Below are 61,095 nucleotides of genomic sequence, written 5' to 3'. Positions count from 1 at the left end.
TCCACCAAACCTCCACCAAGTTATGACCTTCTGCCACTGTCCCGTACCCTGTACTCAGACACCACTTGTACCTTCGCTCCGGGATTCCGTCATAGTTCCAACCTCGGACTTTGACTCCACCTCGGCTTAAGTCCATTGCATTGGTGCCCTCATACTATGTAAACACCATTGCCAACATTCCTCGGACTTTCAACTCCGCCTCTGTAACCTCCATAAGCTCCACAACCTCTGAGCTCCTGTCAGGGCCTGGCCTCGGACTCGGAGGCTCCCTGACCTCAACCCCCATCTGGCCTGTCCTCACACTATGCGGGGCATGAGATGTATAGTAAAAGAAAGGGAATATATACACTTGCCTATGCGGGGCATGAGATGAGAAGAAGGGTAAAGGTCTCATCTCCCCGCATGGTTGCTATATAAAGGAATGGGTCACATGCCCACAACTATACAGCTCCTAGAGTTGTGTAGTGTGACCCGGAGGGGACATCCAGGTGGCAGTGCCCAGTAAGCGTGGGAACGTTCTGGGCGAGTTGCTCGCCCAGAACTGTGGCTGTGACCCGTGGGAACATTCTGGGCGAGCTGCTTGCTCAGAATGTTCCCACGCTATCCCGTGCACGTGTGTACACAACACACAAAGGCAACAACAAGGCAACAGTCAAAGAATAAAAGGGGGTAAAGTAGGTGGGGAGTCCGGGGCACCCTAAGGCAGGGTGCTGAACCCTGACAGCTCCACAGATCATACTCGGTACTTTCACCGATTGTAATGTATCTTTCGTGCTTTCCCCTCATCCTTATTTGGACTGCTGCTTCTCTCCATTCTAGCCAGTTAGTCATCATCCCCACTTTACCTCATCTTCCTGCCCCTCTGGGCTTCGCCCTCCCTATCTCCTTTTGGATGTACCACAGGTTCTAACCTATGACCTTTCGGTGCCGCTCCGCTTCTATCATCCCTTTGTTCCCATTCGGATGCCTTTGTTCTGTTTCGGACCCCCTTGATTTCCTTGTGCTTTCATCTCCCTGTTATGTACAGGCACTTGTACATACTCGTTTTGGACCTTCAGTCTAAAATTGACCTGAAATGCCCCTAGAGACTTCCTGCTCATTGCCTCTAAAATTAAGGACCAAATGGACAAACAGCAATGGCACAGTGCTCCACATGAGTCGCTGAGGCCAAGGTCCCTCCTTGCTAAGTCTCTGGTTCCCCTCTGGAATCATCCACCCTCGCCCAGTTCTAACACCATGGGCTTTCAAGGAGTGGCCTTATTCTTTCTGTGCCCAGGATTATGTGTTGCATGATGCAGGTGATGCAGGTTGAGAAGGGCTTTCACAGGTCGGACTTGTATTTCTTCCACGGGTCGAAGACTGGGAGAGGTGGGGGGAAGTTGGAGTGGTGAGTCTTCTTTGGTGTGGGTAGAGTCTATTGATCAGTGGGTTGTTGGGGATGTGGGCGAGTCTAGTTGCCTCCATTTCCATTCTGTAATCTAGATAAATGTCGATGGGGGGAATGGAGGCCTCTATTTCCATTGCGGTGGTGCTGGTCATACAGAAAGCACCTGTTAGCATTTATTCTGTAGAGTAGATAAAGTTCTGAGAATTAAGCTGTGCTTTGATTGCCAGAAGATGGGTAGGCCATATAAGACTATTGGGAGTACAGCACCTATGTACATCTGGCAGAGATGTGTTTGGTGTATGCCTGTCAGGGCACACCCGCCTGACCCGGCCCCACCCAGCCCCACTTCACCCGGTACCCCGCCACCCAGTCTTCTCCTACCTCCTCCCCCTTCCTCTTTCTTTCTTTCTCCATTTCACTTCCTCTTCATTTATTTCACTTTCTCTTTATTCTACATGGACGACCTTTCCTTGTATCAATGTACCATTGACCACCCACAGCGGCTCATGACACCCAGCCAGGCACCTCAGTGACCCCCGCTATTCCACTCGTGCGTTCACAGCGGATGCCCTTGGGATCCCCCACAGGGACACCTGGGTGACTACGGCTGTAGCGAGGATGACATGGCACCCATCATTGACCCAAGCCACATGTATATAACATACCTGAAGTGGGAACCAAAGAAGTAGCCTTCTTCTCACCCTTTTCCACTTCAGGTAAGTAGCATAGCATTCCTTTTAATAATAATAACACCCTTTTCCACTTCAGTCTAAGTGGCCAGGGACTGTCTCCTGAGCCGGGCCCGCCAGTACGCACGCCCGCTCCACACCCCATGAGACTTCTAGTGTCGGGCGTCTCACCCGGGCCTCCTCTACCCTGGGCGTGTCCCTGACAATGCCTCTCTCAGAGTTTCCTAACATCCTCAGTGCATGTGCCATGCCAAAGCTTTCATGGCTGTCTTTTTTATGTGCTCTGTGAACTTGAGGTGTGGGTCGAACCAGATACCTAAGTATCTCATAAGGTTGGATGGGTGGATTGTTCTGGTTGTGCCTTCTCATTTGAGGGGATAGTGACTGACAGGCCCGGACCTGCATTTCTGCTGGTCTTGGTTTTGGTGAAGTGCATAAGTTTGTTTCTTCACCTGGTCGGTCTTAGTCCTCTCTGCTTTAACCAGTTGTGCACTGTGACAAATGCCAGCTGGATCACCTTTGATGCTTCCTGTCAAAAACCCTGCAGGGGGGCGTGAGTCCAAATGCAGGCAGGGCTCAACTAGAGGGGTTCCGAGTGCTCCGGTAGTGAACCCAAGCTTCTCCGGGAAGCCCAAGTCTGCTGGGTGGTACAAGAGGCTCTAAGAAGGATGCGGCCTCAGTGACTCAGAGGAGCACTGTGCCTCTGTTACATCTCAGTTAGTCCTTTCATTTCATATGTCTGTAGGAGGGGATCAGGATTCACTCATAGAGGGACTTGGGGTAAGTTTAGTCGAGATTAGAACTGAGGTACAATGGGTTCTAATCTACAAGTATATATAGAGGGGGGAGGAGAAGGACTTTAGTCAAAGTCTGAGTGATACTGACAAACACTGAAAGGTGCTGAATGATACTGAAAGGTACCGAAAGGCCCCAAACAATATCTTTAACAGGGAACTGAGTGTCAGGGACTCGCCAGGGTCGAGGGAGCCTGGGTGTAGCATCTGGGGCTAAGAGCCTGGCAGGGGCAGATCGGGCATGCGTACTGACAGGCCCAATGTGGGACAGCAGTCCTGGCCACTTAGACTGAAGTGGAAAGTTGAGAAGAAGGCTACTTCTTTGGTTCCCACTTCAGGTTCGTTTATATACATGCGGCTTAGATCACATGACAGGTGCCACATCACCCTCGCACACAGCCGTAACCACCCAGGTGTCTCCGTGGGAGATCCTGAGGGCATCCGGTGCAGGCACATGTACTGGGCACAGTGGGAAGTCGCCCAAGGTGCCTGGGTCGGGTGTATGGTGGGTGCACTGCAGATGGGTCAATGGTACATTGATACAAAGAAGGTCGTCCGTGTAGAATAAAGAGAAAATAAAGAAGAAGTAAGATAGGAGGAAAGTGAGGAAACATGGGTGAGGAGAGAGGAAGGAAAAAGGGGGAGGAGGTGAGGAGGGGTGGACAGTGGGGTACTGGGTCAGGTTGGGCCAGGTGGAGCTGGGTCAGGCGGGTGTGCCCTGACACTGAGGTGTCGGGTCAAGGAGGGCAGAGTAGAAGGCTGGAGGATAAATGGGAACGAGAAATGGGTAAGGGGAAGTTAGCTGACTGAATGGAAAGAAGACAACAGTTGTACTACGAATGGGAGGTGACTAATTTATGATGATGTGAGTGGGATCACCGGAGGATGCGGGTAGCTCCGAAGCCGGAGTTACGTATCCGAAGGATGTTGGGTGACTCCAATAAATGGGAGGGGGAATGGTTTAGAGGTATGTCACAAGATGTCAGAGATCCATCAGGAGGTCAGAGCAAATCTGGAGTCTCCAAATGTTCCGACTCAGGACCAAGCTTCCGGGATGGGAGTGGCCAAGGGTGAGTGTGCCGAAATCCAGGCCGGAGCTGAGACAGTTGGGATGGAAGGTGACGTTGGGAAGTGGGGAGGTATGGTATAGGGGGTGATGAGGTTGTTAGGAAGGTGTAGTGAGGTGGGAGAGTGTGGGGTCGGGAATCTGGGATATGACACTTCCACTCCAGATGGGGCTGACACCGCCAGTGAGCCATCATCTACATAAAGCGTTAGTGGTGATAGTTTTATTATGCCTTTGTTGTATTGCAGGCTTAGCTCTGGGTCTCCTTCTATTTTTTTTGTGGTTTCCTCGGCTATAGCCTTGCACATTGGGGAAGTGAAATAGGCTGCAAGGAACAGGGATACACATGAACCCTGGGGGATGCCTGTTGTTATGGGTTTGAGCTTATCACGTTTGCCATCAAGGCAGATTGCTTTCCTCTCCGATAGGAAGCTGTGTGTCCATCTCATGATGGGGGTGGGGATATGTAGTTTCCTCATTGTGTCTAGCAGATGCATGTGTGGGATGAAGTCAAAAAAGCCGGTGATGTTGAAACAACAGACCCGTGGAGGCTAATGGCCTCTAACTTGTATCCTTTCTTTGGTCTGTTGAAACAACAGACCTGTGGAGGCTTAGCGGCCTCCACTGTCATATCCATCCCCGGCCATCGACTTCCGGTCCTCCGATTCCTCTGTTCCAACTCCGCTCCTCCTCACTAACCTCGGAGTCCCCGTTATTCCGCAATCCTCTCGGTACCCCTGAATGGTCACCACCCCCCATTCCAATTTATTACCTACGCCTCCCTAAGTACGGAGCCCCGAAGACTTCCGGACAGCTCCGACGTCCGCTAGCGCACCCCCGCCTCCGCTGAGCAATACACTCGCCTGCCATGCAGAGTCCACCTTCGGCTTATCCCTCCTTTCCGTTTCTGGGTTATCGCCTGCCTTTCCGCTAACCCCGTGAACCGACTCGTCGGTAATATTCAGTCGGCTAATGGTTAAACCCCGTTAGCTCCGCTCCGTCGGCTCTGCCAATTGCGGAACCGTCTCCGCTGTAACATATATATATCCCACTTGTACATAGGTTACACCCCAGTAGAAAAATCAACTAGAGTTCCCCCCTAGGTTCTAATTGCCAGTCAGTAAGTTAGGGCACGGACGTGTCACTAGGCACAGCGCTGAAGGAGAGAACGAAGGAAGGTCAGTTGGGAGGTTCAAACGAGACCACCACCAAGCTGTTCCCTGGTTCTTTAGTTAGGATGGGGAAGTGTACTAGTGTTGTTTATTGTAAATATAGTACCAATCCGAGTGTTTTGGCTAATTCTATTTTTATGGGTTAGTTTTAAAGTTCCTGGGAATTGACTTACAGATAAACCGAGCCCTGCGGAGCTGTTTCTTTATTGAAATTTATTAATTTGTCTAGTGTAATTTTGTGTAGCGTTGTTTAATTTGGATTTAAACTTGAATTTAATCTTCTACTTGGTGAAGTTTCAAAGATTCTATTCAGTTAATGAATTTGGATGGTGTCTGGAGTGTCCCTTGAGTTCGTTTTATTTTTGTCTTTATTTTATTGCTTGTTTTAACAGTAGGAAAATAACTGTTTTGTGTTTACACTTTGAAATCTGGAGTGTTAACCAGCTCTCCTGTTGAAATATCTACTTAATATTTCTCTCCTTAATTGCTGCCTTTTACTACAGTGGCAATCTTAACTGTATATCACTTTTTCGCACTGGAGTGACAACCAGAAATGCTTGAGAAAAATAATACTCTATTTTCTTACTTCTCTGAGGGGGGCGAAAGGTCGCAGAAAGGGTCTCCCTTTTATACTCCTTGGGTCGCCTTCCTTTTTCACGCTCTACCTTCTATTTACAGGATTTATTTACAGTGTATTTTTCTCAAACTGAATAAAAAGTGAAATTTTCACGCTATAGTTCCGCTGCGCTTTGCTGCGCTTTGCTGCGCTGAACTGCGGTCTACTGCGGTCAGACTGCGCCTGGAATCCTTATTGTCCTTCCTCGCCTAAGCTATTTTAATGGTTAATTAGAATTTGTCTGCGCCGCATTTGCCGCAGTTCCCTATTTCAAATTCCCATATTTCCCATTAAGTTCGCTATGACTCGGTCATACTGAATTCAAACCTCGCATTACTATGCGTGCGACTGTGCTGAGACCTTCAGCTGATTTATTCCAATTTTATTTAGTGACATTTTAGTTAAAATGAGACTGAAATGATAAATGAGTGAATTATTCAGGTTTAAAACTGAAAGAAAAAGTTGCTAGTAATCAAGAATTACTCAAACGAATGTGTTATAGCTCTCTACTTCATTAGAACATCGTTCCCTAAAATTCCCGCCATGGTCCGTCGTAGTTTAGTAGTTTTCGTGAATTTCGTTCATATTCCCTGATTCCCTTTTGTATTATCACATCCTAATCCTCCATATGTATTGTTCGTTGTTATAGTAGGTCGTCCTCGAAGATATCATATTTTTATGTATTTTATTTAGGGCTCTAGACCTCTTGAAGCTGTCTTCCCGCGTGTTTTCAGGTTTCTAACTTCATGTCCTTGTATCTCATTCATTTCTGGATGTTTTCTCACGTTCTTGGTATCATAAATTTCCATTTATTCCCACCTTTCCAATGGTACTAAGGTTGTGTCCTATTTCCCTGTATTCGTTGAGTTAGCAAAGTTTCGCGCGCACATTCGGTAATCACGTGCGTCGTTCCCATAGTTGTTCGTATGCGGGAGCCGTTTTCGTTTAGTTGTTCGGGATTTATGATATGCGCGGGTGTTTATTTCTTTCATATGGGCTTCTGTGATTTATTTCAGATTTTTCCCTCATGATCTAAGGTTGTTTTGCACCTTTCGTGCTTTGTTTTGACCGGGCTCTTCCTTATTTGGACGGAAATTGGTCTTCGCGATCTGCCGAAGTGCGGATCTCGGTTCCGACGGCCGGTTCCCTGCGCATCGCCACCCTCACGTGTCATTACACATGATGCGGATTCCTATATTCCCGTCATGGGTATAACTTCACAACGGCTGGACCGTTTGGGCTGAGAATTTGCATAACTATAGTTTCCTATTTTTCATAATTTCCGTGTAAATTTCGTTGTATGTTTTAATTATGGATCCTACGCAATCATCGTCTTGTCCCTGAGTTCGGACTTTTGATGTCGCTATTCCCGTTATTGGATTTCTCATTAACGCATGATCCTTTTATTATGGAAATTTGGAGGATTAAGAGTAGATCCTTTCCTTTCTAATGGGCTATCAAGCTTGTCTCGGTCGTTACTAGTTAATCTTCGCGCTTGCTTTTTAGACATTGTCCTCGTTTTGCAGGAGTTTTTAGTCATATCTCCGTCGTTTATGGGTAGTTTCCCCTATAATTACTCTCATTGGTTCCGTTTGGGTGACATCTACATTTCCTATTATAAACACGACTTTGACTTTTGCATTAGTTCCTGAGGAATCTTTGTTCCGTGGTACTTCCATCCTTGCTATGTGTGCGGACGTGGGAAAGTAGTTTCCGTGGAGGTTCTCTGATTATTTTTATAGTCAAATCTTGGTCGATTGTCCTAATTCTTGGTTTAATATTTGCTATAAATTCCCCCGAGAATTCCGTCTCGTTGATGGTAAGCTTGAAGTATTTTTGTTATTTTTCTTTCTTTCGATTTATCGTGTATAGTCGTAATAATTCGTAAAAATTCGTAAAATTCGTTAAAATTCAGGTCCTTCTATGTTCTCATATCTACTTGTCGTATGAGGTTTTGTGATTTATCTGCATATTTTCATAATGGGTTTCCATAGTGTGGCCGTTATTTCTCCTACAGCGCTCCTGGCAGAAGTCGCTGAGGCCGAAGCCCTCCGTTACGGAGACATTCTTTCGTCTCAAGTCTGGTCTCTGACATCCACATTACACATGTTTCTAGATCCATTGAAACAATTGGATCTGTGGAGGCTTAACAGCCTCTACTTTATTTCTATTCTCTAAAACCATTGAAAGAATGGTTGCATCAAGGCTTAACAGCATCACGAAAACTAACACAAGCTCCCATTAGCTCTTGAGTGCTCCTGAGCAATTAGAGCTATTAGAGCCAGGAGAAAGGTACCCCCCTCTGGAGTGCTCCCGAGTGACACTTTGCTCCGAAGTGCTCTGGAGCACTCTGGAGCACTCTGGAGTGATGCTGAACTACCGGTTTTCTACATTTGCACAACAATTCCAATCATGTTTATATTACAGGAAAATGGTATAAATCATTATGATCAAAATATATGTACATGAAATGTAGCTAATAATCATTATCTCTGAGTACCTATCCAAATGGGTCTTCCATGCACTGCATGTCTACAGACCAACGGACTTGCTATTAGAAGAGGTTGAGGTAGAGTAGAACAGGAACTCACAGGATGGTGGTAAATAGTCTGACACTCCGGACACTGGCATCATCATTGACTCCGTGACAATATGGCACTGTCAGTGAGTGGGTAGGGTTGGCTTACAGGAATTCAATGAGGGCTGTCAGATGGGGTGGGGTGATGCATCACTGTCATCAATCAGTATGGGAATGACATGGCACCTAAGAAGCGCAAATGTGACTGAAAAGAATGAGTGACATGAGTAAAAATAGAGGATGTGTGATGACAAACCTGACAGCAAGATGGCAAAGGCATATGCCTTCGGGCCAGGAGCATGAGGGGTTCAGTGTTGCTGATCTAAGCCCAAGCTGGGGGCAAAGAGTGAGTATGGGGAATGGAATCATCGAAGATATAAGTTGGTACCTGAAAGCATGGCAGCTGGTAGCTGTTTTGACAAGGAAATCCCAGTGTGTGTGTGTGTACTCTCTCTTATTACCCCACAGCCTCAGGAATCCCAGTGGGTGCAACACTTCACTGCAGTCAGGGTCACAGTTGGCTGTGGCTCCTGCCAGTATAGCTTGACAGCATAGATAGCATAGATTGCATGCTCATGTCCAGAGCAGTTGGGCAGGATGGGGAGAAGGGCTATTGATGTGGTGGAGAGGAGCTGCTTGCTGCCGTGCTTGTTGAGAGAAAAAAAAAAACAAGATTACTCACGTGCTTTTGCAGGATATGCTGGGGCCACACCTGTAATGAATTGGCAACTAGGTCCAGCCTCTATGATTTCGTAATATTATATCGAGCAACTAGGCCTTGCTAGTGGGATATTAGGTGGTACCAAAATGTGTGTGTGTGTGTGTGTGTGTGTTCAATTCATATAATGAGTGGAAGTTGCCATCTAGCCTCTGTTCTGGGAGAACTGGAACTGTTGGGAAGCAGGTGCCTTTGAGAAGTGTAGTTACCTGATGGTGAAGTGTCAATGTGTCCCTTCTCCACAACAGCTCCAATGGCCCATAAGAGGAGCTGAGTCCTCAGGCTCACTGTTGAATAGACTAGTCAGTTAGTGCTGTAGCACTTGCAGCTACACTTGCGCTATAACAAAGGGACCTGAGGTAAGACCAAAAGATACTTATTATTAAGCATAGCTAATGTGTATTTATACTACATCAGGGCTATGCTACAGATCAACTAACACACGGGTGCATCAGGGAGGTGGTGTCAGAATAGTGGGAGGTTGGTCAATGGCACAGCATCAGGTGTGGGATCGCTAGCATGACTTGTATTCCAACACTCACTGTTGGTCAGCACTCCAGGGGAAGTTGATGTGGGCTGGGAGAACCAGGACCGTCGGGCTGTGAGTCCAAGGAGGCACCTTTGAAAGGCAGACGATGCTGGTAGAATGGGACAGTGATGACTTGCTCAATGCCACCTCTGAAGATGTTATAGTCGAGCCAGTGATTGACCCTGGGGTCAGTGTCAATCATTCCTGCAGCACAAAGCGCTGAGGTTGCAATGCCCGACAAGTCATATTAGGTGACCATGTCAGCACCAACGACATTATAAGCACCTCTGTTGATTGGCAGCCAAGGAAGTGTTTGGAAATGGGGGCCATGAGAGTGCTCAGAGACCACAATATGCCAGCAATGTACTTAATATCACCGGACATCAACAGTCAACGATGAGATGTAGACAAGAAACCATCATATGCCAGCAACATAATCAACAGCCCCAAACATTGACAGTCGAAGATGAGGTCAAGATGATCAAAGGAGTTCATGTAATGAGGCAACTTGAAGGAGGGAAGAGGTAGAAAGTTAAGACAGTGGTTTGCGATCCATCGATTGATCAAAGGTCATGTGGTATGAAGATTAAGTCCAGGATCACTTGGGAGCTATGGGAGCTGTTGAGAGCTTGGGAGTATGCAACCAATCTCCAGAGCACTCCTGAGTGCTCTAGAGCCATACCGGTTTTCATGACGAGCCTTGTATTGTTCCGTGGTGGATGGCTAACACCCCTCCTGGTTATATTCTTGTTATTCTTGTTATTCTTGGAGGGAAAGGGCATAACTGCCGTTCCCCGCTTTATTATTATCTTAAGTAAACTTTATCAATAATAACTTCTTGTTAAACCTGCCTGTGTGATATTAATATTGCGAGGGAGGAGAGTGTAAGGGAGATAGGCTGCATACTCACAGCCCTCCCTAATTCATTCTGTATTTATCATGTCGACATGATAGTTTATTGTCTCATTGTACCATGCAGTCCCAAGCCACATTAATCACATGTATTGACAATCTTGTATATAACCTACATGAGAGGGGATAAAGGAAAAAAGAAGCCTTTTACTCCCCCATTGTTAATATAGCTACATACAGCATATATCTGATGGACTGTGAGTGTGAGGCAACACTTGACTATCGCGAGATCACTCACGAACTCAACCTTAACAACCTTACACATTTGTCATTACAAAGTTTAGAATACAGAACAGGTTAAATAGAAAAAGAATGAAGAAAAACAGTAAAGAAAAGGTGAAGAATGACTTGTAGGTGGTCAGCACCATCGCAACAGCAGCAATGCAGCCAAAGTCGATGCCGGGAGCACATGTGACAACAAGCTGGTCTTCAATAGAGTGACACGAAAAAGAGGCCCATGACCCTGAAACTTCTCTGCAAAGGCCCAAAGGGCCTTTGCGAAAACCTAATATTTTCGTATTTTGTCCTATGCCTCTGCACGAGTGTGTGCACTCAAGACCAGTAGATACTATATATATATAGGTGCAAGGGGTCGGGTAAGGTGTTTGTAATACAAAAGGCACTTTATTTGAATCCGGACCTGAGGGTCGCAAATCACCTGCTACTCGTGACCCAATGAATATAAAATGGTATGTGGGGGTTGCCAGTCAACCAACCTTCTTAGACTTAGATAGTGTTCAACCGTCTGAGTAGCTGCACCGATGCTCTGGTGCACTGAGAGAAAAATATAGCCAGAAATAAGTTTTATGCAAGGGCCCGAAGGGCCCAAGAAGCTCTGGGAGCTTGTGACCATTGCACAATGGGCCCCAGTCAAATGTATTGCTGGCATCGACTTCCGTTGCATCATCATCATCGCCAACGTTGTCAACATCACCAAAATCATTCTTCATCTGTTTTGCATGTTTTTTTTTTTTTGTTCGACTTGTATTTTTACTCATTTTCCCTACTGTCAATGCCATGTCTCATTGTTGCCATTGCTGTCAAGGCTTGATAAACTAACGATTACATAGCCTCTAAATCCATATTCTCCAATGCATTCACAATTCTTCCAATGACATGGTGATAATTAGGGTTATCACCATCAACATCTTCATTCTCGTCCTCCCAGTCAACAGCAGCGTTCAATTCCTGTGCTGTGTCTGCCACTGTCTCCTGGGATTCCTCCAGGGCATCATTCTGTGAGTTGGAATTGTTGGTTTGGGGGTTTGGATTGGAAGTAGTCCTTGCTACTCAGTAACACTAAGAGACCATGACACACAAATAGAGATAATTGATTGCACTCACAGTCAGAAATGGAACCACCGGCCAGGTCTGCTCCTTCACTGGCATCACATCTTCCCACATTGCCCATTGCTACAAGGGGCATCCTGGTGCCACCTTGCTTCTCCAGAAGTACTAGCTTGCTACGCAAGTGTAGGTTCATGTTGAGTTGGCTCTCAAAAATAAGTGATATATTTTGATAGCTCAGGGTCGGTGAGCTGAGTGTCCTTGATGACCTGATCCAGGTGAGCTTCCTCCTGGTGTATGGAAGCCCATATCCGATGAGCTTCCAGCCCAATGATCTCAATCTCCTCACGAGGACGTTGAAGTTTGTACCAGGCATGCATTGCATCACGAAAATGATGCTTAAACCACGGTTTCTCCTGCATGTCTTCACGGCCCCATAAAATGACGATGTTGGAGAGGAAGTTGAGGTCAGTAACTTGAGTCCAGGTAAGCGATGGCTTTGGGGGATTCATTGTGGCAACCAGGGTGTTATACTTCTGGAGTGTTGACTGCAGTGACTTGCCTCGCTTGGTGACCAGTGCGGATATCTGCTGCTGGGCCTTGTAGTCTACAGCAAACGTGAGTAGTAGTTGTGTTTTTTTTTGTTTAAGGAAAATGGAATGCAACACTCACCTGTTTTTGGCAAACCAATTTTCTCAAGCTCATCTAAAAGCCGGTGGTAGTCTCGGTGTTGACAAAGAGCTATTGCTTCAAGATGCTGGGAGGAATCGGGGGTCCAGGGGAGAGCGAGCGATGATCTGGCCTCGATGGATTCATTTGCTTGAGCTCAGTGCTGCCCGATTTGACCAAGTGATCCTGGGGGGGCAGAAACTTACCAATAATACACTGTTGCTCTAGAATAGAAAGTTGTATAAGCTTAGCAGTTAACTTAGCAAGTAATACGAAGCACTCGGCACATTCAAGATACTCAACAGCTTCCAAATAATTGATCTTGACTTTCTCATCAGCAGGTTCAGATTGAAGTGATAAGATATCGTCTCATTCCTCAGCTGGTGTCAGAGACCAGGTTGAGACGAGGGGATGTCTCCATGGCAGAGGGCTTCAGCCTCAGCGACTTATGCCAGGAGCTGTGCCAAGTAACATGTCCATGCCCTAACTTACTAAACTGGCAACCAGAACTGAAGGGGGTAAACTCTAGTCGATTTTATTACTGAGGTGTAACCTATGTACAAGTTGAGTATATATATAGTTACAACGAGGCGGGCCCGCAAATGGCGGAGCCGAGCTAACGGGGTTAGACATTAGCCGATTGAATATTACCGACGAGTTGGGTTACAGGGTTAACAGAAAGGTAGGTGATAACCCAGAAACAGAAAGGAGGGATAGGCCCGAAGGTGGGCTTTGCAGGGCAAGCAAGTGTATTGCCCAGCAGAGGTGGGGGTGCACTAGCGGACGTCAGAGCTGTCCAGAAGCCTTCGGGGCTCCATACTTAGGGAGGCGTAGGTAATAAATTGAAAGGAGGGGGTGGTGACCATCGAGGGGTACCGAGGGGATTGCGGAATACGGGAGCTCCGAGGTTAGTGAAGAAGGAGCGGGGGTAGACCGGAGGGATTGGAGGGATCGGAAGTCGATGGCTGGGGATGGATATGACAGTATCCCCTTCTTAGGCCTGAACCCTTGAAGGCCCAGAATTAGTAAGGTGAGGGGAGCTGTACTTACAGAAAAAGAAAAAATGAAAAGATGGAAGTGAGGAGTGGAGAGGTGGGAGAGGAGTCGGGGTTCCTAAGGAGCTTCGGGTCCAGGCTTATCTGGATACCGAGGGTGGAACGCTTCGACGAGGTTGGAGGCGTGATCAAGTTTGCTGGCAAGGAGCCATTGTGTTTCCTCATCGGTCCCTTCATAGCCTAGCCACTTGACCAGGTAGAGCAACTTGTTGCATCTACGTCGGTCGATCTTGGAGTCAAGTATCTCTTTGATCTCAAACTCCATCTTGCCTTCGATTTCTATGGGAGGCGGAGGTGGCTGGTGGCAGTTCGGAATGATGTTTGGGACAGAGGGTTCGATCTGCAAGACATGGAATACCAGGTGAATGGCTCACATGTTTTCCGGCAGGCGGTGGGTGAGGGAGTGAGTTCCAACGCAGGCAATGATCTCGAATGGGCCGAGGTTTTCTCGGAGAGCTTTTGTTAGAGATGGGCGGAAACGGACGACTCCGGAGTGGAATCGGAGACTTAGCGTGGAGGGACCTTGGCCTCAGCGACTCAAGCGGAGCGCTGTGCCATTGCTGTTTGTCCATTTGGTCCTTAATTTCACAGTAGGTGAGCAGGAAGTCTCTTGGGGCATTTCAGGTCGATTTCGGACTGAAAACAGACGAGTATGTACAAGCGCCGATATATAAGGAAGGGGCAAAAGCACAAGGAGAAACAAAGGGTGACCGAATCGGAACGAAGACGTCCGAACGGGAACAAAGGGTTAGAGGGAGCGGAGCGGTACCGAAGGTCATAGGGCAAGACCTGTGATACATCCGAAAGGAGGTAGAGTGGGCGAGGCCCAGAGGGGCAGGAGGATGAGGGGAAGTGGGGGTGATGACTAACTGGCTAGAATAGAAAGAAGCAGTAGTCCAAATAGGGATGAGGGGGAATTGCGAGAAATACATTACAAACGGCGAGAGTGCCGGAGGCGGGGTTGGAAGTCCGAGGAATATTGGCAATGGTGTTCACGTAGTATGAGGTCACCAATGCAATGGACTAAGACCGAGGTGGAGTCAAAGTCCGAGGTATGGACTATGACGGAGGCTCGGAGTAAGGTACGAACGGTGTCCGAGTGTGAAGTACGGAACAGCGGTGGATGGTCGTAACTTGGCGGAAGGGTGGCGGAGGAATGAGAGAGGGGAAGGTAAGGAAGAGTAGTCAGGTCCGAAGGTGGATATCGGAACGGACGGAGATAGCGTAGGGGATGACGGGAGGGTGGAGGTGTGGTGAGGGGGGAGCGGAGTTGTAGGAAGGGTGGCGAGTAGGGAGATGTTCGGTCCGAGATGAGTATCGGAACGGACGGAGAAGGGGTCGGAGAGGTAAGAGGAGGGGTGTGTTGCCGAGACCGAAGGTGAGTATCGGAAAGGCAGCGGTAGGTTATGACTCCGGAGGTGAAGAGGGTGGAGGTCCGGAAGTCGGGTCGGGGTCGGGTATGCACGGATATGACAGCTTTTTGGAAGGTCGGGTGGAGCGGAAATACTTGGCCTTTACATAGACCGAGGTTCCTACTTCAAAAGCTGGGGCAGGACTCCGATGGGAGTCTGCCTGGCCCTGATAACGGACCTGAGCGAGATGCATTTCCTCGCGAAGGAAGTGATGGAGGGAGTCGAGATAGTACTCTTGGGCATGTACTGATGTCAGGTCTCGCTCTGGGTGAACGGTGATGTTCGGATGGTAGCCTTTGTTGGCGAAGAACGGGGAGACGCCTGTGGTGGCATTCAGAGCGTTGTTGTATGCGAACTCCGCAAGAGGCAGGAGTTCGGACCAATTGTCCTGCTGGTAGTTACTGTAGATGCGCAGGTACTGCTCGAGTGTCTGGTTCATCCGTTCGGTCTGACCGTCTCCTTCTGGATGATAACCGGAGGTGAAGTGGAGGCGGATGTCAAGGGCCTTACCAAGTGAACGGAAAAAATGAGAGACAAACTCCGGACCCCTGTCGGAGGTGACGTGGGAAGGAACTCCATGCTTGGAGAACACATGGAGGAGGAAGAGCTTGGCCAGTTCCGGAGAGGTGATGGTATCGTGGGTAGGAATGAAAATGCACTGTTTAGACAGGCAGTCCACAACGACCAAGAATCCGGAAGAGGAGGGTAGCTGTTCGATGAAATCCATGGAGATGGAGTTCCAAGGACGTTCGGGGATGGGGAGTTGTTTGAGCAAGCCATAAGGCTTATGACAGGGAACTTTGGCATGGGCACAAGAAGTGCAGGAGGAGACGTAACTCTTGATGAAGTTACAGATGCCCGGCCAGGTATACTCATGATGTACTAGATCCAGAGTCCGGTTTTGACCAAAGTGCCAGGAAAGTTGGTGGTCGTGTTTGTCTCGCAAAACGCGGAGACGGAGATCGTTGGAATCCGGAACGTAAATGCGGTTGTCCAGCCTTAACAGGCCTTCTGCATCAACAGACCAGCGGGAATTGGGGAGGTTGGGGGAAGCGAGATGGGAGAGGGAGGCTAGAATGTCTCGATGGAGAGCCTCTGTGTCGATGAGTACGGCTGCTCGGATTACTGTGGCAGCTAGGAACATGGCTCGTAAGGATGCAGTGAGCTGCTCCGAAGTGAAGACCGGTCGGAAGTTCTGCAGATTGACGCGAGCGTAGTCCATATCCCCTTCTTTGGGATAGATGTCCCAGCGTCTAGTCAACGCATCTGGTTTTACTCCGAGTCTTCCGGGACGGAATCGGACAGTCATGTGGAACTGGGAGAGGAACTCCGACCAGCGGGCTTGCCGCCAGGTCAAGAGTTTGATGGTGGAAAAATACTCGAGGTTCTTGTGGTCGGTGACGACGTCGATTGGGGTTCCTGAACCTTCAAGGTAATGACGCCATGATCGGAATGCATCATGAATGGCGAGCAGTTCCTTATCATGGGTGTCGTAATTGAGCTCCGGCACTGAAGGAGAGAACGAAGGAAGGTCAGTTGGGAGGTTCAAACGAGACCACCACCAAGCTGTTCCCTGGTTCTTTAGTTAGGATGGGGAAGTGTACTAGTGTTGTTTATTGTAAATATAGTACCAATCCGAGTGTTTTGGCTAATTCTATTTTTATGGGTTAGTTTTAAAGTTCCTGGGAATTGACTTACAGATAAACCGAGCCCTGCGGAGCTGTTTCTTTATTGAAATTTATTAATTTGTCTAGGTGTAATTTTGTGTAGCGTTGTTTAATTTGGATTTAAACTTGAATTTAATCTTCTACTTGGTGAAGTTTCAAAGATTCTATTCAGTTAATGAATTTGGATGGTGTCTGGAGTGTCCCTTGAGTTCGTTTTATTTTTGTCTTTATTTTATTGCTTGTTTTAACAGTAGGAAAATAACTGTTTTGTGTTTACACTTTGAAATCTGGAGTGTTAACCAGCTCTCCTGTTGAAATATCTACTTAATATTTCTCTCCTTAATTGCTGCCTTTTACTACAGTGGCAATCTTAACTGTATATCACTTTTTCGCACTGGAGTGACAACCAGAAATGCTTGAGAAAAATAATACTCTATTTTCTTACTTCTCTGAGGGGGGCGAAAAGTTGCAGAAAGGGTCTCCCTTTTATACTCCTTGGGTCGCCTTCCTTTTTCATGCTCTACCTCCTATTTACAGGATTTATTTACAGTGTATTTTTCTCAAACTGAATAAAAAATGAAATTTTCACGCTATAGTTCTACTGCGCTTTACTGCGCTGAACTGCGGCTCTACTGCGGTCAGACTGCACCTAGAATCCTTATTGTCCTTCCTTGCCTAAGCTATTTTAATGGTTAATTAAAACTTGACTGCGCTGCATTTGTCGCAGTTTCCTATTTCAAATTCCTCATATTTACCACTAAATTTGCTATGACTCGGTGATTCTGAATTCAAACTTCGCATTACTATGCATGTGGCTGCGCTGAGACCTTCAGCTGATTTATTCCATTTTTATTCAGCGACATTTAGTTAAAATGAGACTTGAAATGGTAAATGAGTGAATTGTTCAGGTTTAAAACCGAAAGAAAAAGTTGCTAGTAATCAAGAATTACTCAAACGAATGTATTATAGCTCTCCACTTCATTAGAATATCGTTCCCTAAAATTCCTGCCATGGTCCGTCGTAGTTTAGTGGATTTCGTGGATTTCGTTCATCTTCCCTGATTCCCCCTTGTATTATCACATCCTAATCCTCCATATGTATTGTTCGTTGTTATAGTAGGTCGTCCTCGAAAATATCATATTTTTATGTATTTTATTTAGGGCTCTGGACCTCTTGAAGCTGTCTTCCCGTGCGTATCAGGTTTCTAACTTCATGTCCTTGTATCTCATTCATTTCTGGATGGTTTCTCACGTTCTTGGTATCATAAATTTCCATTTATTCCCACCTTTCCAATGGTACTAAAGTTGTGTTCTATTTCCTGGTATTTGTCGAGTTAGCAAAAGTTCGCGCACACATTCAGTAATCACGTGCATCGTTCCCATAGTCGTTCGTATGCGGGTGCTGTTTCTGTTCAATTGTTCGGGATTTATGATATGCGCGGGTGTTTATATCTTTCATATGGGCTTCTGTGATTTATTTCAGATTTTTCCCTCATGATCTAAGGTTGTTTTGCACTTTCTGTGCTTTGTTTTGACCGGGGTCTTCCTTATTTGGACGGAAATTGGTCTTTGCGATCTGCTGAAGTGCGGATCTCGGTTCCGATGGCTGGTTCCCTTTGCATTGCCACCCTCACGTGTCATTAAACATGATGCAGATTTCTATATTCCCGTCATTGGTATAACTTTACAACGGCTGGACCGTTTGGGCTGAAAATTTGCATAACGATAGTTTCTTATTTTTCATAATTTCCGTGTAAATTTCGTTGTATGTTTTAATTATGGATCCTTCGTAAACATCGTTTTTTCCCTGAGCTCGGACTTTTGATGTCGCTATTCCTGTTATTGGATATCTCATTAATGCGTGATCCTTTTATTATGAAAATTTGGGTGGATTAAGATTAGATCCCTTCCTTTCTAATGGGCTATCAAGCTCGTCTCGGTCGTTACTGGTTATTCTTCACGCTTGCTTTTTAAGTGTTGTCCTCATGTCAGGGTTCAGCACCCTGCCTTAGGGTGCCCCGGACTCCCCACCTACTTTACCCCCTTTTATTCTTTGACTGTTGCCTTGTTGTTGCCTTTGTGTGTTGTGTACATGCGCGCACGGGATAGCGCGGGAACTTTCTGAGCAAGCAGCTCGCCCAGAATGTTCCCACAGGTCACAGCCACAGTTCTGGGCGAGCAACTCGCCCAGAACGTTCCCACACTTGGCACTGCCACCTGGATGTTCCCTCCGGGTCACACTACACAACTCTAAGAGCTGTATAGTTGTGGGCATGTGACCCATTCCTTTATATAGCAACCATGCGGGGAGATGAGACCTTTACCCTTCTTCTCATCTCATGCCCCACATAGGCAAGTGTATATATTCCCTTTCTTTTACTATACATCTCATGCCCCGCATAGTGTGAGGACAGGTTAGATGGGGGCTGAGGTCAGGGAGCCTCCGAGTCCGAGGCCGGGCCCTGACACCTCATTTTGCAGGAGTTTTAGTCATATCTCCGTCATTTATGGATAGTTTTCCCTGTAATTACTTTCATTGGGTCCATTTGGGGGACATCTACATTTCCTATTATAAACACGACTTTGAATTTTGTGTTAGTTCCTGAGGAATCCTTGTTCCGTGGTACTTCCATCCTTGGCTACGTGTGCCGACGTGGGAAAGTAGTTTCCGTGGAGGCTCTCTGATTGTTTCTATAGTCAAATCTTGGTCGATTGTCCTAATTCTTTCTTTAATATTTGGTATAAATTCCCTCGAGAATTCCGTCTTGTTGATGCTAAGCTTGAAGTATTTTTGCTAATTTTATTTCTTTCAATTTATCGCGTATAGTCATAATAATTCGTAAAAATTCGTAAAAATTCATTAAAATTCAGGTCCTTCTATTTTCTCATATCTACTTGTCGTATGGGGTTTTGTGATTTATCTGGCATATTTCCATAATGGGTTTCCATAGTGTGACCATTATTTCTCCTACAGCGCCGAGAGTGTTCTAGAGCGGAAAGCGACGGGGCGAATCTCTCCATCATCACAGCAGATGGACAGGATTCCAGAGATTGTGTAATCGGAGGCGTTGGTTTCTACAATGAGGGGGGCGTCGCGTAGCCAATGTGTCAGGATAGGAGCAGAAGTGAAGGCTTCTTTCAAGGTGTTGAAAGCAGAGCGACAGTCATCAGAGGATAACCAGGGGGCTCCTTTATGCATAAGGTGCGTCAAGGGAACCACAATGTCGGAGTAATGGTGGATGAAACACCGATAGAAGTTAGCGAAGCCAAGGAAGGATTGGACATCCTTGACTTTATGGGGCTCGGGCCAATCTTGGATGGCTTTGACCTTCTCGATGGACATGGTGAGTCCGGAGGGAGAGAGGCAGTATCCGAGATATTCTGTAGTGTCTGTATGAAATTTGCATTTCTTCAGGTTGGCGTATAGGCCGTGTTTGCAGAGTCTCCTAAGAACTTCTCGGACATGCTCCTGATGTGAAGCCATGTCTTCCGAGTAGGTAAGGATGTCGTCTAAGTAGACTACCACAGAAACGTCCAAGAGGTCAGCAAAGATCGTGTTGATGAATCGCTGGAAGGCCACGGGTGCATTTGTGAGACCGAATGGCATAACGAGCCATTCATAGGAACCATAGCGTGTGCGGAAGGAAGTCTTCCATTCATCGCCTGCTGCAATGCGAACCAGGTGGTAAGCATGCCGGAGGTCGAGTCTGGTGTAGACTGTGGCACAGCTAGGTGCATCAAGGAGGTCGGAGATGCAGGGGAGTGGGTAGCGATCCTTTTTGGTGATCTTGTTCAGCCCTCGGAAGTCAACGCAAAGATGGAGGGATCTGTCCTTCTTGCAGACGAAGAGGACCGGTGCTGCATGAGCGGAAGTAGCGGGATGAATGAACCCGGAGGCTAGGTGTTCATCTAAGAATGCCTGGAGGGCCTCAAGTTCCGAAGTAGAGAGAGAGTACATAGTACCCAAGGGTGGTGAAGTGCCTTCCTCAAGGTCGATCTTCAGGTCATGCTCATGGTGTGGTGCCAGCGTCGAGGCTTTGCTCTTACTGAACACATCCGCAAACTCGTGATACTCCTTCGGAACGGCCGAGAGGTCAACGGAATCGGTGTGGGATGAGGCAGCCCTTAAGCGGCTGTCCTTGGAAGGGATGGTTAGGCTGAAGGATACCGATCCTTTAAGTTGACAAGCCTTCGCGAATGCGGAACGGCTGACAAACTCGATAGATGGTAATGGAGGAGTGGGAGCCTGTGACTGAGGTGCTGGCGAAACATCAGATGGTTGGATGTCGGACGACGGCAGTGGTGCTGGAGACGACGGGGGAGAGCTCGGAGTAACTGTCTTGGTAGGTTCAGAAGTTCAGAATGTAATACTGCTTGAGACCCAGTCAATCAACGGATTGTAGCGGGTAAGCCAGTTGTGTCCTAGGACTAGGGAACATGATCCATCCAGCGATGTGACAAAGAAAGTCGTGGGGGTGATGTTTCCGGAAGCGAAGCGGAGGGGAATATCAACAGCACAAGTTATGATTGAGTTGGTGCTACCATCGAATAGGCATAGTTGTAGGGGTTTAATCTGATATGTCTTCAAGGCCAACTTCTTTACGAATGTGTCGTCGGTGAAGCAGTCTGAAGGCCCAGAGTCTATGAGTGCAGGTACGTTCTCATAGGAGCGGAAAAGTTTATTGTGTGTCCTATCATTGGACGGAGGAGAAGGAACAGGAGAAGAGAAAGAAGAGAAATGGAGAGAGGTGGATCGATCTACGGAAGTAGTCAGAGGGGGCGGAGGAGAGAGTGGTACATCAGCAACACTATCTACAACAGGTAGAACATTAACCGAAGGGTCAACATTGAGAGGAGAAAATAGACCATTTGAAAGAGAAAAAGAAATGGGAATATGGAGGGAGGATAAGTCAGAGATGGAAGACGTGTTTAAACGTACTTCTTTGAGCGCATGGAGGGAAGAATCGCAACCCCCGGTCCGTGCAGAGTCCATGGGGGTGCGGACTAATTTTTTGCTTCTGCAGAAGCGGATCCTTGCTCCTCGGTCTGGGCCGAACGGGCCTTAGACGCATGAGAAGAAGACTTGGGACAGTCCTTGACCATGTGGCCAGACTGACCGCAGAACATACAAAGTTTCTCATCGAGACGACGCTTATGCTCTTGTGGGCCGTTGTCTCCGAGTTTAGATGAAAGGTCCGGTTTAGCGGAGCTGGCCTCGGACTTCTTATTGTCCTTTGGAGGCTTGCTACCGGAAGCAGAGTTGAAAGAGGAGGAGGAAGGGTCGGGGTCGGGGTCGGAATGAGAAGTGGCGGTGGACTTGTCGAAAACGTTAGAGGAGGAAGGTTTCGCATGACGTGTAACTTCGGATTTACGCTCCCAATAGCACGCATCGAGAGTTTGCGACAAGGTGCGAAGTTCCGAAAGAGTAGAAGGTTTACCTACTCTGGCAATATCGTCCTTGATACGTTCCGGCAATCCGTTATAGAAAAAACGACGGAGCGCGGTTTCTCTGTAGCCATGAAGTTGAGAGGCATGTCGGTTGAACTCGACGACATATTTATTGATGTGGTGTCCATCCTTCATGTCCAGGGTCATTATTCATCCATTGCAGATGAAGCGTAGAATTTTGGTTGAATAATAGATCCGGCTCGAACCAATCGAGGGCCATTCCCTTGAGGTAGGACTGCGCAAAGATGACCTTAGTGCGGTCGCTAGCAAAAGCAAGGGGACGGTCCTGGAAATTGAGTTCGCATTGGACCAGAAATACTCGGAGTTCTCAGGGATCTTTCCCATCGAACTGTTCGGGCTCATGGACCTTGGTCCGGAGAGCAGAGGATGGTGGAGGTGGTGGATGTTGTAACGGGTCTATCGCCTAGACTCGAGACAGAGAGAAGGGGGAGGGTGGTATTGTGCGTGGGTGTGGTTCGTGGGGCTGGGTTTTGGTCCTGGGGCGCTACCGAGTCTGCAAAAACCACAAACAAACACTCACCTACATCTCTCTTGGACATCAAGGCTGAGTATTATGATGTGAGGGGTCTTAGACGTGAGCAACTAGCTCAGAGGGGGCGTTAGGGTCGTGGATGGCATCTTTGCCACTTGGATGCAACTTCTGCTTGTCCCTTCACGGGTCTATTCAATACTTACTTGTTATGTACAAGCTGTTATCTAGTTTATATATGTTTGAAATGGAATGAATGGACTGGGGGAATGTAAACGGGCCGTTAGGCAACCGTAAATGATGAATATCCAATTGGGAACAAAGAAACAATAAAAGAAATATGAATGAATTGGGAATATATGATAACGGGTCCGAAATGGAAATTGTGAAAATTAATTCCGCAACAGTTCGCCACAGCGCCCGCCTATCCTCCCGTCAGCAACCTCCTCGTCTCCAGCTTTCCAACGAGCCCTTATTCGTCCCAATTGGTGCAGTGGTTCTTGAGATGTGGCCATTGACAGGTGCTGTCAAGACCACGTGAGACTATACTCCGTGCTGAACCATCCAGGTATGGGATTGCCATTCTGGGAAATGCTCCGGGGGTAAAGAAGGGTGGTAGAGCATCACTATCGGGTAGAAAAACGGCTGGGTTGTATGTGTGGTTATGGAGATCTGGAGAGGGGGTGAAATTGACGGTGTGGTTGGGCGTGGGAATTTTGCTTGGGGTTGTCGGGAATGATGGGGAAAATAAGGAAAAATATGGAGTGAGTGTATGGAGTGTTGGATAGTGATAGAATGAGTATCGGGAGCGTCAGCGGATATGTACTGTGTGTTGGTGACCAAATTCCGCAGAATCCGACTTTTTGCGGTACACGGAGTTGTCCCCACAACAACATCCGGTGTGACGAGCCAAGCTGGCAATGGCTTGGGCTAATTGTGCAATAGCCACGTTGGAGGTGGGTTCGGCGTCGTCGGTGGTTGGGACAGTGGGGATGGGAGGATCAGCAGGAGGAGGGTCGACAAAGTCAGGGACCTCAGAACTGAGTCCAAAGAAGTGAACGGGGTCTATGGGTTGTTCCGTGGTGTCTCCGAAGTCGGAATCTGCAACTGGTGATCGATTCCTAATGGGATGCATGATCAGAGTCGATGGGAGAGGGGTTTCAAGATTAGAAAAGCTTCGAAACTCAACTGGGTTTCTCGCCAATCGACTAGGACCAGGCTGTGAAGGTTCTGGGGACGGTGAGGCAGAGTTTGGAACTAATGTGCATAGTTGCGAACGAGTGCGAGGGGCTTTTGGTGCCATACAAGACGTGTACTAGTCAGGGAGTAATAAAATACTGTCAGAGACCAGGTTGAGACGAGGGGATGTCTCCGTGGTGGAGGGCTTCGGCCTCAGCGACTTATGCCAGGAGCGCTGTGCCAAGTAACACATCCGTGCCCTAACTTACTAAACTGGCAACCAGAACTGAAGGGGGTAAACTCTAGTCGATTTTATTACTGAGGTGTAACCTATGTACAAGTTGAGTATATATATAGTTACAATGAGGGCGGGCCCGCAAATGGCAGAGCCAAGCGGAGCGGAGCTAATGGGGTTAGACATTAGCTGATCAGATATTACCGACGAGTCAGGTTACGGGGTTAACGGAAAGGTAGGTGATAACCCAGAAATGGAAAGGAGGGATAGGCCCGAAGGTGGGCTTTGCAGGGCAAGCAAGTGTATTGCCCAGCGGAGGCAGGGGTGCGCTAGCGGATGTTGGAGCTGTCCGGAAGCCTTTGGGACTCCGTACTTAGGGAAGCGTAGGTAATAAATTGAAAGGAGGGGGTGGTGACCATCAAGGGGTACCAAGGGGATTGCGGAATACAGGAGCTCCGAGGTTAGTGAAGAAGGAGCGGGGGTAGACCGGAGGGATCGGAGGGATCAGAGGGATCGGAAGTCGATGGCCGGGGATGGATATGACAGCTAGCCACTGTGGACAGTCCCAGTCAGGTTCGAAGTCTGGGGACAATTGCTTCATATCCTCAAGCTCTTTCTTGCTGTCAGCAATGATCCTCTGAGCAGATTTGAAGTTACTCAGGAGAAAATCGCCTATCAATGCAGTTGAACCCACAGGGCATATTCAAGATAGGGAGGCTCACCTAGCTTTTCATACTTGGTTTCATCCCATTTGGAGAAGTGGATATGAATGCGAAGGTGACGGTAGTATGGAGAAGCATGATGAATGATGGCTGCAAGAGCATTGCTTTCTGAATAAACCCATTCATTCCCCTCGCCATCTTCTATGCCAGCACCTTTCTGTAAACTAATAAGAAAGTCCAGCTGGCAGGCCCTGTGGTGAGCGGCACCATGAAAAGAACTGGTGCAACACCTGAAATTGGCTTCTTTGACCAAATCCCCAATGGGCAACTTCGATAAAGTTGCAGAGAATGTACACCCAATATTGTAAGCAAACAAGATGCCCTTGCCGAATGTGTGTATGAGCTTCTCAGCAGAAGCCAGAGGATATTTTGCTCTGACAGGTATCAGTTGTAACACAAACATCAGGGGTAGCAACGTACAACTCTCCACTTTGAACCATGTCAAGAAGGAATTGGACAATTCCGTGCCGACAAACAACTGAAAAGATTCCAGTTTCATCCATAACTTGCAGAGCCCCAGCTTTCGATTTTGATGGCATTGGTCGCTGTCAGGGCCCGGCCTCCGTCCGGGGGCGGCCCTACCTCAAAGCTGGACACTCGCAGTGTCCCAGGCAGCCAGGAGCTGGATCCTATCCCAAGCTCCTCAAACTCACTAAGCGGGGATTGAGTTGTCATGTATTATGGAAGGTAGCTACAACTTGCCTAAGCGGGGATTGAGTTGAGAAGAAGGGTAAGTTTCCCTATTCCCCGCTTGGCTGCTATAAAAGGAAATGTACTGTACAGTTCGTAGCGTGACTATGGGTAGAAGCCGAGCATGTTCCCGTGATGCGGAAAAGGTGTCACATGGGTTAAGGCGAGTTGCTCGCCTTGACCCACGTGATTTTTCCCACGGGTTCGCATGCGGGCTGTAGTTGTGAAAGATGGGAGGATGAGGGAAGTGGGGGGAGGTTAGGGAAGGTGGTTCTGGGGTTGTATGGTCAGGTGTGGTTGCCCTGACATCACCCCCCCTCTATGCCGCTTCGCCTCGGAGCGGCTGGGTGTCTTGGCTGGCGGGTTCTATTGGACCTTTCTTGTCTCGGGGCATCGGGGTGGGATCGATGGAACTCTTCTATGAGCTCTTGAGAGTGCTCTAAGTTTTTGTGGGGGAGCCATTCATTTTCCGAGTTTGGCCAGCCCAAGAATTTAACAAAATACCAGAGTTTTCCGTACCTGTACTTGGAGTTTAGGATCTTTTCTACTTCGTATTCTTCTTCTCCATCAATAACTTCTGGGCCGGGGTGGGGGTCTGCTGTGCGCTCGGCGATCTCATCTGGGAGGTAGGGGCGGAAGTTGGTGACCGAGACTACAGGGTGGACGCCCTTCAGCTGGGTGGGGAGCTGCAGCTTCACGGCTGCTGGGGACACCACCTTGGTGATGCGGAAGGGGCCAATCCATTTGTGGTCCAGCTTCTTAGTTGGTCGGTCGGTTGTGTAGTTTCGGGAGCTGAGCCAGACCTTCTGCCCTTCTTTGTACTCTGGGGCAGCCTTCCGGTTCCTGTCATAGTACCGGGCCATCTCGTCTGCTGCGTGCTCTAGTGCTGCCTTTGCCTCTTCCTGCATTTTCATCATCCGGGAGGCAAAGGCATCTGCTGCTTCGACATCAGAGGAGCGGGTTGGCTCAGTCCCCATCCGGGGGTGTTGTCCTGAGTCAAGCTCAAATGGGGTCCGGCGGGTGGCTGAGTGGACCCGGTTGTTGTATGCAAACTCAGCTAGTGGGAGCCAGTCAGTCCAATCGTCCTGCTGGTGGTTGACAAAGACGCGGAGGTAGGCTTCGATCTCTTGGTTCACGCGTTCTGTCTGCCCATCCGTCTGCGGGTGGTATGGGGTGGATGGGGTGAGCTTGATCCCTAGGAGTGCTGCCAGCTCGCTGGAGAATTTGGACACAAAGGCTGTGCCTCGGTCACTCAGGATCTCCTCCGGAAGGCCATGGTGCCGCCAGACGTGTTCCAGGAACAGCCGGGCTATGCCTGCAGAGTCCACTGTGGTGACGGTAGGAACAGCATGGATCCTCTTGGAGAGGCGGTCTACTACCACCAGGATCGCATTGTAGCCCTTTGACTCTGGGAGCTCGCCTATGGTGTCCACCGAGATTATCTGCCATCGGTGGGAGGGCACTTTGTTTGGGATGAGCTTCCCGACCTTCCGGGAGGGGAAGGATTTTGCCCGTTGGCAGGTGTCGCAGCCTGAGACATAACTAGCTATGTATCGTGACAGTCCCGGCCACCAGTAGTTCCGGGAGATCAGTTCCAGAGTCTTCCATCTGCCTGGGTGTCCTGCTGGGACCGAGTCATGGTGCAACTTCACCAGGTCGTGGCGGAGCTGAGGGTCCCTGGGGACATATACTCGCCCCCGGTAAAGGATCAAGTCCCCATCTCTATCCCATTCGTCCGGGCGCAGAGAACCTTTTCCTAGTTCTCTTAAGGCCTTCACCACTGCCTCATCATGTTCCTTCCCTTCTCGGATCCTCTTCAACATGTCCGTCTCCTCTCCTCCCATCGACACCCCCTCTGTCACCCGGACTTCAAACCACTCCGGGTGCAGTAGGGTTACGCCTGTATTGTCCCCTTCTCCTCGGGGGTGGTCTGCTCTGCACGACAGAGCGTCCGGCTTCCCCATGAGCTTCCCTGGGCGATGGGTTAGCACGAAGTCGAAGCGGGAGAGGTAGAGGGACCAGCGTGCTTGTCGCCGGTTCAACCTCTGGGCCGTTCGGAAGTATGAGAGGTTTTTGTGGTCCGTGAAGATGGCAAACTTCTCTGGGGCCCCTTCTAGGAAGTGGCGCCATTCCTCAAGTGCTCGTATTATGGCGAGCATCTCCTTGTCATAGATCTCGTAGTTCCTTTCTACCTCCGAGAAGCTCTTAGACATGAAGGCCACCGGGTGGTAGTCTCCATCCGACTGAAGCTGTGAGAGGACTGCCCCTGTCGCAAAGTTGGAGGCGTCGCACTCTAGGCGGAATGGGGCAGTGTTGGAGGGGAAGGTGAGCACCGGGGCCGATGTGACTGCTCGCTTCAGGTCCTCAAAGGCAGTCTGTTCTACTAGGCCCCAGGCCCAACGCTGGGTCTTCCGGGTGAGTCGGTGAAGGGGCTTTGCCTTTTCTGAGAAGTCCCGGATAAAGCGGCGGTAGAAGTTGACGAAGCCTAAGAAGGATTGAACCTCCTTGACCTTCGTGGGGACCGGCCAGTCAGTTACTCCCTTCACCTTCACTGGGTCCATCGCAACGTGACCTTCAGAGATGACAAGGCCCAGGTAGTCGATGGTGTTCTTCTCGAACCTGCACTTCTCAGGCTTGAGGAAGAGCTTCCGCCTCTTCAGGGTGGCCAGAACCTCTCGCACGGCCTTCCGGTGCTCTTCAAGAGTGGGGGAGAAGACTAGGATGTCATCCATGTAGCAGATGACATCCCCTCGGTCGATGAACTCCCGCAGGATGTCATTCATCATTGTCTGGAAGGTGGCAGGGGAGTTGCAGAGGCCGAAGAACATCACTGTAGGCTCAAACAGCCCTCGGTTGGTGGCAAAGGCCGCCTTCCACTCATCCCCCTCCTTGATCCGGACATTGTTAAACCCCCATCGTAGGTCTAGGGTTGAGAACCACTTAGCGCCCCGGAGGCGGGTGAGGACGTCGGATATCAGGGGGAGTGGGTAGGAGTTTTTAACCGTGACCTCGTTCAGCTTGCGGTAGTCTTGGACTAACCTCAGGGACCCATCCTTTTTCTTCACAAAGAACACAGGGGCCCCTGTCGGGGACTTAGATGGTCTGATCCGCCCGTTTGCGAGGTTCTCCCTGAGGAAGGCATCCAGCTCTTTCTGCTCCGCTGGTGAGAGTGGGAACGTCCTCCCTCGGGGGAGCTTGGTGTCTGGGGCGAGGTCGATGGCATGGTCCCAAGGCTTCCGGGGGGGGAGTTCGTTGAAAGCTTCCTTGGAGAATACATCCTGGAAGTCTCGGTAGTGCTCTGGCACCAGTTCCTCAAAGGGGCGTTCTACCGGGGGGCCTTCCTGTGCATCCTGGGCCATTCGCTGAGAGGGGGTGGATGTGGCTCGGAGCTCATGGCCCCACTCTGGTGGGATCATGGCCGCATAGACTCCATCTCCGGGTTCGAGGGCGAAGTCGGGTTCCCCCTGGGTTCCCTGCTTCAGCACTGGGTTCCGGCCATAGCAGGCTGGTGGACACCGGGACAGGGTGACCCTCTGCTTGACCCAGTCTACTTCTGGGTTGTGGTGGAGGAGCCATGAATGGCCAATTATCACTGTCTGGCGGCCCAGGTTAGCAACTGCAAACCGGGCCCGCTCCGTGTGTCGGCCGAATCGGAGGAGCACTTCTACCTCCTCTGTGATGGATCCATTCTCGTTCAGGGTTCCGTCCACGTTATGGACGGGGACCGGTTGCACTAGAGGCGAAGTCTCTAGGTTGTGCTTCTGGACGAAGTCGCGTCCGATAAACATTCCAGTGGCCCCTGAGTCCAGTAGAGCAGAGGTGGTGACTGAGCAGAGTGAAGTGGTGGACGTCAGTTCCACTGAGAGGTTGAGCGAGCGGGGGGAGTGCTTAGACAGGACGTAAATTGCAGGGGCTGGGACGGCAACCTTGCACGGGGGTTCACCCCCTTCTGGCTTTCTTGGTGTGGCTTTTCTCTTTTTTGCAATTACCCGGAGCAGCTTAGATTGCATGGCCCGTCTGGGGCGGCTGCGGTATTTACAGGTGGGTACATTGCTCTCATCACGCAACCGGGGCACACTCTTCACCGGTCGCCCTCTAGAAAATCCCCTGTTGGATCTTCTTCCGCTTCCTCTGGTTCTGGGGGAGGGGCCTCCACTGCGTGATGGCCTCTCAGCGAGTCAATGATCGCTCGAAGGTCCTCTGGGGCCAGCCGGGATGGGGTTCTGGGGCTTTCTTCTTGGAAGGCCCCACAGATCTGGCGAGGTCTCGGCCTTGGGCAGTTGCGGGCTATGTGCCCCGGTTGGTTACAGTTGAAACAGAGCCCACTGCGTCTCTGCTCAGTGCGGGGGGAGCGTGTGCGGTCCAGATCCATTGCCTGAGGGTCTGGCTTTGGGGTTGCAGCAGGAGCAGTGGTGGACGGTGCCAGGGGAGGGGTGGAGCGAGAGAGGAATGGGGAGGGTTTTGCTGCGATGGTGCGAGGCTGGGTGGCTTGGAAACGTCGCCACTGGTTGTCGAGGACGGAGGCCTCACGCTTCCATTCAGCCCAGGTTGCAGGCATCGGGCGGGGGCGGTAGATGCTCTCTCGGAGGCGTGGGTGGAGGGCCTGCTCAAAACGGTCCACAAGGGCAACATCTCCCATCCGTGACACAGGTCCGTGGAGTTCAAACTGCTGGATCAGTTTGTCCACCGACTCGCTGCCTTGCCGAAGTGAGGCCAGCTTCTGCCGAGCTGTGGCCTGGCGGTTGGGGTCAGCAAACATGGAGTCTAGTTCTTGGGCGAAGTCATCGAAAGCGATCCTTGGGGAACCAGGGGCAAGGAGGGAGTTGATGCGCTGGGTAGCCCATGGGCCAGCAGCACCTCCCTTCATGTACGACAGGACGAACAGAACTTGGCTGTGTTCATCTGGGAACTCGGCATGGCGCATGCTCATGTAGAGCCCGCATTCTGCCTTGAAGCGGTCCAGGTCATCTTGCGACCCGGAGAAGGGAGTGGGGGTAGCTACTTTGGGTGGCTTGCGAGTCGGAGCAGCAGCAGCAGCAGGGGGGGGGGCAGGCTGCCTTTGGGTAGCCAGCTGGGTCTGGAGGTCTTGGAGCTGGCGGGTCAGCTCTAGTATCTGTTCTTCTAGCGACATCAGGGGGTGTGGAAGTAGGTTGAACCCTTCTTCTGCTGTCAGGGCCCGGCCTCCGTCCGGGGGCGGCCCTACCTCAAAGCTGGACACTCGCGGTGTCCCAGGCAGCCAGGAGCTGGATCCTATCCCAAGCTCCTCAAACTCACTAAGCGGGGATTGAGTTGTCATGTATTATGGAAGGTAGCTACAACTTGCCTAAGCGGGGATTGAGTTGAGAAGAAGGGTAAGTTTCCCTATTCCCCGCTTGGCTGCTATAAAAGGAAATGTACTGTACAGTTCGTAGCGTGACTATGGGTAGAAGCCGAGCATGTTCCCGCGATGCGGAAAAGGTGTCACATGGGTTAAGGCGAGTTGCTCGCCTTGACCCACGTGATTTTTCCCACGGGTTCGCATGCGGGCTGTAGTTGTGAAAGATGGGAGGATGAGGGAAGTGGGGGGAGGTTAGGGAAGGTGGTTCTGGGGTTGTATGGTCAGGTGTGGTTGCCCTGACAGTCGCACATTCTTCCAAGCAAGGCAAGCATCCGATATTGATGAATCCAAAGTCAGTGGGCATTGTAGAATATAGGAGCTGTAAAGGATACACTTATTTGACTCGAAGCACCCTGTTGTGAATGCTTTTGAGCGCTAGTGAACCGATCTACATCTTCCCAAGTGATGTAGTAATCACTGACAAACACATGCACATCCCCCTCAAAGTGATGACGAAGTCGTGATAGAGATGTATTCCCATCACCAGTCACAATAAATTGGATTGGAAGCTCTGGCTCATTCTCAACCTGGCAAATAACATCATCGCAATACTATCTATGATGAGTCCCAAGGTACTTACTCTGTGATGGCAAGCAGGGCACGAATTCTTGAGCCGGTAATCCGGTGTGTCGTGTTGCAGCTTCTGATGGACCATAGCACATAATTGGGACAGAATGCAGTAGAAGACCTCGAAGGTGAGTGAAATTTGAGTTTGTAAGTGAGGCTGGAATATGGTCTAATGTTTTGAATCAGCAAATGATGGGCCACAGAGTATAAACATAATATGCATCCCTTGTGCATATCAGCAAGCAATCGAGAAAGATTTTGCATACTGAAATTTGGTGCTGCATGGAAGAGCGAGTGGAGTAGCTCAAGTGTTCGTAGGGAAAACGCAATTTTGGGTTCTGTTGGTGTTGAAGGAAGATACCCCACATGTAAGAGTGCATGTGCACGGTTTTCTATCCCATCCCAAGGGATATACTCGATTGAACAGCCATCCGCATGCTAAAATCAGGATGGGCCACCTGTAGAACCATAGAAAAAACTCACCAAAGATGTTGATGCACAGGATCTCAATCCAGCTGCTGCCTTCCAAGCGATCTGGGTAATGCAATGGTGCGCAAGATGGATTGGTCGTCTTGGTGTGTAAGTAAAGCTCAGTGAGAGTGTCCAGTTGTTCAATCCATCAGGTATGGAGCCTCGTCATTTGTGTACTCCATTCATGACCCTTCTTTCGCCTGGACAGAAAGAACCTCAAGTCTAACAATAAAAACAGGCTCAAGTGGAGGGCTTACAGCTTTGGAGCTAGCTTCGCCACCAGGCTAAGTAGCTGTTCATAGTCAAGCCCCACATCGTCAAGTAAGTTTAAATCATCCCTCCCCGGCTCATCCTCCCAACGGTCTAAATCCTCCGGTGCCACCCCATCATCTCGCATCTCCGAAAGGCCCTCAATGTCATATCCATGCATACCCGATCCCAAACCGACTCCCGGACCTCCATCTTCACCTCCAGAGTCCTACCCTACCACCGTCCGTTCCAATATTCACCTTCGGTCCTGACGCCGCGCCTGACACCACACCTCCTCTCACCCCTCATGCCACCTCCACTCTTTCATCCTTCTCCTACCCTACCTCCATTCGCTCCGATACTCATCTTGGACCAAACATCACTCCACTCACTCCTCCTACTCCTCCTCACGACACCTTGTCAGGGCACACACCCTGACTAGCCCGGACCCAGACCCGCATCCGGACCCGCTTCCACCCGCCGTGCTTCCCGCATGCGCACATGCTCTGCGCGCCGCATGCTCTGGGCCCGGTTCCTACCCCTTCATGTGACTTCCGGGTATCCCCGGAAGTTTTGCTGATATTGTGGCCACTGTGGGAAGATGAGAAGTTAGCTTCCTTCTCATCTCCTTACCCATAGCAGGCAAGTGTATTCTACATTGCCTTTATCTATTCATCTCCTTACCCACAGTAGATTGTGCCCTGGATAGGGCTGGCCAGACCTGAGGCTGTGGGCCATAGGGGAGGGTCATGGGGACCCGGGAGTCGTCCCCTGACACACCTCCACCCTTCCGTCACTCTCCTACCCTTCTCCCATCCGCTCCGATACTCACCTTCGGACCTGACACCTTTCCTCTCCTCCACTCATCTCCCCTTTCCTCTCTCCTCTCTCTTCCCTCTGGCCCTCTTCTGCTGACCCTCCACCAAGTTATGACCTTCCACTGCTGTCCCGTACCCCATACTCGGGCACCGCTCGTACCTTCGCTCCGAGATTCCATCATAGCTCTGACCTCAGACTTTGACTCCACCTCAGCTTTAGTCCATTGCATTGGTGACCTCATACTACGTAAACACCATTGCCAATATTCCTCGGACTTTCAACCCTGCCTCTGTAACCTCTGTAAGCTCCACAACCTCCGAGCTCCACAGATCATCTTCGGCACTTTCGCCACTTGTAATGCATCTTTCACGTTTTCCCCTCATCCCTATTTGGACTGCTGCTTCTTCCCATTCTAGCCAGTTAGTCATCATCCCCACTTCACCTCACCCTCCTGCCCCTCTGGGCTTTGCCCTCCTTACCTCCTTTTGGATGTACCACAGGTTCTGCCCTATGACCTTCAGTACTGCTCCGCTTCTGTCATCCCTTTGTTCCCATTTGGATGCCTTCATTCTGATTCGGACCCCCTTTGTTTCCCTTGTGCTTTCGCCCTCTCCATTATATATCGGCACTTGTACATACTCGTTTTAGGCCCTTAGTCTGAAATCGACCTGAAATGCCCCCTAGAGACTTCCTGCTCGCCACCTATGAAATTAAGGACCAAATGGACAAACAGAAATGGCACAGCGCTCCGCTTGAGTCGCTGAGGCCAAGGTCCCTCCTTGCTAAGTCTCTGGTTCCCCTCCGGAATCGTCCACCCTCGCCCAGTTCTAACACTCAACAACTTCTTTTGGGATATCTGTGTAGGTCATGAGCCAAACATAAGTGAAAAGTAATGCCAAACATGCTTCCCAACAATCATTGACAAGCTGCACCCATTGTAACCCAAGCCTTTTTGCATGCCAATAGACCATTCCGAGAAAGGGCCAGGGAGTCTGTTCCCCAGTTAGTCATGACTACCTTACACTTGTGACCTTTCGCCATCTGTTGCTATGAAGCAAACTTGTGAGACATGTTACACAGCTTCAATGGCAAACTTTTCATGCTTACTACAAGGCATGGGTGGGGGGTAGTTATTGAGTCAAAGCTGGGGGTTATCTACTGAAGAATGAGCATATATGAGGAAGTTGAGACTAACAATGATAGGTGCCGCTTGATCAGAATATAGAAGTCCAAGGTCACACATACAATTGAGCAGTGACAATACAGTTGTGACAAACCTAATCGAACATCACACCTCGTGCACCCATGTTCTTGCACAACACATTGAAATTGAGTGGCAAGGATAAGAGGGAGAATGGTAAGTGTGTGTCTGATTATCACTGACAGATTGGAAATAACTCACCTGCATTCGCAGAGCTAATGTATGTGAAATCAAGGGACACTGCAGAGGACATCTTTAAAACGTATGTCCAAGCAAGCCGTGGAGTATATCAATGGGATGACAAAGAAATGGAAGTTTTTGGTGGAAATGTAAGTGAACCCTTTATTCTTGACTTCTACATAGCTTGGAAGACGAATGGTGAGTAATCAATCACATTCTGAACACATCTACTTATGACGATGCAGGGAACTTGCCCAAGGGGGAAGAATGGGATGTGGCAACAATTGAAAAATTTGTTCCATGGGAGGTTTTCACTAAGGAGATGGCACGCATGGTTAAGGAACACCTCTTGGCTCCATTGCTTGAGGTGCACACTTGCATGTGGAAAATTTGTGCCTTGGTGTGCAGTTCTTTGTGTGGTATTAGACTTCGAAACTTACCTTTAGAAAGACATCCATCTTAGATCATCTTGGGTACTACAACTTCGCATTGATTGATTATGAAGGCCACAAGGCACCAATCGAGATCATCGCACCAAAAAGTATTGAGGCCAACGAAGGATGGTCTCAGTTGAGGATGGAGCTCCTGGATGCGTTTCTCAAAATGCCTCAGTCTATCAGTATGCCTGCAATTCAGGTGACAATCCAACCACACACCTCTGCATCTGATCCAGACTGTTCACTCGATGCACTAAAACGTCTAAGCACTCCTGCCATCCAGCAGCCCACAGAAGTGGCCTTGACACCAACTGGCACTCGTTCCACAGCAACACACTCTGTCAGCAGCCGAAAGAGCCGAAAGTCTACATTACCATCTGGGGTCAGGTTGCCCCCTCTTACCTCTTCCTCCTGGAAGGAAACTCCAATGCCTCCAAGCACTCCAAGTGTTAGAACGCGGGGATTCGGACGACTCCGGAATGGAATCGGAGACTTAGCATGGAAGGACCTTGGCCTCAGTGACTCAGGCGGAGCGCTGTGCCATTGCTGGTTGTCCTAGGGGTCCCTAATTTCGGATCTAGCAGAGGGAAAGTCTCTTGGGGGGAATTCAAGTCGATTTCGGACTGAGGTTACAAGTTACTAGGTACATTGTATATAAGGAGGGGTCCGGAATCAAAAGGAACAAGGGTAGGACAAAAGGAGACAAAGGGAGATGGAAAGAGGAACAACACCAAGGGTCAAGTGTTTGACTCAATGGTGTTTCCCAAAGGAGGAATGAAGGGCCAAGGCCCAAGGAGGAAGGAAGGAGGATGGGAGTCGGGAATGGCTAGCTGACTGAATAGAAGGAAGCAGCAGCCCAAATAGGAATGAGGGAGAATAGCGGAATTGAAATGGACAATGCAATAGTTGCAAGGTCCAGAGTAAGTCCGGAAAGTCCGAACTCGGAGGTTAAACTCCGGAATATTGGCAAAGGTAATTAAATGGAATGAGCTAACCAATACAATGGGTATAAGCGGAGGTGGGGTCAAAGTCCGAGGTCGGAGCTAAGACCGGAGGTTCCGGAGACGGAGATGCCAATGGGATTCCGGAGCGGAGGTCCGGAGTCGGGGACATAGGTGTTGCGTACTCGTCTGGAAGGTGTCGAGGTTGGGGTCGGACCCAGAATGTTCCGGAGTTGGACCGAAGGTGGTGTTGGAGCCGGAGGTGGGATAACCTCTTGGGAGTCGGCAAGGAGAAGGTGATGGAGGGGAAGTAGGGCTCCGGAAGTCGGAGTTCGGAGTTCCGGGAGCCCGGAGCGGAGGTCGGGATTGTATGGATATGACACCAAGCCAAAAACCCACATTACTGCTGTAGGAGAAATAACAGTCACCCTATGGAAACTCATTATGGAAATATGTCAGATAAACCACGAAAAACCTCATACGTCAAATACATATCAGAAAATAGAAGAACCTGAATTCTTACGAATTTTTACGACTACATATGATAAATCAGAAAAAAGAAAATTAATAAAAATACTTCGACCTTAGCACCAACAAGACGGAATGCTTGGGAAAATTTATAGCAAATATTAAACAAGGAACTAGGACAATCGGGCAAGATTTGACTATAAAACCAATCAGAGAACCTCCACGGAAACTACCTTCCCACGCCCACACACATAGCCGAGGATGGAAGTACCATGGAACAAGGATTCCTTAGGAACCAATAAGTTGTGTTTATAATAGGAAATGTAGATGTTTCTCAAATGAACCCAATGAAAGTAATTACAGGGAAAACTATCCATAAACAACGAAGATATGACCAAAACAAGGACAACGTTTAAAAGGCAAGCGCAAAGAACAAGCAGTAACGACCGAGACGAGCTTGATAGCCCATTAGAAAGGAAGGGATCTAATCTTAATTCACCCCAATTTTCATAATAAAAGGTTCACGCATCAATGAGATATTCAATAATGGGATGAGCAACATCAAAGTCATGGCTCAGGGAAAAGACGACATTCATGAAGGATCCATATTTAAAACACACAACGAAATTTACACGGAAATTATGATATATAGGAAACTATAGTTATGCAAAGTTTCAGCCAATGTGAAGTTACGCCAACAACGGGAATATAGAAATCTGCATCATGCTTAAAGACACATGAGGGTGGCAATGCGAAAGGAACCGGCCATCGGAACCGAGATCCGCACTCTGGCAGATCACAAAGACCAATTTCTGTCCAAATAAGGAAGACCCCAGTCAAAACAAAGCATGGAAAGTACAAAAACACCTTAGAACATTGTCATATCCATCCACAGCCATCGACTTCCACTACCTCCGATCTCTCCGGACTACCTCCGCTCCTTCTTCACTAACCTCAGAGCTCCTGTATTCCGCAATCACCTCTGTATCCCTCGATGGTCACCACCACCTCTTTTCAATTTATTACCTACGCCCCCTAAGTATGGAGCCCTGAAGGCTTCCGGACAGCTCCAACATCCGCTAGCGCACTCCCACCTCCGCTGGGCAATACACTCGCTTGCCCTGCAAGCCCACCTTCAGGCCTATCCCTCCTTTCTGTTTCTGGGTTATCACCTACCATTCCGCTAACCCCATAACTGTCCGCCCGCGCCAGGGAATACTCTGTCATATGGTATTTGGTCCGCCAGACTTCTGGGCGCCAATATATTTCCCTTGAGTCACATTACTTTTTGTAAGAATTAGCAAATAAATATATATGAATTATAAGGTGTTTCGCCGTTTGAGCAATATCTCCGTCAGTTTTGAAGCTTTTAGAATGAAACAAAACCGTGGATAAAGTTAAGAAACAGTTCTTTCAGATGGTAAAAAGATCACAGTCAAAAGTTTACTGGTTCCCGAGATATTCACATTTCTTTCCCAATGTTCCTTCTTATTCTGCCGTCTATGTGCTATTTTCTTGTTGTAGGGATATATTCTTTGAATATTACACCTATGCCAGGTTCTAGGCATGCTTGTAGTAGATTAAATCTCATGCTACATGGGTGTAGATAATTTATAATGATCTTCTAATGTCTGTCCAGTCTCATAAAGATCATGAGATCTGTTAAACGTCTGAACTTGTCACCTGTTCGTTGACTATTCTGATAGATCATTGTTTTATTCTTTGAATATTATTTCTCCTACAGTGCTAGTGGATGTTGGAGCTGTCTGGAAGCCTTCGGGGCTCCGTACTTAGGGAGGCGTAGGTAATAAATTGAAAAGAGGTGGTGGTGACCATCAAGGGATACCGAGGTGATTGCGGAATATGGGAGCTCCGAGGTTAGTGAAGAAGGAGTGGAGGTAGTCCGGAGAGATCAGAGGTAGTGGGAGTTGATGGCCGTGGATGGATATGACACTTGCTGCCAGTAAGTAAGTGTAAGGTGGGTGTCCTAGAACCCAGCTGTGTCAGAGACTGGATTGCTGTCAGAGACTGGGAATATTGTTGGAGTGAGGAATATTGTCAGAGTCGGGCAGACTGTCAAAAGACGGACTGAAGATGGAATGGGTTTCTGTCTGAGTCGGGGTCGGAGGTGATGCAGAGGTCTGTTGGAGTGCGCGCGTGGATATGTGGGCGGAAATATGCGGCGCGTCCGGAAGTGCTGTTCAAGGTTAGCAGAGTGGGATCGCGGCCTCAGCGACTCAGGTGGAGCGCTGTGCCCTGAGCTTGACGTTTGGGGGAGATCCCGTATTTATGGATTGACACTCACAGCGGACTTCAAACAAGACTTGCGGGCAGAGCGGGCCTATAGGAGGAGCATGGACTCCGCGAGCACGGACTCAGAGGGGGGGAAGCCCCCTTTGCAGAAGGAGAGACTCAGAACAGATAGGGGGGGTACTCTAGTTGATTTCAGACTCAGGTCCCCAAAAGTATTTACAAGGTATATAAATAGGCAAGAGGGAATATAGAAAGGCCGGTCAGTCCGGCGTGGTCCGGCGTGGAGATAAGCGGGGATTGTCAAACTAAATAAGGACAAGAGCCCGGGAACTGGAAAGGAGGAACAGATCACTAAACAATAAGTGGCAAGGGTTATTGATGAATAACTGAATGAGATCAATAACCTAGTGCCAATAAAGAGGGGATCAAATGCCGATATTGGCAGGGAAGCAAACAATAAATGGCACTCGGCAAGGAATGAATGATAAGCTGCCAAGTGACAAATGGCCAGAGGAAAAGCGGAGGTCAGCGCGCGGCGCCGATACAAGTCCGCAAATAAGCGGGGTCGGTGCGGTGCCGACACAAGTCCGCGAACAGAAGTTGATCTGCCAGCACTGTCACACAAGGACAGCATGAAGGCCAACAGAGGTACAGAGGGGAGTGGGAGTGTTGACCTGACCAGAGGTGTCAAGGGCAACCAGAAGTGGCCAGAAGGTGCAGAGATGGGCAGAGGGTGCGGAGTGGGCAGAGGGTGCGGAGTGGACGGAAGCGGGGCATGGCTGTGACCACATAGCGGGAAGCGATGAGTGTGGTTCAGATGGAGACAAGGCAGGCATGACTGAATGCCGGGAGCGCCAAGGGCTCAGGAACTGGAGGTAAGGTCGGAATACCGGCAGGGTCTAGGTTCTGATTCTTGGCCAAGTCTCACGCAGTAAGGCAGGGGGCCAGACATGGGGTTGGGGGCTGGTTAGGATGGGTTTCGGGTCGGTGGATTCGCCTATCAGCATTGGTTCGCCGCTGACGGAGCCCCAGGATTTGTCGGTCATGACACACATCATCTGAAAGGGATACCACTATACCATCTACTCACTATGGGGAAACCCATAGTGATCCACCTGTCCAGCCAACAGATAAACCACCCCCAAGGGAGGTTAAATTCATCATCTGACTTCCAGATGATGTGACCTTACCCAATACTGGGTAAAACCGCTTCCTAGATCAGGAAGCAGGTGGAGCGATGCCAGGTCTCACAAGGCCAATCATTCCTCTGGCCATACCCTTATATGGCCAGACCACATTTTTTAAACCTAGACATCTGTCTAGGGGGGAGAACCCTTTACCTGAGGGCAAAGGATTTTTACTCATTATTTTATTTAATCACCTAGACACCAGTCTAGGGGGGAGAACCCCGCAAAATTTGCGGAGGTAACTAACATTCATTTATTCTAGCCTCCATTCTATTATTTAAACTTTCTTAACAATACACATAACATTTCACTCACTTACCAATACACTCCTTTTTTACTTTCTACTTTCTCCATTTCGTAAATTACCACATAAAATTGTCATGGAAAAGATTGTTTTTTCTTTTCTCTCTTTCCCTGTACCCTTTCCCTCTTTCTCTTTGTGTGCGCTGACAAGCAACGCAAGGGGGAGAGTGTCAGGTCACGGTCCATGTATGTAGGGGGTCATGTGACCCAGGGAGGTCACTATCGTCCTACCCACTGTGAATCATACATATTTGATACTCACAGCTTGTCATGACCGACAAATCCCGGGGGCTCCGTCAGCAGCGAACCAATGCTGATAGGCGAATCCGCCGACCCAAAACCCATCCTAACCAGCCCCCAACCCCATGTCTGGCCCCCTGCCTTACTGCGTGAGACTTGGCCAAGAATCAGAACCTAGACCCTGCCGGTATTCCGACCTTACCTCCAGTTCCTGAGCCCTTGGCGCTCCCAGCATTCAGTCACGCCTGCCTTGTCTCCATCTGAACCACACTCATCGCTTCCCGCTATGTGGTCACAGCCATGCCCCACTTCCGTCCACTCCGCACCCTCTGCCCACTCCGCACCCTCTGCCCATCTCTGCACCTTCTGGCCACTTCTGGTTGCCCTTGACACCTCTGGTCAGGTCAACACTCCCACTCCCCTCTGTACCTCTGTTGGCCTTCATGCTGTCCTTGTGTGACAGTGCTGGCAGATCAACTTCTGTTCGCGGACTTGTGTCGGCACCGCACCGACCCCGCTTATTTGCGGACTTGTATCGGCGCCGCGCGCTGACCTCCGCTTTTCCTCTGGCCATTTGTCACTTGGCAGCTTATCATTCATTCCTTGCCGAGTGCCATTTATTGTTTGCTTCCCTGCCAATATCGGCATTTGATCCCCTCTTTATTGGCACTAGGTTATTGATCTCATTCAGTTATTCATCAATAACCCTTGCCACTTATTGTTTAGTGATCTGTTCCTCCTTTCCAGTTCCCGGGCTCTTGTCCTTATTTAGTTTGACAATCCCCGCTTATCTCCGCACCGGACCATGCCGGACTGACCGGCCTTTCTATATTCCCTCTTGCCTATTTATATACCTTGTAAATACTTTTGGGGACCTCAGTCTGAAATCAACTAGAGTACCCCCCCTGTCTGGTCTGAGTCTCTCCTTCTGCAAAGGGGGCTTCCCCCCCTCTGAGTCCGTGCTCGCGGAGTCCGCGCTCCTCCTACAGGTCCGCTCCGCCCGCAAGTCTTGTTTGAAGTCCGCTGTGAGTGTCAATCCGTAAATATGGGATCTCCCCCAAACATCAAGCTCAGAGCACAGCGCTCCACCTGAGTCGCTGAGGCCGTGATCCCACTCTGCTAACCTTGAACAGCGCTTCCGGACGCACTGCACATTTCCGCCCGCATATCCGCACGCGCGCTCCAACAGACCTCTGCATCACCTCCGACCTCGACTCAGACAGAAACCCATTCCGTCTTCAGTCCATCTCCAGTCCGTCTTCTGACAGCATCCGAGATCTCTGACAATGTGTCAGAGTCTGGAGATTATTGTCAGAGTCGGAAGTATCGTCAGAGACGGATAGAAGACGGATTGAGTTCTGTCTGAGTTGAGGTCGGAGGTGATGCAGAGGTCTGTTGGAGCGCGCGCGCGGATATGCGGGCGGAAATATGCGGTGCGTCCGGAAGTGCTGTTCAAGGTTAGCAGAGTGGGATCGTGGCCTCAGCGACTCAGGTGGAGCGCTGTGCCCTGAGCTTGACGTTTGGGGGAGATCCCGTATTTACAGACTGACACTCACAGCGGACTTCAAACAAGACTTGTGGGTGGAGCGGACCTGTAGGAGGAGCGCAGACTCCACGAGCATGGACTCAGAGGGGGGGAAGCCCCCTTTGCAGAAGGAGAGACTCAGACCAGACAGGGGGGGTACTCTAGTTGATTTCAGACTAAGGTCCCCGAAAGTATTTACAGGATATAAATAGGCAGGAGGGAAACACAGAAGGACCGGTCAGTCCGGCACAGTCCGGCGCGGAAATAAGCGGGGATTGTCAAACTGAATGAAGGACAAGAGCCTGGGAAATGGGAGGCAATGAACTAAACAAAAGCAGATCAAGTGCCAATATTGGCAAGTTAAGCGAATGAATGGATGAACAATATAGGCACTCGGCAAGGAATGAATGGTATGCTGCCGAGTGACAAGATGGCCAGAGAAAAGCGGAGGTCAGCGCGCAGCGCCGATACAAGTCCGCAAATAAGCGGGGTCGGTGCAGTGCCGACACAGGTCCGTGAAGGGACATGGAAATCAGCACGGTGCTGACAAGTCCGCAACAGAGGGTGGTCCATCAGTGCCGTCACAAACAAGGGCAGCATGATGGCCAGAAAGGTCGGAGGGGAGTGTTGGCCTGACCACAGGGTGTGGAGGGCAACCAGGAGTGGCAGAGGTCCAGAGGGTGTGGAGGTGGGCAGAGGTACAGATGCGGGTGGAGGTCCGGATGGTTGATAGGGCAGGGGGCCAGACATCGGATTGGGGGCTGGTCAGATTGGGTTTCGGGTCGGCGGATTCGCCTATCGGCATTGATTCGCCGCTGACGGAGCCCCAGGATTTGTTGGTTGTGACATGATGAAAGGGAAAAAGTTGAAAATTTTCGGGGATTTTTCCCCAAGAGTAGGTTACAGAGAGTGTGATCTCTGTCTCTCATGGATAGACCATGAGGTTTTTCCAGAGGAAAAACCAGTGTTGGCATTGCTTCGGCAATGGGTGACTTCCCGGGGGGTAATTGGCTAGACCACCTCCCACCACCTGATGAACCTGGCCCCAATTCTGGGTGGTTATCTTGTGGCCTGATGTGGTGCCGTTCCACCATATTTTGGGAAGGTCCCCTTGGTGACTTCCCAGAGGGTAATTGGCAAGACCACCAGATGAACCTGGCCCTAAATGCAGGTGGTCATCCTGTGGCCCAATGTGGTGCTGTTCCACCATATTCTGGGAGAGTCTCCTTGGCGATTTCCCAGAGGGTAATTGGCTAGACCACCTCCCACCACCTGATGAACCTGGCCCTGAGTGTGGGTGGTCATCCTGTGGCCCAATGTGGTGCCGTTCCACCATATTCTGGGAGAATCTCTGCTCCCACATATCCAAAGAAGGATAAGAAATATCACACATGTTAAGTCCATGCAACGATGGTTGTCCCCCAGATCTGGGGTTCCCAAGGCACTGACTGTGTGCCTTGGTCTTCCTTATCGATTCCCAGACTTCTAGTCTGGCGATTATCTGTTCTGTACTCCCCACCCTCCATTCAGGTGGGAACTGGACAAAGTCCAGAAGTGCCTTGGATAGAGGCGAAATCGATGCGGGTTTATGTGTCAATTTGGGTGACATGGACTCTTTGTCCATGTTAGAGTGGATGCGCTCATTCCTGGATGAAGCGCTAGTCTCACTGCAGTTGTGAGATGATGACCGCAATGTGGAAATTCCTTCCACATTTCTTTCGCTCAGGACTGGCTCCCTGTGCAAGCGGGGGTCATTCCATGAGTGTTTTGGATGATTCCCAGTCTTGTAGACTGGGGTTTGAACCGGCTTGCACCTAGGCAGCGAGCTGGATGTCTCACTATGGCTGCGAGATGGTAACGACGATGTGGAGATTTTTCCCACATTTTTTGCAATCAAAAACGGCTCCCTGCACAAGCAGGAGTTGTTGTTTGATTGTTTTGCACAATTCCCAGTCACATAGACTGGGGATTGAACCAGCATGCTGCAATTTTGTGTTGTAGTACATCTACCTCTTGTTTGATTTCCTTTTCTTTTCTTTTTATGTGTTACATGACTGCAGAGATGAACTCTATTTGTTTCTACTCTTGTATAAACATTACAGTTCATCTCAGGCAAGTCTCTCCTGTACTTATCTGTTTCTACTCTTGTATAAACATTACAGTTCATCTCAGAGGTGCCATAACCTGAGTTACAACATTTTGCGAGCTGGACGTCTCACAGTTACTGTGAGACGATGTAGACACTGTGGAAGTTTTTTCCACATTTTTTGCGATCACTAATGGCTCCCTGTGCTGGCAGGAGCTGTTGTTTGATCGATTTGTACAACTACCAGTCGCATAGACTGGGGAGTGAGCCGGCTTGCTGCTATATCGCAAGCTGGATGTTTCGCGGCTGATGCAAGACGATTCCATAGATGTGGACGATTTCTCCACATTTTTTGGAACTCCAAACGGCTCCCTGCAAAAGCAGGAATGGTCATTTGGTTGTTCATGACAACTCCCAGTCGTATAGACTGGGGAGTGAACCAGATTGCTGCTATATTGCAATCTGGACATCTCGTGGTTAATGCGAGACGATGCTGGAGATGTGGAAGATTTTCCCACATTTTTTGGAATCAAAAACAGCTCCCTGTGCCAGTGGGAGTGATCATTTGATGGTTTTGTGTAACTCCCAGTCAAATAGACTTGGGAGTGAACCAGCTTGCTGCAATATTGCAAGCTGGATGTCGCGCAGGTGATGTGAGACGAATCTGAAGATGTGGACGATTTTTCCACATTTTCTGGAGCTCCAAACAGCTCCCTGTGTGAGCAGGAGCAATCGTTTGGTTGCTTCTGATGCCTTCCCATCACATAGAATGGGAGGAGTAATGCTTTGAGGCCTGGGTGGAGGAGCCTGGGCATAAATGATGACATGGCAGGTTTTGCCACGTAAGTTTGGCTTGGATTTGGCTCCCTGCACAACTGGGAGGCATCACACAAAGCCTTTGTACCCAACTGAGTTGGGTGAAGTGCAGGAGAAGTCATCTCCTTGCGAAAGCAAGGGTCTTCTGATGACTGAATTTGCGCACCCTCATGAAAGCGAGGTTCTCCTGCTCCAGGTGACAGCTCTGCCTGGCACATAGGGGGTTGTGCTGGCATTACTTTCACCTGTTTCCCAGTCTTATTGACTGGGGGTTTTGTCTCCTTGCTAGTTGCAAGGGTCTTTTGCTTGCCAGAGTGGCAAGTGGAATTTGAATGAAAGTTTGAACTCACTTGTTTTCCACATAAAATTGTGGTGGTTCCTAGTGATGCCAGGGATCAGTGTGATATCAGACAAAAAGTACTCAAAAAAGTGTAAGGTGGGTGTCCTAGAACCCAGCTGTGAGTATCAAATATGTATGATTCACAGTGGGTAGGACGATAGTGACCTCCCTAGGTCACGTGACCCCCTACATACATGGACCGTGACCTGACAGTAAGTTAGGGCACAGATGTGTAACTTGGCATGTTATGGAAATGGGAATTTCCCATTTCTAGCCTCTTATGGGCCCTGTGTACTATAATATCACGTGACATGTAAATAGTAACAACCTAACTAACAATTACTACTCAAAAACACTCCTGTCCATGTTATTGTAAACTCCACTGTTATAACTTCTGTTACATTAACTGTAACACTCTCTCAATGTCACGGCCTTCTCCTGCACCCAGACGCTATAGAAATGGGCCAATTAGGCCCCATTTTTATAACATGGCACAGCGCTCCTGGCATAAGTCGCTGAGGCCGAAGCCCTCTGCCATGGAGACATCCCTTCATCTTGATCTGGTCTCTGACAAACATGAGGGAAAAATCTGAAATAAATCATGGGAGCCCATATTGAGGATACAAACACCTGCACATACCATAAATCCCAAACAATTAAACAGAAATGGTGTCCGCATACGAATGACTATGGGAACAATGCATGTGATTACTGAATGTGCACGCAAACTTTTGCTAACTCTACGAATACCAAGAAATAGAATATAACTTTAGTACCATTGGAAAGGTGGGAATAAATGAAAATTTATGATGCCGAGAACGTGAAAAACCATTCAGAAATGAATGAGATACAAGGACATGAAGTTTGAAACCTGAAAACGCACAGGAAGACAGCTTCTAGAGGTCCAGAGCCCCAAATAAAATACATAAAAATATGATATCTTTGAGGACGACCTATTATAACAACGAACAATACATACGAAGGACTAGGATGCAATAATACAAGGGGGAATCAAGGGAGAAGGATGAAATCCATGAAAACTACTAAACTACGATGGACCATGGCAGGAATTTTAGGGAACGATATTCTAATGAAGCGGAGAGCTATAACACATTCATTTGAACAATTCTTTACTACTAGCAACTGTTCTTTCGGTTCTAAACCTGAATAATTCACTCATTTATCATTTCAAGTCTCATTTCAACTAAATGTTACTGGATAAAAATAGAATAAATCAGCTGAAGGTCTCAGTGCAGCCATACACATAGTAATGCGAAGTTTGAATTCAGAATGACTGAGTCATAGCGAACTTAATGGTAAATATGAGGAATTTGAAATAGAAAACTGTGACAAATGCAGCACAGTCAAGTTCTAATTGAACCATTAAAATAGCTTAGGCGAGGAAGGACAATAAGGATTCTAGGTGCAGTCTGACCATAGTAGAACTATAGCATGAAAATTTCATTTTTATTCAGTTTGAGGAAAATACACTGTAAATAAATCCTGTAAATATGAGGTAGAGCGTGAAAAAGGAAGGCAACCCAAGGAGTATAAAAGGGAGACCCTTTCTGCGACTTTTCGCCCCCCCTTGTTATGGAAATGGGATTTTCCCATTTTTAGCCTCTTATGGGCTCTATGCAGTATAATATCACGTGACATGTAAATATTAAGAACCTAACCAACTACTATCACCCAAAACACCTGATGTCCATGTTATTGTAAACCCCACTGTTACAACATCTGTTACATTAATTGTAACATCTTCTCAATGTCACGGCCCCCTCCTGCACCCGGACGCTATAGAAATGGGCCAATTAGGCCCCATTTTTATAACACCCCTCAGAGAAGTAAGAAAATAGAGTATTATCTTTCTCAAGCATTTCTGGTTGTCACTCCAGCATGAAAAAGTGATATACAGTTAAGATTGCCACTGTAGTAAAAGGCAGCAATTAGGGAGAGAAATATTAAGTGAATATTTCAACAGGAGAGCTGGTTAACACTCCAGATTTCAAAGTGTAAACACAAAACAGTTATTTGCTACTGTTAAAACAAGCAATAAAATAAGACAAAAATAAAACAAACTCAAGGGACACTTCAGACACAATCTCAATGTCATATCCTGGAATCCCGACCCCATGCACTCCCACCACATCACACCTTCCTAACAACTTCACCATCCCCTACACCACGCCTCCCCACTCCTCAAGTCACCTTCCCTCCTGACTGTCTCAGCTCCGGTCTGGTGGCGGCACACCGAACCTTGGCCACTCCCATCCTGGAAGCTTGGTCCCGAGTCGGAACATTCGGAGACTCCGGATCTGCTCCGATATCCCGACGGACCTCCGACATCCCGTGACATACCCTTAAAACATTCCTCCACCCATTTCATTTATTTGAGTCACCTAATATCCTTCGGATACGCAACTCTGCTTTCGGAGCTACCCGCATCCTTCGGTGATCTCACTCACGTTATCACTTATTAGTCACCTTCCATTCTTAGCATGACTACCTTCTTCCTACCATTCAGTCGGCTAACCCCCCCCTTACCCATTTCTCATTCCCATTCATTTTCTGGCCTCCAACTCCGCCCTCCTTGGTCCGACACCTCGGTTCCCTGTTTAAGATATCATTCGGGACCTTTCGGTACCTCTCGGTATCATTCAGCACCTTTCGTTGTTGCCCCATTGTCATTCGGACTTTGACTAAGTCCTTTCCACTCCTCTTTATAAATACCCGTAGATTAGAACCTGTAGTTCCTCAGTTCTAATCTCGACTAAAATGCTACCCAAAGTCCCTCTGAGTGAATCCCGTTCCATTCTACAAGATACCTCAGACATAAGAAATACAAGGACTAACTGAGACGTAACGGAGGCACAGCGCTCCCTCTGAGTCACTGAGGCCGTGTCCTTCTTAGAGCCTCTTGTACCATCCAGCAGAACTGGGCTTCCTGGAGAAGCTTCGGTCCACCACCGGAGCTCTCGGATTCCCCCTCTAGTTGGGCCCCACCTGCATTCGGACTCATGCATTTACCCCCTATGATCCGGGTTTTTGACACTCAACCCATTAACTGAGTAGAATCTTTGAAAATTCACCAAGTAAAAGATTTAATTCAAGTTAAGATCCAAATTAAACAATCCTACTGTCAGGGCTCGGTCCTCGATCAGGGACAGCCCGACCTCAGGCCTAGGTGTGTGCAGTGTTCTGGGTGGTTAGGTGCTAGACCCTGTCCTCAGCTCCTCAAACTCACTGAAGGGACTAAGTGGGGATTGAGTTGAGAAGAAGGGTAAGTTTCCCTATTCCCCGCTTGGTTACTATAAAAGGGAAGTGTACTGTACAGTTCATAACGTGACTCCAGGTAGAAGCCGAGCATGTTCCCGCGACTCGGAAAAGGTGTCACATGGGTTAAGGTGAGTTGCTTGCCTTGACCCACGTGATTTTTCCCATGGGCTCACATGTGGGCTGAAGTTGTGAGAGATATGTAGGGATGGGGAGGTCTGGGAAGTGGGGGAAGTCTGGGAGGGTGGTTCTGGGGTGTGGTTGGGTGCCCTGACAGCAGGGTCAGGGGCCGATCCCTGACACCTACACAGAATTACACCCAGACAAATTGAGAAATTACAATAGAGGAACAGCTCCACAGGGCTTTGTTTATCTGTAAGTCAATTCTCAGAAACTTTTAGACTAACCCATAAAATAGAATTAGCCAAAACACTCGGATTGGTACTATAATTACAACAAATATTACTAGTACACTTCCCCATCCTAACTAAAGAACCAGGGAACAGCTTGGTGGTGGTCTCGTTTGAACCTCCCAACTGACCTTCCTTCATTCTCTCCTTCACCGCTCGCATTCAAGATGCCCACAGTTTTGTCCTGGAGGGAAACTCCAATGCCTCCAAGCCCTCCCAGAAATTTGGTGCAGCGGTCAGCATCTGGTTTGTCCAGCCTATGGGGAAGGCTTGAGGATCAGATCTCAGACTCCAAGGCCATCAGTGAGCATGTCATCAGCATTTCACTTGCGTCATATGTAGAGGTACCACTCAAATGTAAGTTCATCCATACTGTGAGGTCTCTGGGGTGGCTCAGCACACAGAGCCGTAAGTGATACAAATGTGTGTATTTTACAGTAGTGTGTAAGCAGTTACCTGGAGGTTCCCGCTTACCCACATGACTATATGTATCTAATTACATGTGGCTCAGGGTTCGGGGCTATTGCCCTGACATTCTCCCCCCTTGCATTGCATTTGCGACACATACAAGGTTGATGGTGAAGAAAACAAAGTTTTTAATAATTGATTTACATTGAGTTTGAAATTATCAATGAGTGTTTTGTTGTCGCCACTTTAAAGTGGGCGATTTTTGTACATGTTGGTGAAGGAGAGAAAAAGGGTTTAGGGAATAAGTGAGTGTGGGCCGTTACTTTGAAGTGAACAGCAATACATGGGTATCGCAGGGAGAAAAGTAGTGGAGTTTGTCGGAAATGAATTTCAACCCAAAGGTTGTATGTCTTTGGTGTTCCTCACTTGTTCCGTGAGGGTTCGTGTGTAAGTGGTGTTTACACACGAGCAGTGGTGGATGTGGGTCTTTTGACAGAGTAGGGATTTCCGCAATTGTTACTTGCGGTTCCTCACATACAGTATTGTGTGCAGGGCCTCGAGTTGGGGGAAGGTGTTTTCATGGGCGCCTTGATGGCGTATTACCATGTCACTTTCCCTTTTCTCAAGGGTGGAGTCATTGCCCCGGAGGAGGGTTTTCCTCCGGGTTGTTCATCTGGACATCCGATTGCTGCGTCGGATGCGATGACGTAGCCTGGGCTACATTGTCGGGCTGTGGGCTCGACGAAGTAGGCACTCCCTGGGTGGGAGCGGGTTGTTGTGTTCCTGAGCTACTTGGCTCAGGTGTGGAGTACGGTAGGTCTACCATTCTTCCCGTGGGGAAGGGTGGTCATTGGGCTGGTTGTCCAGTGTGGAGACTTGCATCTCTTTCCCGGTATTTGGAAGCTTTCGCTTCCTGCTCTGCAGTTTTTGCGGCACGTTCCTCAGGAGTCCTGAGTGGTTTGAACTGGGACTTTAGATAGGCGGCTTTGCCTAGACTTTCCCAGGAGATTTTTCCCTTGTTCTCTGGGGAATTTTACTCCTCCGCAAGTCTTGCGATACTCGGGAGTCCCAAGAAGTATTTCTCGGTTTCCTTCACTTTTTCGCGAAGGGTTCTGTGTACCTTGCCGCTTTTGAAGGCGGCTTTGGCCTGTTCGTACCAATGTACGAATTCTTTCCCACTCACGCTTGTCCACCAAGCATATGCGGTGTCGTGCGCTGCTTCTGACCCCGCTATTCTCCTCATGGGGAAGTTGGGGTCGATTGTTACGTCGACTGGAGCTTTGACTTTGCCGAACTCGTTGAGTTCGGCGGTCTTGTATAGCATGTGGACACTTCCCTGCAGGGTAGCTTGCCCATAGGGTGCTGAGGTACTCAGCGGCCCGCCACCTCTGGCAGTGGTCCCCGTTTTAGGGTCTGCCGTCAGTTGCCTACCACTCTCCCTCTTCCCCTCGACATGGGTTTGCCCTTCTGAGGGCGGGCCCTTATGCAACACGGACAGGGTCGCCTGCCCACAGGGTGGCGGGATAGTCGGTGCCCTGGCACTGTATCCCCTCCCCCTGACCTGGGAGGCCCCCGTCATAATGGGTTTGGCAGCGAGGTCTGCCAGTGCGTGTGCCTCTCTGAGCTCGTGTTTCAGTAATTCGATCTCCCTTTTTTGGAGATCGACCTCTCTCTCTGTGTCTTTCAGAGAGTCAAAGATGCCCTCAGCGTCTCTTCGTGCTCTGTTTTATTCGCGCCTCCAGTGGGCGCAATGGTCGCAGGCATCTTCTGACACCCTCGAGTTATCAGACCATGCCCATTTGGACAGTCTGGACAAGGAGCCGCTGTCGCTCCCTCGTCTCCCTCCTACGAGGGACTTCATCTCTTTCAGCTCCTCACGGAGCTGACCTGTCTGAGCAGCTACCGCTGATGCGATGGCTGATTCCCAGCCTGCATTTGGCTGGGGTGTTGTTGGACCTGGGCCGAATTGGCCAATCCAGGGGTTGATCTGGCCAGGGAAGTTTTCTGGGGAGTATGCCTGGGGCTGCAGCAGCAAATGCTGCCCCTGGAATGGTGCTTGTTGCGCCATCAGTGCAGTTTGCACCGCATATGGTTGTTGGTTCACGGCACTCATTTGTGCTGCGTGCATCGTGTAGTCCATGGCGCTTATCTGCGCCTGGTGTTGTTGTTGTTCCGGGGAGCCTTGCTCCCCAGGTTGTTGTATTTCGATGTCCGGTGGCTTGTTTGGATCGAACCGAGGGTTGCCTCCCCCAGAGAACGACATTTCGTCATTATGTTTCTCGTGGTGGTGGGAGGGGTTTTTGTTCTTGCGTGCATGGGATTCGCCGCAGTTGTGTGTTCTTTTACACATGAGCCTGTGGTTCACATGGTCTAGGCGAGTTACTTGCTTGGCCCATGTGATCTCTAGTACATGGTGTGGCTGTCCGGGCGAGTTACTTGCCCAGAACTTTCCCACGCTCTTGGCTGTGGGCCATCGTCCCTTGGCTTTACTTCCTCCGCCTCTGTTTTTGGGGGCGTAGTGATGCCGAGAGTTTCCTGTCTTCTTTGATAGGGAGTTTTTCTGGTTCCCTTACATTTTGTAAAGTGAGGTACTCGTCCAGGTGGACGAGGTCGTTGCAATTTCCTAGGGGTTCCCATGTGGTGTCCCCTAGCTCCCATTTGACCTTAAACCAGAGTTCATTGTGAACCCACGCGTGGTTTAAGATTTTGCGAACTACTGCTTCATGATCGGGGTCTTCCCCAAAATCGTAGAATGTGTTTACTTCCCTATTTGGGAAGATCTCTTGGTCATTCGGCTCATGAGGTACGAGCCAGGATACATGGAATCTTGGGTGGATTCCACATTGTTCAAGTTGTGGTGGCAACTTGAGGATGTAGTTTGACGTCTCTGGAAATGTTTCCAGAATTTTGTAAGGCCCTATGTATAAGGGCATTAGTTTTCCTGCCCTTCCTTTGGGTAGGTTCAGCTTATCCGTGGATAAGTATGCAAGCTTGCCTTTTCTCAAAGGCGGGTCCGGGCGTCTTTTCTTATTCGCCTGGATTGTTTGAGCAGTGCGATTGTGTATTATCATGTCATGTGCTGTCATGAGGTTTTCCTTCACTTTTTGGGCGAAGTTGTTTACTCCCGGGTAGTCCGAGAGTGGTGCTGTTAGGCACATCTTTGGCATATGGCCGTAGATTAATTTGAATGGGGCAAATCCTGTCAATGTGTTCGAGCTCGCATTGATCGCAAATTCCGCCATCAACAGTTTTGCTGCCCAGTCATGTTGATCTGGTCTAACCATCACGTGTAGTATTTGTACTACTTTTTGTATCATTCTTTCCGCTTGGCCGTCGCCTTGCGGGTGGAATGCAGTTGTGAATTTCAACTGCACACCGAGTATTCGGTGTAGTTCGTGCCAAAATTTTGACGTGAATTTCGAGTCTCGATCTGATATGATCGAGTGTGGTAGACCATGGAGTCTTACAACTTCACGAAGAAATACGAATGCTAGTTCTAGTGCGTTCGTTGTTGTCTTTATTGGAATTAGGTGGACATTGGACGTCAACCTACAAATGATTACCCAGAGGTAATCATATCCCAAGCTTGTTGGGAATGGACCTGTGAAGTCCATAGCTATTGATGTCCATGGTGTTTCTGGGGTCGGGAGTGGGTGAAGCAGTCCGGGATTTCTCCTGGTGCTTTTCTTTGTTGTTTGACAAGTTCCGCAAGACCTGCAGAACTTGTGGGTATCCTTCCTCATCGACTTCCACCAGAAGTGTCGACGGAGGGTTTCCACTGTTTTTGTGGATCCTAGGTGTCCAAGTGTTTCGTGGATGTTTTCGAGGATTATTCCTCGAATGGACTTCCTTTCGTAGTTCCCTTTCAGGACTACTATTTGGGTCGTTCCTCCTTCTCCAAGTCGGGTTATCAGCCCATCTTTTACGGAGAAGTTTTTGAAGTTCCCCGGGTTCTCTAGGATTTCCCGGTGGATCTGGCTTTGCGAGTATCCAGATTTTATTGCCTCAATGAGGTCTTTCTCTTTGAATTGTTTTCGAAGGTTCTCTTCTGGAATTATGATTTCTTCCAGATTTTGGGCGCTCCCCCCTAGAGCTTCCTCTAGGGTATTTCTCGCACGTATTGCTGCGAGTCTCTTTCTCTCTGAGTTTTTACTCAGGGTACTGCTTAGTAGCAGTTCTTCGTATTCCTCGATTCTGTCGGGGATAGTATCTTCTGCATTTTTGTCCAGATGGATGTCTGCCGACATGTAGTCGTCAAAATGCAGATCCTCGTCCGTTGATGAGTCATAGTACTGTGAGAGTGCATCTGCCACTTTGTTCTTGTGGCCTTCCACGTATTTTATTTCGCAATTGAAGCTTGCAAAGAAGGCTTGCCATCTCAGGTGTCTACCTGAGTTGTGGTTTTTTGCTTTGAAATATTCCAAAGCTTTGTGGTCCGTGATTACTGTGAATTCACAGCCTCCCATGAGATCGTCTTGCCATCTCATGAGTGCTTCGAGGACACCCAGTGCCTCGAGCTTGTAGGCGAAGTACCTACATTGTGTGTTGGTGAACTTTTTGGACATGAATGCGGCTGGGCAGCAAGTCTGCCACTTTTCGCCTTGTCCAATTAGTGCACCCATGCCTGCTGGGCATGCATCTGTTATGACCCAGATGTGGAGTTTGGTCCTCTCTTCTTCTGAGAGGCTTTCCACTGGACGGGCTTCAGGATCAGAGCCCTGCATGCTAGACGTTTAATCATTTCTGGTGGAGTGGTGTCCACCTGAATGTCTGCTTGTTTGAGCAGATTGTTTGCAGTGGTCCTGTGTAGCCACTGACGTTTGGCATGAATATCGATAGATATTCTACCATTCCCAGGAATCTTAGGACACCTGTGTGGTCTACTGGCTCTCGCCAGTTGCGGATTTTTTCCATTTTATCCGCTTGAGCGTGGATGCCCTGTTTGTCCACACAGCTTCCTAGAACATCTAGGATTGGGGCAAACGGCTGGAACCTTTTCCGGCTTATGTAGAATTTCGCCCCCTTTAGGCAAGTGATCAACCACAATAATGCTTTATTGTGGTTCTCCACCGAGCTTGTGCTGGTGAATATATCGTCGAACCAGATGTGTAGGCGTCTGCCTACTTCTCCTCGTAGTTCCCAGGTCAGTGCGCGCTGGAAGGTGCAGGGAGCGTTGCAGTCTCCTTGCTGCATCATGTTCGAGTTGTACATCCTGTGGGGCGTAGAGAATGTCGTTCTATGGACGTCATCTGGATCCACACGTATTTGTTCGTACGCGTCCAACATATTGATCTTGGATCGGTATGTTGCTCTGGCAACTGATTCTTGGATCAGTCACATGTCTGGCATTGGTGTGACATCGAGGATCGTGTTTGAGTTACGATTCCTCGTGTCTATTACCGTGCGCAAAGATCCATCTGCTTTGCGGATACACAGTAGCAGGCATGCTCGCTCGCTGTTCACAGGATACCACCATCCTGCTTTTACATAGCGATCTATTTTGGTCGCTAGTGCTTTCTGCAGTGCTGCAGGACATCTCAGGGTGTTTTCCCGAAATTTCTTGTTTGGATCCTTCAACAGGATTCGATGGTTCACCTCCCTCAAGGGGGGCATTTCTAATGGTGCTGGCGCCATTACGGTTTCGAATTTCTCTCTCCACCACTCCCTGAGTATTTCGAACTCGGGGTTGTTCATGGAGAGACCTTCCAGATGTGGTACGTCTGGAAGTTCTAGTCCTTCCAGACTAGGATTGGGCCAACCTTCAGGGTACTTTCTTTCGATTACCCTGAGGTGTGTTTCAATCCCGCCTCCCTGTCAGGGGGGCTTCTTTTTTGGTTGTTCTCGAGCTCTTGCTTGAGTTTTCCATCCATGTGATCTTGTCACACAATCTTCGCTTACTCCAAGGGTGTCTATGTTGCCCTTGTTCACCGTTCTCACTTTGTGGGACCAGAAGTCTAAGCTTACCTGGTTTTTGTTTAACCAGGGGGCACCAAATATGGCGTCATATCTATTGATGTTAATTACATCGAAGTAGTGTTTTTCTACGTGGCCGTTAATCTCAACGTCCACGTTTGTTCCGAACAGGATCTGTGATCTTGTTCCTTTCGTCCCCATTTGAAGGACGACTGGGTTCTCCAATTGGAGAATTGGGATGTGGACCGCACGGACAAAGTCCGGCGATAAAGCATCCGTTTTGGCTCCACTATCGAATAGCGTGTAGGCTTTTATGCCTGCTATTTTTATGTGAGCTGTCAGTGTTCTCTTTGTTGAGAGCGGTCTGTTTGTGGGGTATTTTCCTGCGTCTTTTGAGATGCGGAATTTCGCATCAAACAAGGGGGACTGGGTTTCGATGGACTTTTGGTCCTTCTTCCCTTTGTCCTTGTTTTCCTTGGGTACTTTGGTGTATTTCCCCAAGGCGTCTTTTCTTGGTGCTTCCACCAAGGCTTCGGCAACTTTTTCGTCTGCTGTGTTTTCTAACTGGCATGCTACAGCCAGTTTGATTTTGTAATTTATGTCATCGTGATCGATGACTGACATTGGGCCCATCCTTATGGTCCCAACGTTGACTTCCTCACCCTCTGAGTCAGGTGAGTATTGAGGTCCTTCGTATGGGTCCTCTACTTTGAAGCTTGATGCTTCGGAGTTACCAGAGTTGTTCTCTGGTTTCTCATCTGATGAGTCTTTCGACTCTTCTTCCGTTGTGATCGCAATCTCCATGTATGCACCTTGGTTTTTCATCGCTTGTTACATTGTGTCTTGGGCAATCTTTCGTTTGCCCTATTTTGCCGCATTTGCCGCAAATTGGAACTGACTTTTGGTCAGTTTTCCTCGAGTTTTTCGAGGATGTATCCTCTTTCCATCTGGGTTTCAGCTCTTCAGCCTTCTTTCCTGATGGGAGGGCTCTACCGCAGCTCGTGGTTGCCGTGGTAGTTGTTCGGGTATAGTATCCTGATTTGTAGGCTGAAGACATTTTCAGCCTGTCGATTATCTTGTCTACACAAGATATTGCTTTTAACATCTCCTCGTTTGAGGAGAAGTCTGCTCTGATTCTATCATGAGCAATCATTTCCCTCTTCCATTCGAGGGGAATGTAGTTTAGGGACCTGGCATTGAAGGACACCTGGTCTGGCGGCGTCACCATCTGGGATGCTGCTTTGGACAGTTCTAGGTAGAACTGTTTTAGGCCTTTCTCCACCTCATATTTGACCTTGCAGTACTCCTTTGTCACGTTCAATGCGGCAGAGGCTTTAATGAAAGTTCTCATCAAAATGTTGAGAACTTCGAGGAACATGCCCCCATCCCCCCTGAGGAGAGTTTCGTCTTGGAGTCTTATTCCGAGGTTGAACGTGGGCCCCCCTAATCCACGAATCAAGCAGTCCAGATGGACTTTGTCGAATTGGGAACCTTTGCATCCTCGCGAAGCGAGGAATCCTAGTAGTTCTGTGAACCACTGCCAGAATGATTCCATGTCGTTCTCCCCTGACCATTTCTTGTCAGGGAATGCTGGCCCATTTTTTAGGGCTTCAGGCTTCACTCCTTCTGGGTAAGGAGTGAGTATTCTCACTTCAGCCATTCTTATGGCCTTTTCGTACCATTTCTCCAGGTACTCCTCTTGCTCCCCTGCCTTTGTGGGGTTGCTATCCAATGGAGATCTCTCCTTTGGGGGGGTTTTTGCTGGGGGAAATCTTCCTTGCAGCGTTTCTTTGGTTTCAGGCGAGTTCACCTGAAGTTGTATTTGGATTCTCTCATTGTTTTGAGAGAGTGTGTTTGAGTTACCTCTCTGTTCAAGAGGTCTGTCGTAAGTGGACGTTTGGCCGAACCTTTGGTACATGCCAATTCTCCTCCTAATCTCTGAACGATGCCTTCTTTCGGCATCGTCTTCTCCTATCCTTGGGAGAAGGATCTCCTTAGCATCTCTGTCGAGTCGCTGATGATACTCCAGTGTGCTTTCACTGGTGGTTCTTTTCGTGAATTTTTCACGAGTTCTATTTATGTCCTGGACCGTGGTCCAGGGGTGTTTATTTGTTTCCTCACTTTTTTGTGAGAAGTTTATTTCCTTCAGCAAGTCCGTCTGTTCGCTGATTTTTTCAGTCAATGCGTCGATTGCGTTGGCCATTCTTTCTAGAGTTATCTCTAGATGAGCCGTACTATTGTGGTTCATTTCCTCGATCTTTTTTTGGATCGAGTTTATTGCGTTTATTATGTGCGATTCCTGGTTTTCCAGGAGGAAGTTTGGTTGGGCAAGCAGTGACTCTCCCCAGTTGACATTACCGCTTCTGGGGGTTCCAGAAGGGGTTCTTGGAGTGAACGCTCCATGCTCGCTCTGTTTAGGTGAGGCCGTTGCGGAGGGTGCTTCCCTTTCATAGAGGGGTCTGTTCGCTGGTTTTTCCTTACTTTTCCATAAGGCTTCCTCAGCGAACTCCCTCATTTCAGTTCACCTCCTCTTCATTATCTTGGAGACCTCCTCCGAGGTTGGCAACCTTGCCTTGTCTGGCATGGCATGTGGGAGTGTAAACAGCGGAAGTTCTTTTGGAGCTTCCGTGCTCTGGGAGATCCTGCTCTCAGGGCATATCTTCGTGCCTTCTCGGGCTTTCAGCCTGAGAAGAAGTTGGTCTTCGCTTTCCGTCCTCCATTTGGACGGAACCTGGAACAAGTCCAGTAGTTTTTTGGATAGCCGACGCGGGGGCTCTTCCCTTTGTTTCCCTTTGTCTGCCTTTGGGGCTTGACTTGGGGACATGAGGGGGGACTCCAGGGGATAGTTGGGCCCTGGAGTTTCCTGCGATTCTATCCGATCAGCTTTTTGGGCTGATCGTTTGGCGCTTATGCATTTATCGTGCAAGTCAATCACCTCGTGAGGAGGTGAGGGATCTTCCCCAGCTTGGGTTAGATCAGTATGTTGTGGAGTTCTAGGGTATTGGGCCCTGCACTTACTCCACGTAAGTTTCTAAAACCTTCAGGGGCCAGCCCTGAGGTGGTTGCTACTGCTGGATCATGTTGATCCTTGTCATCGTCTGACGACGGCTTTTGGTTTGAATCTCCCATGATGGGAGATTGCGGTTTCTTAATAAACCGCTCGTTTCTTTTTAGCGTCACTGCAGATGCGACCTTGCCCTTGCAGGCGTGTTTAGGCGCCATAGGCACTACCGAGTCAGATGTTAAGAATGGATAGTTTTTTGTGGGTTGTGTTGTAAAACACACCTCATACACTTAAAAAAATGTGAGGTCTCTGGGGTAGCTCAGCACACAGAGCCATAAGTGATACAAATGTGTGTATTTTACAGTAGTGTGTAAGCAGTTACCCGGAGGTTCCCGCTTACCCACGTGACTATATGTATCTAATTACATGTGGCTCGGGGTTCGGGGCTATTGCCCTGACACATACCTATGGCCAACTAGTGCTCAAGATTTGGTTGACGTAGATTGTACTCCAACCAGTACCACTGCCTCCATTGTGCCATCATCAGTGAAAGCTGGGGAATCAAACAAAATGAGTCATACCGGAATTCCAGTGGCTGCCACACCTGGGCCATCACCAATGACCCAGGAAAATGTGAAGGCTCTGCAGTTGCAGATGCTGCAATCTGATTTACAAGTCCCCAAGGCACCACTCCCATCAGAGAGTTCGGCAGTCCCCACACCTGGTGCTTCCACTTTGTTGTACCAAGCCATCGAGTCTTATGAGCTTCCTGAAAAGGATCGAGAACTTAGCAAAACAGACATTGTAGGAGGGCACAGCAAGTATCACACAAACAAGGCCAGAACCACATTTTTCGAGGCTCCAACGAGCACCCTCAAGCCTCCGACACATTCACAATGCCCACGGCACATTTCCACATTTTTTTTAATTTTTTTCCATGCTTTTTTCTCAAGACTCATATTGCCACTTCCCCAAAATTCACGGATATCCACCATTTCCCCCATATCTCCACCAATTTTCCACCAATTCACACGATTTTGAGCTTGAAGGACAGCGACGAATCAGGAGAAGAGGATAGAAGGACGGGACGGGAGTTAGGATGACGGATATGCGGTGGAGAAGCGAGATTGATGGCTGATATTGACCTTATGGGCCTCAATTATTGATTTTATTGCTACCTTGTGGACACTTTTTTGCCTTATTGTTTCCTAGCCGAGTTCTCAACATTCTTCCTGTTTCCATTGACACCATCCATCGGCTATTTTTTGTTCTGATTTCCCTTTTTTTCTATAAATATGCCCAGTTTATTGTGTACTTACGTTGTTGGACCCCTCATCTGTGCAACAAAGACTGTGGTGTTGAGCGACCCCTCCACACGTTTAAAGAGCTTAGTCTGACTCCCTGACAACTGTCCAAGAAGGACCAGGGTGAGTTCTGAGTTTTAAAAGAGTTTATTAGTATTGTGCACTTGCACTGGGACCGTGTGCGGCCTTACCGGTAGTAAGATTTTCTTTGCCCCCTTTTTCTTTTCTTGTTTGCTGCTGGGTTACATCCCTAGCACGCTTACATTTCGATTTCATACGATGCAACGCATAGCAGTAGCAAAGTGAAGTCCGAGTTCAGGACTGAATATACCCGTTGACAATACCTCCATGCACAATGAGGATATGTCATAACCGTACTATTTATGCACACAACATTGATTTATTTTGGTTGGAGTCCCCAGGACCTGTGGATTGCATACGATGGACATGTTTAGATTTGAGGGTATCGTGAGGGACCACGATAAAGAGCTAGGCCTGATGTAGGTGGGCACAGCCAGTACTGCACAAACAAACTGAATATCGTGATCTCCCCATCCCAGCACATCCCCACTTCACGAAACACGTCGTACACATCCTCATATACCATTTCTACCCTTCCACGATTTTTCCCTATTTTTTCAGACACATTTCCAGTCCCCACAGACCAAATTCCCACGCCCACCCAGCAGCGCAGCCACACTCACACTGGATTTCACTTATCTCAGCAACCACTGCATCGATTTGGACGATATTGGTACCGTTGGAAACGCGTCATTTAGGAGTATTAGGATCCATAATCAGCGGGAGTTCATTGGCGATGGATGGAGTTGGGTATTTTTTGGCTGGAAATCATTTATTGCTTTATTGTTTTCTTGATTATTGTTTTCCCTCCTTTTTTCCGATATTGTTTGTTGCCGATATGATCCACCTAAGCACATGGGGCACATCGGATATTTTTTATCATTTTTATTTGATCATTTCTCATATATACCTGTACATGAGGATGTATCTACTTTTCCCCTTGGATTAGAAACCACCGAGTTTGCCCCTCCCAAGCTAGTAGGGAGTAGTACGACATAGAAGACGACCAAGAAGCCTCTAGATTAGTCCTTGCCTTAGTGTCACCCAGAGAGGTGGGGTGAGAGATTGATTGGAGTACACCATGCACCGTACCACACCGGACCATATCACCATTACCATTACCCCTTTTCCCTGACCTGTTGGATACCATTCTGGTCCCTGTCCTTTCCTGTTTTCCTAGTGGGTTAGATCCCTAGCCCGCTTACAACATCAACTTGATGATCCTGTTAGCTCAATCTGAGGACTTCAACGAAGCTGACTACCACACCTTGTTGGTAAAATGTTTCGAACGTACACCACACAAGGCATACTTACTTGCAAAGATGGCAGCAGCAGGGCCAATGGCATAGACAGATCGTCTACATGTTCAACGATGAATGTGTAAATCAACTTTACTGTCCAGTTGAAATATGCCGAAAAATCGCTTACCATTTTTCTTGAAATTTAAAGCCCAAGTTGGATTTTACATAATAAATTAATTGAATAGGATCAGTTTGCTGTTGTTTTGTTCAAATTCCTGTTTGGGTGGACACGATGTCAGACCCATCTGTACTGCAAGGTAAAGTCAGAGCTGCCATCTCCATACCTGAGTAATGTTTACTGATGCGACCAACAGCCCCAGCGGCCAAGTGACAAGAGAGAGAGATCGTTAAGCAAGCGTTTAATCAGCAGGTTATGGAACTGAAAGTGGCCTTCGAGTCTCAAGTGTCTGCTATTGCCCTTGAGTTTTCAAGCCATGGTTGCCGCTATTCTGAGCAACAGATTAGGAACCAGATTATCTGTCAGGAACGTGTCGGATGCGTATCCAGGTGACCTGCAAGGTGTGCGAAGTCATCCAGGCTCGTAAGGTCAGAGGGGTGGGACTTTAGCTTCAGCGACTTGGATGGAGCGCTGCACTTCATTCTTACGTTGGTGTCCCAATTTCA

General features: G+C 48.7%; 5 protein-coding genes across 5 annotated transcripts; 2 read left to right on the top strand and 3 right to left on the bottom strand.

Moving 5' to 3' along the window:
* Positions 1 to 3,849: 3,849 nt before the first annotated feature.
* EI90DRAFT_3135043 (uncharacterized protein) lies at positions 3,850 to 4,140 on the top strand (the record flags this gene model as incomplete). Its single annotated transcript, XM_039064703.1, has 2 exons — positions 3,850 to 4,009; positions 4,103 to 4,140. The coding sequence occupies 2 exons, from the start codon at positions 3,850 to 3,852 to the stop codon at positions 4,138 to 4,140; spliced, it is 198 nt and encodes a 65-aa protein (XP_038908962.1).
* A 7,817-nt stretch (positions 4,141 to 11,957) lies between these two features.
* Positions 11,958 to 12,353, bottom strand: EI90DRAFT_2946067 (uncharacterized protein; the record flags this gene model as incomplete). Its single annotated transcript, XM_039055332.1, has 1 exon — positions 11,958 to 12,353. A coding segment is annotated over one exon (396 nt), but the record flags the coding sequence as incomplete, so codon positions are not given.
* A 12,224-nt stretch (positions 12,354 to 24,577) lies between these two features.
* Positions 24,578 to 25,163, bottom strand: EI90DRAFT_2946162 (uncharacterized protein; the record flags this gene model as incomplete). Its single annotated transcript, XM_039055336.1, has 2 exons — positions 24,578 to 24,998; positions 25,045 to 25,163. The coding sequence occupies 2 exons, from the start codon at positions 25,161 to 25,163 to the stop codon at positions 24,578 to 24,580; spliced, it is 540 nt and encodes a 179-aa protein (XP_038908960.1).
* An 8,939-nt stretch (positions 25,164 to 34,102) lies between these two features.
* EI90DRAFT_3135036 (uncharacterized protein) lies at positions 34,103 to 35,174 on the top strand (the record flags this gene model as incomplete). The annotated part of the gene is made up of 4 exons (XM_039064702.1): positions 34,103 to 34,154; positions 34,212 to 34,376; positions 34,424 to 34,545; positions 34,605 to 35,174. The coding sequence occupies 4 exons, from the start codon at positions 34,103 to 34,105 to the stop codon at positions 35,172 to 35,174; spliced, it is 909 nt and encodes a 302-aa protein (XP_038908959.1).
* Positions 35,175 to 42,457: 7,283 nt separating this feature from the next.
* On the bottom strand, positions 42,458 to 43,156 carry EI90DRAFT_3135034 (uncharacterized protein; the record flags this gene model as incomplete). The annotated part of the gene is made up of 1 exon (XM_039064701.1): positions 42,458 to 43,156. The coding sequence occupies one exon, from the start codon at positions 43,154 to 43,156 to the stop codon at positions 42,458 to 42,460; it is 699 nt and encodes a 232-aa protein (XP_038908958.1).
* Between the last annotated feature and the right edge of the window lie 17,939 nt (positions 43,157 to 61,095).

The sequence above is a fragment of the Cantharellus anzutake genome (genome assembly GCF_015039405.1).
Source record: "Cantharellus anzutake strain C23 chromosome Unknown EI90scaffold_129, whole genome shotgun sequence".
NCBI classification, from domain to species: Eukaryota; Fungi; Basidiomycota; class Agaricomycetes; order Cantharellales; family Hydnaceae; genus Cantharellus; species Cantharellus anzutake.
The sequence above is the reverse complement of the archived record's forward strand: the minus strand, read 5'-3'. Positions and strand labels throughout refer to the sequence as shown.